The sequence below is a fragment of the Homo sapiens genome, chromosome 3 (genome assembly GCF_000001405.40).
Source record: "Homo sapiens chromosome 3, GRCh38.p14 Primary Assembly".
In the NCBI taxonomy this organism is placed as follows: domain Eukaryota; kingdom Metazoa; phylum Chordata; class Mammalia; order Primates; family Hominidae; genus Homo; species Homo sapiens.
Window position 1 is genome coordinate 20,756,685 of NC_000003.12, and position 72,089 is coordinate 20,828,773.

Sequence of the window (72,089 nt, forward strand, 5' to 3'; positions counted from 1 at the left end):
GAGATTGGGAAGGGTAGTAGTGGCATGGGAGGAGTTACGAATGGTTAATAAATACAAAAAATAGAAAGAATGAATAAGATCTACTTGATAGCACAACAGGGTAACTATAGTCATTAATAACTTCATTGCACATTTTAAAATAACATAAAGAATGTAACTGAATTATTTGTAACTCAAAGCATAAGTGCTTGAGGGAATGAAGACCACAATCTCCATGATGTGCTTATTTCACATTGTATGCCTGTATCAAAACATCTCATGTACCTCACAAATACATACATCTACTATGTACTCACAAAAATTGAAAATAAAATAAATAATAAAAAAATTCTGTCCTGACTTCCTGATGCTTCTACAAGATAAAAGCCTTCCTAGGAAAAACTTTAAAAACATTTTTTAGGCGTAGGGAAAAAGCAGGACATGAGTAAGAGAAAAAGGTAAATTTCCGATCAGCAATTGCTTGGACGTTTCTCTGTCTTTCAAGTCCATGACTTGTGTTTCTAACATCTCAGTATAGTACTGCCGCTGGTCTCAAGAAAGAGAGAGTTTAGAGCAGAGAGTCTCAAACTTGAGTGAGTATCAGAATCACCTGGACAGAGCTTGCTAAAGTACAGATGGCTGGGTTGGATGGACCCCACCTCCAAGGTTTCTGATCCAGAGGGTCTGGGGTGAGGTCTCAGAATTTGCATTTTTAACAAATTCCCAAGTGATATTGATGCTTCTGGTCCTCATACCACACTTTAAGAAACACTGGTTTAGAGTCCACTGGGCAAACCACAGACTTTTTGTTTGGGGGAAAGACCACTATCAACATGTAGTGGTCTGACCATGGCATTTCTCAGTAATAATTTCAATCATATAGGGAGAATTGTGGAGAGCAAATAGTAACTCTTTAGGTAATTGAAATCTGTAGAAAAGTCTTATGAAAAAAGGAAGCAACTGATAGTTCATAGCAGTGAGTAGGGCTCTTCAATTTATGCTTCAAGAGACTATTTTCTCTGTTTTTATTTATTTTTATCTCAGTGCTGGAAAGTTCTTGGTTTAAGCCTTCAACCAGCAACTCCAGAGAGCTTTTCAATCTTGAATTTGCTAATACTCAGACCATGTTATGATGGATTTTATTCTTCCCTCTAAGCTAAGCAGTGTAATTACAAAGCCAGCCCACTTTTTTTTTTGTTTGTTTTAAGAGAAAGTAACCCACTGTTCCTATGCTCTTTCTCATGATTACTGACATTGGAAAAGGGAAAGAAACTGAGATTAATTAGATCAGAGATGTTCAAACATGTTAATAGAAAGCCCTTATTTAGAAAAAATCTTTATCAAGACCTCAATGGCAAAAACAGTTATATGTAGAACTACTCTGATAAAACACATAGTAGAAACTCCAGGTTATGTCAGACATATCTCCAAATTCATGATGCCAAACAACCCCTTTTTGCAAACCCCTTAAGTTTGCAGGTGACACTTAACCCTTACAGTGACTAAGGTCTTGCCAATGTTCTAGAGAGAGCGTAAAGTCTAGGGAGGGGTATCTTAAAGTCAAGATCAATGACTTTTTGAACAATGCCTAGATTTTCCCAAGCTTTATTAGACATGGAAATCAGCAGTCTCTTGAGCAAGTTTCTAAGTGAGTGCAACACCATTCTTCCACAAAGATGCCTAAAAGGAACTCAGACCCAAGGGAACAAATGCAGGAGCAAGATCAGAAGGGGCTGCCCTTCACCTCCTCTGGTAATGCTCTAGAGAAGTGTTCAAAAAACTTTTTTGTGAAGGGCCAGATAGTAAATATTTCAGGCTTTTAGTGCCATGTGGACTTTTTTGCATCTGCTCGACTCTGCCAGTTAGCACAAAAACAGCCACAAGCAACATGTCAACTTGGCTGTGTCTCAGGGAAACTTAATTTACTAAAATAGTACATGGACTTGGTTTTGCCCACAGGATCCAGTTTGTCTATTCTTGCTCCACAGCAAGACTGTTTAATAGAACTTTTTGTGATAAAATAAATGTCCTGTATCTGAGCTATCCAATATGGTAACTGCTAGTCACTTGTAACTATGAGCACTTGAAATTTTTAATTTCATTTTTAATGTTATGCTATTTTAATTAATTTAAATTTCATTTTTAATATACACATGTGGTTAGTGGCTACCAGATTGGACAGTACAATTCTAGATCAGATGATCTAGCTAAGTTCAGTGCCTAATGTTAAATGCCTATGTTCCTACTTTTTTGGTTCCCAAAACTTTATTTCTTAGAATACTGAAAATAATTTTATTTATACTGAGGGTTATTTTGTCTTGTGGTGGCTCTACTAACAGTTCAACTAGGATTCTACAGATCAGTTGATTTGCAGTTTTCTTCAGTTAGATTAACGCACAATATTTTGGAGCTGAATTAAAAAGTATAATTTCATTCATTATTCAACCAATATTTTATTTGAGTCTACTATGCACCAAACTCTCCACTGTGTGCTGAACTTATAACTATAAATTAGGTGGGCATGAACCCTACTCCTACAAAACTTTTATTTTTCAGAAACATGGCATATTTTGTTTATTTTTTCTTTTATATTCATTGATATAGTTTTATAGTTTTCTTTGCATAGGTTCCTTACATGTTTTGTTGAATTTGTTCTAAGATATCTACTTATTTTGTTTCATTTTTTGATTATGTGTAGCCTTCTTTTAAATACCGAGGCGGGCGGATCACGAGATCAGGAGATTGAGACCATCCTGGCTAACGTGTTGAAGCCTGTCTCTACTAAAAATACAAAAAATAATAATAATAATAATAATTAGCTGGGCATGGTGGCAGGCGCATGTAATCCCAGCTACACGGGAGGCTGAGGCAGGAGAATCACTTGAACCCGGAGGGCAGAGGTTGCAGTGAGCCGAGATTGTGCCACTGCACTCCAGACTGGGCGACAGGTGACAAAGCCAGACTCTGTCTCAAAACAAAACAAAACAAAACAATAACAACAACAAAAACAAAAACAAATAAATACTATTTTCTATGCATTTATTGCTGAAATATAAGGATGCTATTGATCTGTGATTATTTACCTTGCATGTAGTTGTCTCTCTGAAATTGTATCCTTTGAGGACTAGGAAAGTCTAGTTGTCAATGGACATAAGAATATTATTTTAACAGTAATAGATATATGAATAATCTATCCCTACATAACTTGAAGCTGTGAGTGGAGTTTGGTAAATTTTCAACTAGAGTAAAAGATGAAAGCAAATGAACTGTCTAAATTTTCTAAGAAAAAATATTTTTTAATAAGAAAAAAATTAAACATAGTGAAGTTTTCTGAATGTTGTCAAGAAACAGGAATAAACAAAATGGGAAAGCAGACAACTGTGGACTAATATCAACAAACTTTTGGAAGCTAGAACACAAATGTCATCAGCTCTCCTATCTCTTTTCAAAGTGCTTTTCAAGTGCTGGCAGAAGGGATGCCAAATATTCTGATCTAAGCTGCTGATAAAACAAACAAAATACTTACTGTACCTCAGAAGTTAAACTGGGGACTGCTGCTGAAAATAAAGGTGGTGTTTTAAAAGTCTGCACAATGTGCTGGTATGTTTCCATCCCTCCTTTCCTCTTGTGAATCTTGGATGCCACCTGTCCCGGAACAGCACTAGACATTAGAAGCTTATTCTGAGAATATATTGTACCAGAGATGCTCTAAATTCAGGACATCAAACACAACAGGAGTTAAGGGAGCCTGCCATATTGAGAGGAATGAGTGAAGGTCTTTCTAACTGAATGGGGAGACCAACAAACCCTTCTCATACTCACACCTAATAAAGCTAGTTATTGGGCTTATGTCTCTACCCTTTCATGCCACACTGAATATTGAAACTGTTCAATTTCTCCCAAGACAAAATTTCTAGAGAAACCCTATTGATATGACACTTGTTAGGAGTCCATCCAAAAAGCTTGCAGGATCTGATCAGGTATCCAGTGGAACTGTAGAAGAAAAACACAGGGCTCCAGAAGAGATGGCTCCAGGAAGACAAAGTATTAGATTTTTTTAAATTGTGCAATCACTTGCTAAAAATTATTTAATTATTTTTAATTGACAGGGAATAATTGTATATATTATATATTTATGGGGTACAACGTGATGTGTGTATATATATATATAGAAATATATGATTAAATCAAGCTGATTGACATAAGAAATACTACTTAGATTAAATTTTTAAAAATTGAGGAAGGCAAGTATGCATTTTCTATTGGCTGAAACTCAGCAAACCGATATTCTAAATTGACTAAAAGAGTTTTAATAAATCAATGAATAAGAAAATATACACTGTATTATTAAAAAGAAAGGATTAAACCACACAGGACACAAATTCAAAAATATTAGAAATAGAAACACTAAAATAAATGTGAACATAAACATGCATGAAGAAAAATGATTTGCCATATGTGTTAGAGTGTCAAGGATTTATTAGACTTACTGAGATCATCACTGCCACTAGAGATATTTGGGTGTCACCACTATGACTAATATTTACTAAGCAAAGTAGGAAGTTGATAGGCTATTTATACCACAGTTTATATTACACCAAATTCTTAAGGGTTTGTTATCTCAAGTCTTACTTTTGGATATTTACATACTATTTTAAAGACATTAGCCTATTTTCAGGATGAGAGATTTTTTATGTTTGTTTTTATTATTGCCATTGACTATTACTTTAATGGAATTTGTTTATGATTTGTAAAATATTGTTGTATCTTTATAAATGTTTTTTCTCTTATCCCATTCTAGATAATATTTTCTTAGCGGCTAGTCATTTTCAAATCGCTTTGGGAAATATGGGTTATTTGCTGATGTTTCTCAACAGTGGCTTCCTTTAAATTTGTTTTGCCAAAATGATCCTTCTACTCTGCAGGAAAACTTCCAAACTCCTTGACTCAAAAAGTCATTTGCAGTAAAGTGATTTTCTGTAGTAGTATGTTTTGATTCCTTGCTTTTTATTTTCTGTGTATCTATTTTATGTTTCCGTTTTGTTGTTATCATGTGGCTTATGAAAAGCATCTTATACTTGCAACAGGTTATTTTATGCCAATTACAACTTAATTGCAAAAATTCCCTAAGCTATGCACTTTTACTTCACTGTCCCCACCTCACTTTGAACTTTTAATGTCACAATTTACATCTTTTTGTATTGCATATCCCTTAAAAATTGTTGTGAACTGGTCACAGTGGGATGTACCTGTAATACCAGCTACTCGGGAGGCTACGCAGAAGGATTGCTTTAGCCCAGGAGTTTGAGACCAGCCTGGGCAACATCATGAGACCCCCCCCCATCTCAGTTTTTAAAAAATATTGTGGTGATTACAATTTTTAATAGTTTTGATTTTTAACTTTCATACCAAAGATATAGGTAATTTTTATATCATCATTATAGTATTAGAGTATTCTGAATTTGACTGTGTCCTTAATTTACCAGTGAGTTTTTATGCTACTTATGAGCCACCTTTCCTTTCAGCTTGAAGAACTCCCTCTAGCATTTATTCTAAGGCAGGCCTAGTGATGATGAGCTCCCTCAGCTTTTGTTTGTCGAAAAGTCTTATCTATCCTTCATTTCTGAAGGACAGCTTTGCTGGATGTAGTATTTTTAAACAACAAACAAAGACAGTAAGAAAGAAGAAATTGAAGAAACTATACAAAACAACTAGAAAACAGTGAACAAAATGGTAGTAGTAAGGCTTTACCTATCAATAATTACCTTGAGTGTAAATGGATTACATTTTTTCCAATCAGAATACATAGGGTGGCTGAATGGATAAAAAAACAGAACACAACAAAACTATGTGCTGCCTTCAAGAGACTCACTTCACCTATAAGGGCACACGCATAGTCTGAAAGTGAAGGGATAAAGAAAGATATTCCATGCAACTGAAAATCAAAAGAGAGCAGAGTAGGTGTACCTAGGTAAAATAGACTTTAAATTACAAGCTGTAAAAAGAGACAAAGGGCATCATATAATGATAAGGGGGTCAGTTCAGCAAAAGGACATCACATACATATGTGTATATATATATATATTTGTACACACATAACATATTATATATATATATACATAACATATTATATATATATATGCACCCAACATAGAAGCAACTAAATATAAAAAATCAAATATTAATAGATTTGAAGAGAGAGATAGACTGCAATACGATAATATTGGGGAACTTCAATTCTCAACTTTCAGCAATGTACAGATTATCCAGACGGAAAACCAGCAAGGAAACATCGGATTTAAGCTACACTCTAGACCAAACACACCTAAGAGACATAAGCAAAACATTTCATCCATTCGCCACAGAATACACATTCTTCTCAACTGCACATAGATATCACCTCACTTCTGGTAGAATGACTATCATAAAAAAGACGAAAGATATCAAGTGTGGGCAAGGATGTGGAGAAAAAGAAACCCTTGCACATGCTGGTGGGAATATAAATTAGCTCGGCCATTATAAAAAGCAGTATGGAGATCCCTCAACAAATTGAAAATAGAACTACTATGTGATCCAGCAATTCCAGTGCTGAGAATATTTCCAAAAGAAATGAAATCAGTATATTGAAAATATATCTATACTCCCATGTTTATTGTAGCACTATTCACAATAGCCAAGACATGAAATCAACCTAAGCGACCATCAACAAATAACTGGATAAAGAAAATGTGGTATATATACATGATTGAATACTATTCAGCCACAAAGATAAGGAAATCCTGTAATTTGCAACAACATGGATGAACTTGACAAAATCATGTTAAGTGAAATACTCTAGGCACAGAAAGACATACTGCATGATCTCACTTATATATGAAATCTAAAAAAAGTTTATTTCATAGAATTAGAGAGTAGAATAGTGTACTGGAAGAGTGGGGTGGTTAAGGGGAAAGGGGATTTTAGGAGATATTGGTCAAAGGATACTTAATTACAGTTAAATAAAATAAAGAAATCTGTTATACAGCATGGTGACTATAGTTAATGACAGTATATTATTCTTGAAAAATGCTAAGAAAGTGGGTATTAAATGTTCTTATTACAAAAATGATAACTATATGAGGTAATGCATTTGTTAATTAGCTAAATTTAACCATTCCTATTGGAATTATATATAATTATTTACCAATTTTTTTCTACCATTAATCTATGGCACTCTTTAATTATTCCTATAGGAATAAATTTAGCTAATTAACAAATGCATTGTATTATTATAATGTTCTATTATATTACAGTAATAATGTATTATATATATTATTCCTATTATAGGAATGATTATATTTAGCTGTTTAACAAAACATTAAATTATACATGATAAATACCCACAATTATATATGTTAATTAAAACATAATTTGAAAACAAAGTCATTTTCTTTGGGAGTAACTATTCTAAAACCAATTTTAGAATAATTTATGACTTTTTAGATTTGCATAGTTTGTATTAGTTACCTGGAACATCTAGACCCTACTCGTTTGCTGGACAAAGATTTGCCCAACCTTCAAAATTCAGCTAAAACACCACCTTCTCTGTGAGGTTCTCTGTGGAGTTTGTGCTTTCTTTCAGGTATTGCCCTGACACCTGCACCTTAAATGCGCACTGAAACAAGGATGCCAGGATGCAAATTTCCTGGAAACTTGAAATTGGGACATAATATCTGTTGGAATCCCTAATTTAGGTTTGACATAAAACTAGTGAAGTGGTGTCTGTATCTATTTAGGCATAAGTGCATCAAGAAAAGTGAATAACAGAGAAAGAGAGGAATAAAGTCAACTTATAGAAACAGAAAATGCCAGTACTTTGGGAGGCTGAGGTGGGTGGATCACCTGAGGTCGGGAGTTCAAGACAGTCTGGCCAACATGGTGAGACCCTGTGTCTACTAAAAATACAAAAATTAACTGGGTGTGGTGGTGGGCATCAGTAATCCCAGCCACTCGGGAAGCTGTGGCAGGAGAATCGTTTGAAATGGGGAGGTGAAGATTGCAGTGAGCCGAGATCACGCCACTGCACTTCAGCCTAGGAGACAGAGTGAGACTCCATCTCAAAAAAAAAAAAAAAAAGGAAAAGAAAAAGAAAGAAAGAAACAGAAGACAGAACCTCAGGGTGAGCAGGTGAGTGACCGAGAGAGAAAGAGCCCACAATATGGATAATTTTTCTGCCTCAATTCTTGGTGACCTTTTTAGAATATGGCAGTATTACTCTGGATTTCATAAAATGTGCTTCTATCTATGCAATAAAGTATCTGCCTCATTCAAGCCACCTTGAGTAATTTTTGTTTTGAAATCAAATAATCTCCCATTTCCAATCATATATACCACCTAGTAGAGGAAGTGCTCTTGCGTCTGTACTATTTTAATAGTCTGTGCTTCTTCCATTTCTGTAGTATGCTGTAATTATTTGCTGGTTTCTTCTCTCATTAATCTATGACACCCTCAAATTAGGACCACAATTCATTCATTCTTACACTGTCAGCATCCAATATATCACTGACCTTTAGTAGATATTCAATCAAGATGTATTGAATGACTGAATAAATGCACTCTTCATTCTATAACAAATTTCATTTTTGGGCAATAATAATAATAGAGCCTGTAATTAATCATTATAAAATCTAGTAACTCAGACGGGTGGCAGAAAGCTTTTAGAAGTGCTTGCTCTTCCTCCCCTGAATTTTCTCAGGTTTTGAATGCCTAGATAGTTGCTTAATGGAATTTCTACTGTCTTCTCTGATAGTTTTGTAGTTCCCACAAATTAACTTCAGATTATCATTGTTATCTGTTGAATCTCTCTGGTAGCAAAGCATTCATCTATGCAATCTGCTTCTTTAAAGCGTAAGGCAGAAGTATTTATAATAAAAAGCACATCACAATAAAGGAGATGACAGATAAGCATGTAAGTATCTTCTGCTTCCCTTTTTAAAAACATTCATTGAAAGTTTTTCTAAAAGATGCAATATTTGTGTGAGCTTTCCTCTCTCAGTTGAGTATGGACTAGGTAATTTCCTGAGTCCTATTGCATTGGGGTTGGTCATCGGCCAATAAAAATCTCTGGTTTCTACTAGATAAAAGTTTTGATTTTCTCCTTTTTTACCCCTCTGTTCTTCTTCCTGTTGTTTCTTCTTTTCTGCTTATCATTGTAGTATGATATGCATTCAGAAATTTGTAGGTAAGTATAGAGTTCGGTGACTTTTTGCAGGCTGAACACGCTTGTGCAACCAGCATCCAAGAAGCCCACTTCCTGCTGCATTCTTGTCACTACTACTCCACTTCCAAGGGGAACCAGCATCCTAACTTTTTTTTGAGACAGGGTCTCACTCTTTCATCCAGGCTGGATTGCCATGGTGCTATTACAGTTCACAGTAACCTCAAACTCCTGGCCTCAAGCTATCTTTCCACCTCCATCCCCTAAGCAGCTGGAACTACAGGTGCATGCCACCACATCTAGCTAATATTGTGTGTGTGTGTAAAGATGTGTCTCATTATGTTGCCCAGGCTGCTTTTTGGTTAAAAAATTATTGTACATATTTATAGAGTACACACGATGTTTGATACATGCATACAATGCATAATCATCAAATCAGGGTATTTAGAATATTCATCACCTTGAATATTTATTATTTCTTTGTGTTGAAAACACTTCAGATCTTCTCTTCTAGCTATTTTGAAATATATAATATATTATTAACTATAGTCACTCTAGTGTGTTATGGAATAATATAACTTATTTCTTCTATCTAACTGTCTGTTTGTACTATTAACAAACCTCTCTTCATACTCACATCTTTCCTAGTTTCTGAAACCTATCATTCTACCCTCTACCTCCATAAGATCCAATTTTTATGCTCCCACATATAAATGAGGGCATGTGATATTTGTCCTTCTGTGCCTGACTTATTTCACTAATGTAAAGACCTCCACTTCTATCCATCTTGCTGCAGATTTATAATATTTCATTTTTATAGCTAAATAGTATTTTATTGTGTGTATATCACATTTTTCTTTATTCATTTGTTGATGGACACTGAAGTTGATTCCATATCTTGGCTCTTGTGAATAGTGCTGCAATAAACATGGAGGTACAGTTATCCCTTTGATATACAGATTTCCTTTCCATTGGATAAATACTCAGTGGGGATTGCTGAATGGTATGATATTTCTATTTTTATTTTTTTGGGAAACCACCATACTGTATTCCATAATGGTTATACTAATTCACATTCCCACCAACAGTATAGAAGAGTTCCCTCTTCTCCAATCCTCACCAGCATTTGTTATTTTTTGTCTTTTTGGTAATAGCCCTTGTTACTGGGGTAAAAGGATGTCTCATCATAGTTTTGATTTGATTTTTTCTGATGATAAGTTATGTTGAACATTTTTTTTCATATACCTGTTGGCCATTTGTATATCTTCTCCTGAGAAATGTTTATTCAGAATCTTTGCCCAGTTTATAATGAAATTTTTTTAGGGCTTTTTTTTTCTTTTGAGTTGTTTGAGTTCTCTCTATGTTCTGGATAATAGTCTCGTGCTGAATAAATAGTTTGCAAATATTTTCTACCATTTACAAGTTGTCTCTTAACTCTTTATTGTTTCCTTTTTTGTGAAAGAGCTATTTAGTTTAATATAGTCCCATTTGTCTATTTTGGGTTCTGTTGCCTGTGCTTTTGAAATCTTAGCCATAAAATTGTTGCCTAGGCCAATGTACTGCATCAATTTTTCTATATTTTCTTTTAGTACTTTTATAGTTTTGGGTTTTACATTTAAGTCTTTAATACATTTTAAGTTGATTTCGGTATGTGGTGAGAGACAGGGCTCTAGTTTCATTCTTTTACATGTAGATACCCAATTTTCCCAGCAGCATTTATTAAACAGGGCATCCTTTCTTCAATGTAAGTTCTTAGTGCCTTTGTTAAAAATCAGTTGCCTGTAAATATGTGGATATATTTCGGGATTCTCTAGTCTGTTCCACTGGAGTATGTGTCTGTTTTTACACCAACACTATGCTGTTTTGTTTACTATAGATTTATAGAATATTGTGAAGTAAGGTAAAGTGATACCTCCAGCTTTGTTCTTTTTACTCAGCATTGCTTAGGCTATTTGAGGTTGCTTGCGGTTCCATACAAATTTTGAGGGTTTTTTTTTTCTATTTCTGTGAGGAATGTGTTTGGTATTTTGATAGAGATTGCTTTTAGTAGTATGATCACATTAACAATATTAATTCTTCTTATCCATGAGCATGGTCTATCTTTCCATTTGTGTCCTCTTCAATTAGTTGCATGAGTGTTTTATAGTTTTTCTTGCAGAGGTCAGTCATCTCCTTGGTTAAATTTATTTACAGTTATTTTATTTTTTGGTAGCTATCGTGAATGGGATTGCTGTCTTCATTTTACTTTCAGCTTGTTCATCATGCATAAAAACGCTATTGATTTTTGCATGTTGATTTTGTATTCTGCAACTTTACTGAATGTGTTCATTAGTTCTAGGAGTTTTTTGTTGATCTTTAGGTTTTTCTGTATATATGATCATGTCATCCAAAAGAAGAACAATTTGACTTACTCTTTTTCAATTCGAGTGCCTCTTATTTAATTCTCTTGCCTGTTTGTTCAGGCTAGAATTCCAATACTGTATTGAATAGGGGTAGTTAAAGTGGGCATCCTTGTCTTTTTCCCATTTTTAAAGGAAAGGTTTTCAGATTTTTCCTATTCACTATGATGTTAGCTGTAAGTTTAAAATATATGGCCTTTATTATGTTGAATTATTTTCCTTCTATGCCTAATTTATTTACACTTTTTATGAAGGGATATCGAATTTTATCAAATGCTTTTATTGCTTCTATTGAGATAAAATGTTTTTTGTCCTTCATGATGTTGATGTGATGTATCAAGTTTATTGATTTGCATATGCTGAACTATTCTTGCATTCCTGGGACAATTTCATTTAATCATGGTATGTTGTGTTTTTGATGTGTCATTGAATTGAGTTTGCTAGTATTTTGAGAAGTTTTGCATCTGTTTATCAGGGATATTGGCTTGTTGTGTGTGTGTGTGTGTGTGTGTGTGTGTGTGTGTGATCTGGTTTTGGTCATAAGATAATGCTGGCCTTGTGGAATGAGTTAGGAAGAATGCTGTCTTTTAAAAAACGTTAAGAATAATTTGAGAAGAATTGGTGTTAGTTCTTCTTTATAAGTTTGGTAGAATTCAGAAGTAAAGCCTTCTGGTCCTGGGCCATTTTTTTATTGGGAGACTTTTTATTACTTATTCAATCTCATTGCTCATTATTGGTGTGCTTATGTTTTCTTTTTCTTTCTGGTTTAATCTCAGTAGATTGCATGTGGCTGGGAATTTGTCCATTTCCTCTAGGTTTTCTGATTTGTTAGCATAACCACCGTTCTTATTTCTAACAGCATAGCATACTTTGCCTGTTTTTGTACTTTATATAAACAGAATTACATAGTACACAGTCCTTCATGTCTGCTTTTGTTTGCTCAATGTTTTGTTATGAGGTTCATCCATGGTGTTGTTTGGAATATGATTTGCTGTGCTCATTGCTATATAGTACTCCTTGTATTAATACGCCATAATTCACATATATATTCTACTATTTACTAGCATCACAGGACTGCTATGCATAATACTGGTATAAACAATTTTGATACATGTTTTCATGCTTGGTTCTTAAAAAATTTATCTGAAGTCCCCCAAATGACCCAAACACTTTGCATCAACATAATAACCACTCTAAAGAAGACATGCAGTGCTTAGGTTTTTACACACTTCTGAGTGAAATGTATTGCTTGAGGAAACTTCCTGTCCTATCTTTCTCAGTCAGGGAAAAAACGTGTGCTCTGACCCCAGATTTAATAGGCCACTAGAGGATTCTGATTCTCAAATATCACCCTTTCAGATGATGCACAAACTGATAAGCGACAAAGAGAGTGCTTCTCACAAAGCCAAATTATCTGTGGTTGAAAAAGCAGGCAGAATATGACAGCTTAGAAGGAATGAGGCTTTAGATAAGGGAATAATCTATGGCTCTGTTCTTTTTGGCCTTCCTGCCATGGGGAACGAGATTGAGCTCTCCCCCTCTTCCCTGTCACCGTCTCTATCCAATTCTAACCATGTATACGTCAAGTAGGCATCCCCCAAAACTAAGCACAAACAATGAAGAATGACTTCCTGATGTTATACGTTTTGCTAGTCATGAATCACTCACTCATCCCTTATTTGGATAAGATAAAACTCCCGTCTTTCAAACTCCTTTAGAATTAGATTAGGGGAAGAGGATGAATTTTAAGGAGAAATCTCAAAATATTATCCACAATGGCTCTTCTCAATGAGATATGATGGGAGGTAGTGATAACTTTGAGTTCTTCTACTAGAATTTCCTGGACAACTTGTTCAAGGTGCAGAATTAGGGCTCCATCTCAGTCAATCAGACTTACGCCCTTAAGACCCCCATGTTCCCAGGGTTTTTATTTGCTTAACCTTGGCTATCCTACTCCCTTGGCTTGGGACACCCACTTGTGGTATCTTGCCAAGTAAGAAACTACTGGCATCTACAGCAACAGTATCCAGTAGGAACATAATGTGAGTCACAAATGTGAGCCGTAAAGCAAAATGTATCACATTAAATACACTAAAAAGAAACGAGTAAACTTATTTTTGATGATATATTTTATATAACTCAATATATCTAAAATATTGTTATTTCAGTATATAATAAATTTAAAAATTATTAATTTGCATTCTTTTATTTATAATAAGTTTCCACAATCTGGAGTTTATTTTATGCTTACAGAGTATTCAATTCTCCAGTTACAACTCAGACTAGTTACATTTCAAGTGTTCAACAGCCACACAGAGCTAGTGGCTACTGTACTGGGCAGCACAGATATAAATAATCTAATAAATAGCCTACATAATCAGACAAAAATGATCAAGTAAATGAATTACTAAACAAATAAGTAGATAAGTGAAAGTAGCTTCCCTCAGATTCTGCATTTGTTATTTATCCTCTATATGTCTTCATTTTTTATCATTAGTGGTGGGTTTGTGTTGTAAGTTTGTGAGGGAAAGAAAGACTGGGACAAAAGGAGAAAATGTGACCAAATTTTAATTATTTCAAAGTCCTCTTATTTGTTGCCTTTTTTGTTTGTTTGTTTTTATTCTTGAATTTTTTCTTAATGAATGAAGAAAATGAGAAAGAAGGAAAGGAATGAAGAATAAAGGAAGGAAGGAAGGAAGAGAAGAACTTGCATTAGAAGTTGAAGGAAGACTTATTTTATTTAATCCAGTTTAATTAGAGCAGTGGCTTTTTAACTATAGTGTGCCTCATACTCATAGTGATCTGGGGAATATATTTGGAATGCAATAGTATGAGCCCCATCCCAGAAAACAAATGGAATATGGCAGAATTGGGATGAGCACTCTAACAAATACTCTGGGCAGTTCTTATGTAGCTTGTGCAGGTAATAATTTTAGGAACATGGGTTAGAAACAGTCTAGGACTGGCCAATAAGATATGTTTGGTAAGTAAATGTTCCTCTTAGAGCAAAAATATTAATTTCATGGTCTGACAGAAGAATCAGCTGTCATTGAAACAGACATTGTCTCTCATCTTTGAAACTTACTGAGCAACATTTAAACGCACTTTGGTCCTAGCAGGCTCAATCAGAGATACCACTGTCAAAAAGTTCTTCACCTTAAAAAGCCAATGAGAAGCATGGACCTATGGATACCCCCACTTTCACACAGCTAGGTGTCTTATCACTACACATGCCCCTGAGCCAACTCTAACTCAAGATACACACCCTGTAAGGGAGGTACCAAGGTAGAGCTGTGGAGGTGCAGAGGACAGGAGGAGGCTCAGGAAGGCTTTTTGCAGTAGGCCCCACTGGACGTGTGTCTTGGATGGTGGAGAGGATTTCATCAGGTGAAGACGGGAGGGACATTCTAAGCAGAGGTTTGCAATGGAAAAACTTAAGAACATCTAGGAAAAGTTTTCAGAGTGTCAGGGGAACAGAGTAGAAGTTAAGTATTAACTCATCATGAGGAAAGTCAAATTTTCTCGGGTCCACATTTAGATTAAAGGTTGTAAAGGTTTTACATATACAGGGGAACCATTTGTTGCAGTTTGTACCAGACAGTTCTACTTTGTGCTCCTTGTCACAATAAACTTATTAATAGTGTCCTCTTTATTCTCATGAGGGTCCCATTTTAGATGTAAATTATATGGCCACTGTATTGTGGTATAATGATTTTCTCTCCAGTAATGTCTCAGGAGACCAGGGAGAGGGAGAAGTTAGAGACTTATCCAGTGAAACCTAAAATATAGTTAAAGCCCATATAAAATGTGTACTGGACCAAAGTCACTAAGACAAAGGAGCTGACCCTTTTATAAACACTTCATGAAGAACAAATTATTTAACCTCTGTAAGTCAATTTTCTCTTCCTTAAAGTTTGAATAACAATAATTTATAAACCCCTAATACCTTTTCCAAAAACCTTGGGACCAGACAAATTTTGAAATTTAGGATTTTTCAGGAAACCTTCTTTTTTCAGATTTTAGAAAGGTAATTATATACCTTCCTTCCCATGATATACAGCACCCAGTAATCATCACAGCACTGTTTCTGCAGTAAATGTATGAATATGCACACAAAGTGGGATAATAAGCATTTTTAGCTTCACATCAGTTCTAGTCATGTTTTGCCACAAATAGGTTTGTCACAAAGGTGGTGGGGAGAATAAGTTATTTTGTTTTGTTTTAAGAGCCCATTGTATGTTAAAATTGCTAATAAGGGACTATGGAATTTTATTTTACTCACAGAATGAAAAATATATTAAATTAGGTTTTTCATGTAAAGTGCTTAGCAGAATGTTCAAGGAAGGCAAACTACTAACAATGCTTATTATTGTTATTTCCTCGAGATCCCAGAGAAAAAGTTGTACAAGTTGATCTTCAGCTGTTACTCGATAGTGAATATTACTCTTTGTCTCTGCTCTGAATCACAGACTTTTCCTCAAATGATCTCAGTCTCACAACTTCATCATCCATCAATCAGGATGAGCAGTGACCCTCCATTGGCTCCCTGAGTCCACACTCCCTAATGTGATAAAGTGAAAATAAATAGGGCCTTATGCAAATTCTATTAAAATCCAATCAAGGAAAATGAACTGCAGACATCTGCTCTTCCCTGTCAGTGTCATTTGAATGTTTTTTCCTGGTCTTAAAATAAAAACAAGAACAAAACAAAAATTAAAAGCAAACAAAAAAAGATTGTTTTTGTTTCTTGAGTGCCTGCCAGGCTAGCATTCAAGCATTTGATCCACTAAATAACTATTTGAACAAGAGCAGTGGAAAAGTAAACAGTAAGGTGAAGGGGACACAGGCTATATATTAGCTGGTTCTTTTTTTCTCATTCAAAAATGTATTGTTGGTGAGCTCACTTTTCTTTCAGATAACAGTGAAACAGTGGTTTGCATCTGTTTGAAAATGGTGGTCCAGCTTTGTATTGAAACCTATAAACCATGAGTGAAAAGAAAGTCATTTTGAATATCAAGAAAAAAATAAAAACACATCTGACTGGGTCTACCTGGGTCAAGTAAATATCTGATCGGTTAATCTGTGTTGTCTTCCCCAACTAGGAGAGGCTTGTATTCTATTTCTCCATACTTCACCTCTGTAGGGTTATTGTGTGATTTCTCCAGCCAATGAACATTCAGGTTTCCAGTGATGTGTGAAAACCACAACAAGCCACAGTCCAGTCCACATTAGTCACTTCTGAGAGGATGAACACTCTGGACACTATGACCCAGGTATGCTGTTGGCACAGTTGTTTTCTCCATTCTGGACTGAATATCTACTCAGGGCAAACTGAACGCTCAGATCGCACTGATTGGACCCAGTATGTGGACTGGTCTGAACTAGTATAAGTTTGCCTTATTCCAATGTTTCAGACTAGTGAGTGATGGCCCAGATACACTTAACACTACAAATCCCAGTTAAGAAAACCAATACTTTGATTTCTCCAGCTACGTGGACAACTGAGACACATGTCCTATTCCACATACTCCAATGACGTTGTCCTCATTGACTTTCACATTCTTATCAGCCAGGGTAAATTTACATTTAGACACTCATCACATGGAACCACAGATCAGCTTCTCTCTCTCACCCAGCACTTTATCTCAAGACTTCAAGACCCCTCTGCTAGTCTAGCCCAAGGTATTTCCCAAAGGAAAGTGGATTGAATTAAGATGGCTAGGAGTCCCCAGTAGCTAACTTCTTTCTTTTATTTACAACCCGAGACTCATCTGAGATAGTTAAACAAAATCCATCCATTTCCTTCTAAGACTTACATGAGCTTCTTGGTTTGTCACAGGGAGAGGTGCAGGCCATTTATGTTTCATCTTAAGGGATTGACCGTTGAAAACAGTAAGCATTGTGTCTAAGAAGAATGGGATTATGATTTGTGCTTATAATAAAATATAAACAAATTAAGAAAACAGTAATGTTTTAATAATAACTGTTAAGAGATTCTTAAATGGCTTATGTTATTCTGGGTAGAGCTGGTTCAATTTAATAACATAATATGGATAAATCAAGAAAATAGAAAGGCAAACACAAAACACCAGTATTTATTTAATAGTTGGCTTCTGTTCTACCCAAATTATTAAATTACCTGCCCTAGTTCACCAATTCGCTTCTTTGGAGTAAACATATTTTTTGTCAAAGTAAATGATCTGCCAAAATGTGAGTAGTTATAAATCCATTTAGCAAAAATCCCCTGTGAAGGCTTAATAACTGGTTTCCATGATTTCTGTGCAACAGGGTAGAAAAACCCTCTTTTATTTTAGTGCCCCTTAAACAAGATTCCAGTTTAATGCTGAAGAATTGTGTGGGGAGAGAAGCATGATTTTTGCACCCAGGGGACATTTGACAATGCCTGAAATTGTTTTTTTGGTTGCCAAAACCAGGGTTCTAGGGGAGGGTGCTACTGGCATCCTACAATGTACAGAACACCCCCTATAACAAAGAATCATCTGGCCTTAAATGTAAATAGTGCTAAAGTTGAGAATTCCTGTTGTTAAATAATAAAATAAAATGTAAAAATTTCATGACTGGTTCTCTAAACAAATATTATAACAATACAATGACTTCCATCTACTACATGGCCGTGGAGTAACTATTAGTCTTTTCAGAAATGGAAAAGAGACACAAGAGAAAGCACCAATAGCAAGAAGTGTGCTAAGACGTTTGCAAACCTTTTCTTAGTAATTCACATTACAAACCTCCAAGACAGAGATGTTAATATGTTCATTATATAAATGAGGAAGCTGAGACTCAAAAAGATTAAGAAATTTGTCAAAGTTTACAGTAAGCAGTTGGCAAATCCTGTTTTTGAAGATAATGCCTTCATCGACTAAGCTGCATTGCTGCATATCAGCAGAGAGGATAGAGTTACTGGACTCTGGCAGGATGCGTGATTGGTATGCTCCAATTTCCAGAGCAGAGAGATATTTGTCTGATAGCCCTGTGGGATCAGGGGTGTTCACTTTGTGAATGAGAAGATATCTCTTTGGAAAACTCTGCCTAATGTCCAACATCATGGAAAATCACCATTTTGCCATGATACTCAGGTAGAATAGTTGGTCCTGTGTATGGTACAGTAAAGTATGTCATACAATCAATTTTAATTCTAACTGTATTACTTAATTGACCTCGGAATCATGATACTTAGCCTATCAGATTTAATTTTTTTTTTTTTTTTTTTTTTTGAGACAGAGTCTCACTCTGTCACCCAGGCTGGAGTGCAGTGGCACGATCTCGGCTCACTGCAAGCTCCACCTCCCGGGTTCACACCATTCTCCTGCCCCAGCCTCTCGAGTAGCTGGGACTATAGGTGCCCGCCACCATGCCCAGCTAATTTTTTTTTTTTAAATTTTTACTAGAGACGGGGTTTCACTGTGTTAGCCAGGATGGTCTCGATCTCCTGACCTCATGATCTGCCCACCTCGGCCTCCCAAAGTGCTGGGATTACAGGCGTGAGCCACCACGCCCGGCCCAGATTTAATTTTTTAATCTACAAACTGAGAATGATGATTACAGCTTCTGATTCTGATTCCATAATTCTGGGGTAACGGCTGAGAACTTGCATTTCTAAGTGATGCTTGGTGTCACTGTTGGAAGACTGTACTTTGAGAGTCACTGACTTAGGACATGAGGAATTAATTCTCCCTCATAACCTCAATTGAGAACTCCACAAATTCTAGCTGTTATTTTTTCTTCAATAACTGTTTAGCAATCTCACTATTTATATTTATTGTATTTATTTTCTGCCTCTTTGATAAAATTTGATGTAATACATTATCCTGTAGCATTTTGTTGGTTTGTATGTGTAAGGTACGCTGCTTTGTTTGCATAATGCTACATGCTTTAGCTTTGGAGTATTTCTCTTCTTCTGTTATTCCTTGGCAATATGGAGCATCTATAGCCATTTTGCCAGGCCACCTGCATCTTGGTCACACAAATTGCAGCAGGCATAGAATGTCCTCCTTTCTGGTTTCTGTTGTTTAATTTTCTTTCAATACACTGCGCCCAGAATCCAAAAAGCAGGAAGTACAGAAGGCCCAGCCACACTTCAATGCTATATATGCCTTTAACATCACTCACCATCTGTTTTTCCAAGAGGCTGAAACAAATTTTTGTTTTGCTTGACTTAATAGTCCTGGGCAGCAAAAAATAAGACCCATGCCAGAATGTCTTCCACTTAGTAGTCTCTTTAAAAAGGATGTCTAACTCAAGGTGTTTTTTTTTTTTTTTTAAATGACAAGAAAGATTGTTCCCATTTCCTACTTGGAATGGTCATGAGTGTGAAAGAGGGAAGACAAGGCTGAGAGCTGCTGCAAGGACTACTCAACCTCATTTTTAAAAATCCTATAATCCACCCATTCTTTCCAGGTCTAGCTAAAACTCCATAATATCTGTATCAATCAGGATCTAGCCAGAAAAATAAAATCAAGTAATTCAATTAGAAGGAATGCTGTATGGGGAATTAGTAAAAAGGCATTAGAAGAGCTAAAAGTGCATGTAGGAAAAGGAAAAGCAAACCAGACAATAGCAATTCCTAGAAGCTGTCATCAACCTCAAGTCTGAAGGGACAGAGGGAGGGGTGATGTAACCATGGCTTAGAGCCACTTGGCAGAAGCTAGAACTAGAAATGGACCAACCTAATGGGACTGGGAAGAACTGTGAAGTCACAGGTCTACTGCTCAAGGAATGAGATACTGCTCAAAAAAGAGAAAGGGAGAAATATCCTGGTTTATCTCATTTTTCCATCTTCCTCTCATCGTCTACCAGTGAGTACTTCCCATTGTCCCAACCTAGGCAGAAAAGGAGTCTGGGAAATGTGGTTTGCAGGGTCAGACCTCTCTGATTGACTATAAGGGATCTGAATGCAAAGAAGCAAATGGATGTCATAATGCCTCACCTATCAGTCTTTCATGTACTCAAAGTTAAAAGTAGCATTTATTAAACCAGTTATTTCATTCTGCTTTGACTCTAATTAGCTGGTAACTTATCTGTTGGATTTCATAAAATGCAACAGTTAATAGTAGGAAGTGCATGCTGCCTCACCGTTTACTGGTTCTGTGGCTTTCATCAAAAGACCTCTTTGAATCTTAATTCCACCATCTGTAAAATTCAGGTAATACTGTTACTATATCACAGGGTTGCTGTGGGGATTAAATAAGATAATGTTTATATGGCAGTTAGCACAATGTCTGGCACACAAACAACACTCATTATTAAGGGAACAGATCTTGTCTCATTTGTTTTATGTATTTTATAGCACTATGCACATCACAGACCCCTCAAATAGTAGTTGAAGACAAAAGTCAGTGATCTGTGACATCTACCTGTTTGCTTCACTTTCTGGCTAATTGTAATTTTTATAAACTGATTCTTGTTTATTCAAGAAGAGTTGGAGAAAGTATCAAGTGTATTGGGATATCTCAGCACTTCAGAAATGTTTCATACTTAGCCATCTTAGATAAAATTGAGTTTTAAAGTTGGAATTTTTCATAGTGGTTTGATCTTTAATGTGGAGCCTTTCAACAGTTCAAGTAAAATATGCCACTTGGATACCAATTATGTTGTCATTGCAGTTATTACTTTAGAAGAATAAGTCAATTTGCCTTTTGTTTGCCCTAAAAGAAAGCGCCAAGCAGGTCAAGTTGGTCATCACTTTATGTTATTTTGTTTGAAAAATGCACAGTGAGCCTGTTTGCAATGCAAAGCAATGAACATTTCTAATTTCAGCATTTCATTTTCTTAGGGTATCTGTGCTTGTCTAGAGTCATGTCACTTACACATTTAAGGCTGGTTTACAGCTTCAGAAGGGCTGAGCAACCTGTCTCATTTGTATAAAGATACATTGAAAGCAAGAAGGATCAAGGCACCACCCATCTTTTGGTTCTGGCAAATCCTTTCATTATTCATTTTGGAATGAGTTGGGGAAAAAACAACCCATTTTTGTTGTTTTATAGCTGATCATTGGCAACATGATGATAAATGGATTTAAAAGTCACCACAAAAATAAAAGAGTAAAAGTTGAATTTTACATTATTGAGTTATTAAGACAAATTCTAAAGCTAAAACATTATACTCTTTTTTATATTACCATATTCATCTAGATAAAAGTCTTATTTTTTATTCTAAATGCAACATTTTTAAGAGATTATATTTTGCAGTTTTAGAGAAAGGTCATTGAAAGGTGGAGAATGAACCACTAGAATAAGAAAGAGACATATAAAAGTCTTAAATTCAAGTAAACATTGTCTTGATATCTAAAATTTAGACTGTAGCATTGCATTCTACATACCATTTAGAGAGAGCCAGTTCCTGCATTTGAACTTAGATTCCGTAAAAGCATGTGAAGCATCATTAGAACTTTATGGCTATGTTGCTTTTCTTGATTTTTTTTTGTTTTCTTACAATAAAGAGACTGTCAGGCTCCCTGTGGCTTGAGTCCAAGGCTCACAACTTACAATATAGTCATGTACTGCACATCGATGTTTCAGTCAATGACAGACTACATACATAACGAAGTTCCCATAAGATTAAAATGGAGCTATGGAGTGGCTAAGATGGCCGACTAGAAGCAGCTAGTGTGTGTGCCTCTCATGGAGAGGAACAGAAAGGTCAAGTGAATACAACACCTTCAACTGAAACATTGAGGTACTTGCATTGGGATTAATCAAGGAAACAACCTGGTCCATAGAGAATGAAGGAAAACAAGAGAGGATAATGGCCTACCTAGGAACAATATGCAGCCAGGGGATCGTCCCTTGCCCGGGGAAGTAGTGAATGAATGAGTGATCCTAGGAAACCATGCTTCTCCAACCGATTTTTGCAACCCTCAGGGCAGGAGATCTCCTTGTGAAATCACTCCACCAGAGCCAAGTTTTCAGTCTGACAGACACAGTTATGTGGAGTCTCAGCAGAGCGGCTGCTCAGGCATGTGTAGAGACCCTACAGCCTTAGATATTCCGGCTTTCCAGGAAAAGTAGCTGCAGCTCCTGAAAAGTAGGAGGTTAGACTCCTGTACACACCCCTAGGAATGAGGCTAAAACCAGGTGGTTGAGTAGCAACAGCTCACAGACCCCACTTCCATGGCACCTCACAAGATAACAACTGGGTGGGAATTCCAGCCAGCTATGAGTAGTGGTATTGCACCCTCCTAAGAAGGAGCTCCCAGGGAGGGGGGCGGGCCACTATTTTTGCTGTTTGGGCACTTTAGCCATTCTAGCCTTCAGGCTTTAGAAAGTTAGAACCAATCTAGGGTGGAATGGATTCCCAAGCACAGCACAGCTCTTCTACCAGACAGTTGCTTTAAGCAGGGGTCTGATCTCATTCCTACTCACTGGGCAAGAACTCGCGAAAGGGGTCACCAGCCACCCCGACAGATGCCTTTGGGCCAGCAGCAGGTTTATACCTTCCTGGGACAAAGCTCCCAGCAGGAGGGACAGGCTGCCATCTTTGCTGTTTCACAGCCTTCACTGGTGATACGTCCAGATTCTGGAAAATCTGAGATGACTAGGAACTGGAGCAGCCTCAAGGATACTGCAGCAGCCCTGCAGAAAAGTGGCCAGAATGTTACCTGAGTGCCCATTCCCATCTCTCCTCTTTGGGCAGGTATTCCAGGCCTGGGCCTCCAGCCACCCACTGCCAGAGCTATTGAGCCAGCACCAACTCAGCAACTTTCTGGACAGAGCCTCCAGGGGGAACTTGAAAGCCTCTCTGCCACTGCCTCTGCAGTGGAACTGTGCTTGCCACCCTCAGACTAACGAAGAAGCAAAGACCCTAAGTGCCTTATCCACACCTTCAACAAGTAGAAGTTGACCCAAGGAGAGGAGGCCAGTCCATTTCCCGTGGGTCCCATACACCCCTCACAGCTTGTCATCAGACAGGGAACATCTGGCTTGGGACCACAGCACAAACCCTCCATCTTGGGCTGACTGCACCAAGTGATTGCTGATCTGCATCTGTCTGGGTGGAGTCCCCAGGAATCAAGCAAATGACCCTCGGCCACAACCACTACTAAGATCTCTTCTGCTGCCTCTAAGCTGGACAAGAAACATAAACACTTAGATTGCCCCAGAGCCATAGTAGGCAGCCCAGAAGTGTAAAGTTGTGAACTACAGCCGGGACTCAAGGAGGAGAGGAACCCACACTTTCAGAGAACTGAGAGGAAACACGGCTCCAACTATGAGGAAACCTAGGGGATCCACACAACTGAGCAAGAATCTACCAACTGACCAAAAATTCTAAGTGCCAGCTGCTGGATCACACCCCAAAGCTTCAACACCAAAAATACCTCACTAACATACCCCACTCTGAAATCAGATGCAAGAAGTCAGCTTGAAATAAAGACCCTGCAGAAAGCCTCAGCCTGGTGAAAACATCCAAAAAAGAAGTATATTGACTGCTCTCGGTCTACACTGAAGTTAAAAGAACATCCACACACAGAGATGAGGAAGAAAAATGCAAGAACTCCAGTAACTCAAATGGCCACAGTGTCATCTGTTCTCCAAATGACTGCACTAGTTCTTCAAGAAGAGTTCTTAACCAGGACTAACTGGCTGTAATGACAAAAATAGAATTTGGAATATTTCTATAGATAGGAGCAAAGATCATAAAGATTCAGGAAAATGGGAAAACCAATCCAAGTAAAATAAGAGTCACAATAAAGTCATACAGGAGCTGAAGGACAAAATAGCTAGTATAAAAAAGAAGCTAGTGGGTCTGACAGAGCCGAATAACACAATACAAGAATTTCACATGCAATCACAAGTATTAACAACAGAGTAAACCAAGCTTAAGGAAGAATCTCAGAACTTGAAGACTGGTTCTCTGAAATAAGAAAGTCAGACAAAAATAAAGAAAGAATAAAAATGAATAAACAAAACCTCCAAGAAGTATGGAATTATGTAAAGAGGCCAAATCTATGAATCATTGATATCCCTGAAAGGGAGGGGGAGAAAACAAACAATTTGGAAAATATGTTTCAGGATATCATCCATGAAAACGTCCCCAGCTTTGCTAGAGGGATCAACAGTCAAATTCAGGACATAAAGAGAACTCCTCCAAGGTTCTATACAAGAAGATCATCCCCAAGACACATAATTTTCAGATTTTCCAAGGTTGAAAATGAAAGAAAAAATGTTAAAGGCAGTTAGAGAGAAAGGGCAGGTCACCTAAAAAGGGAACCCCCATCAGCCTAACAGCAGACCTTTCAGCTGAAACCCTACAGGCCAGAAGAGATTGGGAGCCTACATTCAACATTCTTCAAGAAAAAAAAAAAAATTCAATCAAGAAGTTTATATCCAGTCAAATTAAGCTTCCTACGAAGAGGAGAAATAAGAGTCTTTTGAGATAAGCAAATGCCGAGAGACTTCATTACCACCAGATCTGCCTTACCAGAGATCTTGAAAGAAGCACTAAATATAAAAGGAAAGACCACTACCAGCTAATACATAAACACACTTAAACACACAGACCAGTGTCACTGTAAAGCAACCACACAAACAAGCCAACATAAAAACCAGTGAACAGTGCAATGACAAGATAGAATCCACACATATCAAAACTAACTTTGAATGTAAACAGGCTAAAGAGGCCCCACTTAAAAGACACAGAGTGGCATCCTGGATAAAGAAGCAAAACTCAATGGTATGCTGTCTTTAGGAGACTTATCTTAAATGTAATGACAGTCATAGGCTCAAAATGAAGTGTTGGAGAAAAATCTTCCGAGCAAACGGAAAACAGAAATAAGCAGGAGTTGCAATCATAATTTCAGACAAAACAGATTTCAAAACAACAAAGATAAAAAAGACAGGAAGCGCATTACATCATGGTAAAGGGTTCAATTCAATAAGAAGACCTAACTATCCTAAATACATATGCACCCAACACAGGAGCACTCAGATTCAAATAGAAAGTTCTTAGAGACCTACAAAGAGACACAGACTCCCACACAATAATAGTGTGAGACTTCAACACTCCACTGAAATTATTAAACAGGTCATCAAGGCAGAAAATTAACAGAGGTATTCAGGACCTAAACTCAGCATTGGACCAAATGGATCTGACAGACATTTACAGAAGCCTCCACCCCAAAACAACAGAGTATACATTATTCCCATCACCACAACCACATTCTTGGACCACAATTCAATAAAAATAGAAGTCAACACAATGAAAATTGCTCAAAACCATAAAATTACATGGAAATTAAACAACATGCTGCTGAATGACTTTTCAGAAAATAATGAAATTAAGGCAGAAATCAAGAAGTTCTTTGAAAATAATCAGAACAAATGTACACCATACAAGAATTTCTGGGACACAGCTAAGACAGTATTAAGAGGAAGATTCATAGAACTAAATGCCCACATCAAAAAATCAGAAAGACCTCAAATTAACATCCTAACTTCACAACTGAAAGAATTAGAGAAGCAAGAACAAATCAACCCCAAAGATAGCAGAAGACAAGAAATAACAAAAATCAGAGCTGAACGTAAGGAAATTGAGACACAAGAAACCATTTAAAAGATCAACAAATCCAGAAGTTGACTTTTTGAAAAAAATAAAATAGACCACCAGCTAGACTAATTAAGAAGAAAATAGAAAGGATCCAAATAAATACAATTAGAAATGACAAAGACAATGTTACTACTGACCCCACAGAAATCAAAACAACCATAAGAAACTACTGTGAACACCTCTACACACACAAACTAGAAAACCTAGAAGAGATGGATAAATTCCTGGACACATACACCTTCCCAAGACTGATCCAGGAAGAAGTTGATTCCTTGAACAGACCAATGATGAGTTCCAAAATTGAATCAGTAATAAATAGCCTACCAGCCAAGAAAGCCCAGGACATGAGGGATTCACAGCCAAATTCTACCAGATGTACAAAGAAGAGCTGGTGCCATTCCTGCAGAAACTACTCCAAAAACATGAGGAGGAGGGACTTCTCCCCAACTCATTCCATGAGACCAGCATCCTCTTGATACCAAAACCTGGTAGAGACACAAACAAAAAACATAACTTAAGGCCAACACCCTTGATGATTATTGATGCAAAAATCTTCAACAAAACACAAATCAAATGCAGCAGCACATCCAAAAACTAATCCATCATTATCAAGTAGCCTTCATCTATCTCTAGGATGCAAGGTTAGTTTAATATACTAAAATCAATAAGTGTAATTCATCACATAAACAGAACTAAAGACAAAACCACATGATTATCTCAAGAGATACAGAAGAGGCTTTTGATAAAATTCAACATCCTTTCATATTAAAAATAATAACAGCCATCTATGACAAATCCACAGCCAACATTATACTGACTGGGCAAAAATTAGAAGCATTCTCTTTGAAAACTGGCACAAGACAAGGATGCCCTCTCTCACCACTTCTATTCAACATAGTATTGGAAATCTTAGCCAGAGCAATCAGGCAAGAGAAAGAAAGAAATGACATCCAAGTAGGAAGAGAGAAAGTCAAACTGTCTCTGCAGAGGACATGATTCTATATCTAGAAAACCCCATAGACTTGGCCCAAAAGCTCCTTCAGCTGATAAACAATTTCAGCAAAGTTTCAGGATACAAAATCAATGTACAAAATTTACTAGCACTCTTATAAATGAACCACAATGAAACTGAGAGCCAAATCAATTTCATTTGCAATTGCCACAAAAAAAGGAAAAAATAAATAAGTAAAACTCTAGGAATACAGCTAACCAGGGAAGTGAAAGATCTCTATAATGAGATTACAAAACACTGTTGAAAGACATCAGAGAAGCCACAAACAGGTGGAAAAACATCCCATGCTTATGGATTATGGATAGGAAGAATCAACATGATTAAAATGGCTATAATGCTTAAAGCAATTTACAGATTCAATATTATTCCTATCAAACTACCAACAACATTCTTCACAGAACTAGAAAAAATTATTTTAAAATTTATATGGAATGAAAAAGAGTCCAAATAGCCAAGACAAAAAGGACAAAGTTGGAAGAATCATGTTACTCAACTTCAAAATATACTACAAGGCTGCAGTGACCAAAACAGCATGGTACTGGTACAAAAACAGGCACATAGACCAATAGAACAGAATAGAGAGCCCAGAAATAAGGTCAGCCACACATCTGCAACCATCTGATCTTACAAAGCTGACAAAAACCAGCAATGGGGAAAAGACTCCCGATTCAATAAATGGTGTTGGGATAACTAGCTAGCCATATGCAGAAGATTGAAGCTGGACACCTTCCTTACACCATAGACAAAAATCAACCCAAGATGGATTAAAGACTTGACTGTAAAACCCAAAAGTATAAAAACCCTGGAAGACCACCTAGGCAATACCACTAGGAATGGGTGTCTTTCATGACAAAGACACCAAATCAATCATAACAAAAGCAAAAACGGACAGATGGGATGTAATTAAAGAGCTTCAGCATAGCAAAGGAAACTTTCAACAGAGTAAACAGACAACCTATAGAATGGGGGAAAATATTTGCAAACCATGCATCTGACAAAGGTCTAATATCCATCATCTATAAGAAACTTAAATTTACAAGAGAAAAACAACCCCATTAAAAAGTGGATGAGGGACTGAACAGACACTTCTCAAAAGAAGACATACATGCAGCCAACAAGGATATGAAAAAAAGCTTAACATCACCATTCATTAGAGAAGTGCAAATCAAAACCACCACGAGACCATCTCAGACCATTCAGAATGACTATTATTAGAAAGTCAAAAAACAACAGATGCTGGTGAGGTTGTGGAGAAAAAGAAATACTTTTAAACTGTTGGTAGGAGTGTAAATTAGTTCAACTGTTCTGGAAGACAAGACAGTGGTTCCTTAAAAACCTAGGGGCAGAAATACCATTAGACTCAGCAATCCCATTACTGGGTATATACCCAAGGAAATATAAATCATTCTATTATAAAGATACACGCATGCATATGTTTATTGCAGAATTACTCACAATAGCAAAGACATGGAATCAATTTAAATGCCCATTAATAACAGATTGGTTAAAGAAATTTGGTACCTATACACCGTGGAATACTATGCAGCCATAAAAATGAAGGAGATAATGTCTTTTGTGGGAACAAGTATGGAGTTGGAGGTTATTATCCTTAGCAAACTAATACAGGAACAGAAACCAAATACTGCATGTTTTCACTTATAAGCGGGCACTGAAGGATAAGAACTTGATGATTAAAAAGAAGGAAACAGCAGACACTGGGGTGTACATGAGCAAGGAGGGTGAGAGGAGGGAGAGGAGCAGAAAAGATAACTATTGGGTACTGGGCTTAATACCTGGGTGATGTAATAATATGTACAACAAATCCCCATGATACGTGTTTATCTGTGTAACAAACCTTCACGTGGACCCCTGAACCTAAAATAAAAATTACCAAAAAATGGAGCCGAAAAATTTCTATTGCCTAGTGACCTCATAGGTATGATAATGAGTGCAATGCATTACTCACATGTTTGTGGTGATCCTTGTGTAAACAAACCTGTGTTGCCTGGCATGTAAAAGCATAGCATATACAATTATGTACATTACATAATACTTGATAATGATAATAAATGACTATGTCCCTGGTTTATGTGTTTACTGTACTATACTTTTTATCATTATTTTAGAGTGTACTTCTGCTGATCAAAAGAAGGTTAACTGTAAAACAGCCTCAGGGAGGTACTGCAGGAAAAATTCTAGAAGAAGTCACTGTTATCATTGGAAACGACAGCTTCACATATATTATAGCGCATGAAGACCTTCCAGTGACAGAGGATGTTGAGGTGAAAGACACTGATATTGAAAATTCTGATCCCGTCTAGGTCTAGGCTAATGTGTGTGTTTATGCCTTAGTTTTTAACAAAAATGCTTAAAAAGTAAAAAATAAAAATAAAAATAAAAAAAGAAGAAAATGTATAGAATAAGGATATAAAGAGAGAAAATATTTTTCTTTAGCTATACAATTGTTTTTGTTTTAAGCCATGATTACAAATAATCAAAAAGTTTAAAAATGTTAAAAGTTTAAAAAGTAAAAGTGTTACAATAAACTAAGATTAATTTATTTAAGAAAGAAAATTATTTTTAATAAATTTAGTGTTGCTTAAGTATACAGTGTTTCTAATGTCTGCAGAAGAGTACAATAATGTCCTAGGTCTTCACATTCATTCACCACTCACTCGCCAACACCCAGAGCTACTTTCAGTCCTGCAGGCTCCATTCATGGTAAATGCCCTATATAGGTATCCTGTTTTTAATCTTTCATACCGTATTTTACTGTATCTTTTCTACATTTAGATACACAAATATTTATTACTGTGTTACAACTGCATACAGTATTCAATACAGTAACATGAACATGCTGTGCAAACTTATAGCCAAGGAGCAATAGGCTATATCATATAGCCTAGCTGTGTAATAGGCTAAACCATCTAGTTTTGTGTGAGTGCATTCTAGGATACTCATGCAAGAACAAAATTGCCTAACCATGCATTTCTTAGAACGTGTCTCCGTCATTAAGAGATACATGACTATATTGAGCATGCCTGAGTCGCTCATGTTGCAGGCTCTGATGCCAGGAGTCTGATTTCCTCTGCTGGACCATGAGAAGTTACCTTGGAATTAGACTTGTGAGTCTTTTGGAGGATACTGTATTTTTTTCTAGGTGGAATTAGATTAGTGGCATAATCTTTATTGAAGTCAGGTCCTTTTATATTCACTCATGAAGATTCTGTGGCAAAATGATTGACTGGTTCAGGGAAAAGTCCAGATTAAAAGGCTTTATTCAACAGAAAAAGCTCAGCATGTTCAATAGTTCTAGTTCTTATCTATCTTGGCCTAACCGTCTTTGGTTGTCTAGGACTTTGTTTGCTCTCATTTAGCTGCTATTGGATCTTATCCAGAGCTTATGTTACACTAAGCATTAAGGCTTATATTAACCCTGAGTCTATTCAGCCCTTTAATATCATGCATTTTTTCATCCGAACATCCATTTATTTATTCTTGCGATAATTCACTCCACAAATATTTATTGAACCCAGTTAAATGCCAAGTTCTCCGAGTGATGCTGGGGATAGATTGTCAGTATACTTTGCTTTTCAAGCAAAGCAAAACACAGTACCAGCCCTCATGTAGCTTACAATGCAGGTGATTTTTTTTTGAATCACACATATGAGTTTAAAACTATAGCTGTGATAAACTCACAAAAGAGATCTTCATAGTGCTATGAAAACCTAGAACAGAGGGATATGATCTACTCAAAATCAGATGTGCTTTAGATGAAAAATAGCAGGAATGAGAAGTAGGGTGTTTTAAGCATAGCACAAGGCCTTGCAGTAGGAAGTAACATATCTATGTCAAAGAACTAAAAGCACCAGTGGCTGAAGCACCAAGCAGGGGACAGCAAGATGATAAGTGATTCTGGAAAGACTAAGAGGACTTTACAGGCCATATTGGGGGATTGGGGCAATTACCTTGAAACCAATGATAGGTTATTGTGTGATTTAAGCCAGGATTGTGACAGGATGGGAAGTTTATGTAGGGATAAGGACATAGAAAGGTAACGTGTTCAGATACAAATTTTAAAAAGATCATCTGAGTACAATGTAGAAAAGGAGTACACCAATGTAAATGCTAAAGCAGTGGTAGAAGATAACCTGGAGTATGTTCCAAGAGAGATAAAATAATGGAGATAAAATATGCTGATATGGTTTGGCTGTGTCCCCACCCAAATCTCAACTTAAATTGTGTCTCCCAAAATTCCCAAGTGTTGTGGGAGCAACCCAAGGGGAGGTAATTGAATCACGGGGGCTGGTCTTTTCTGTGCTATTCTGGTGATAGTGAATAAGTCTCAAGATACCTGATGAGTTTATCAGGGGTTTCTGGTTTTGCTTCTTCCTCATTTTCTCTTGCTGTTGCCATGTAAGAAGTGCCTTTCACCTCTTACTATGATTCTGAGGCCTCCCCAGCCATGTGGAACTGTAAGACCAATTTAACCTCTTTTTCTTCCCAGTCTCAGGTATGTCTTTATCAGCAGCGTGAAAATAGGTTAATACATATGGTGAATGGAGGAAAAAAGCAAACTGAAGGATGTTTCTTGGGGTATGCCTTGTATAACCGAGTGTGTGATTATGCCATTAACTGAGAAGATAACACTGGAAAAGGACTAGGACTATCTTGCTTGCCCACCTCCCCTTTGTCCACAGAGCATATCCAACATGGCAACATGCACATCCATTGGCTTTTATTACAGAATACGAGGAAGGCAAATGCAATGACCATTGGTACACCACACAATTGAAACTAACTTGTTCTACTGATATTTATTATAGCCAGTCAGTGTAATGTAGTAGAAAGCATAAGCTTTGTAATTATACACACTGGATCTGAATCCAGGCTTACCACTTCTTAATTTTGAAATTGTGGAGGTCTCTCAACCTCAACATGGTTTACATTTTGGGCTGGATAATACTAGTTAGAAGGGGCTGACTATGCATTTTCGGGTAGAAGCATCCCTGGCTTGTACTCACTAGGTGCCAGTGGCCTTGCCCCCTTATTGTGACAACCGAAAAGGTCTTCAAACATGGCCAAATATCTCCCAGGGAGACAAAACTTCCTCCAGTTGAGAACTCTTTTATTTTCCTTGATTTATATTTATATTATTTTAAAATAGCTATGATCTATTTACTTTCTTGTCATATCTACTTAATATATAGGGAATTAGAAATACAAAATTCAACATGAAAGTAAACATTTAGAATAATCTAATAATCATAACAATTTATAAATTTTAAAATTTACATTAACATAACAAAATCAAAACACTTTGCTTTTGCTAGCGACCCTTTCAGGGCCTTGGAAGAAGGTCCTGTACCAATGAAGCACCATGAGACTCTTTTTAAAATTTTTATTTATTTATTTATTTTGAGATGGAGTCTCGCTCTGTTGCCAGGCTGGAGTGCAGTGGCACAATCTTGGCTCACTGCAATCAGCACCATGGGACTTCATGAGCTTCACAGCAGGAAGGCCTCAACAGAATTCATCACATCTGAAAAATGAAAATGGGATGAGAACAAATGTCCTGTACTCCACAGTCTGCATGGGTTTTCTCTAGCAGGGTCTACTTTTGACTGTGCTTAAAGGTAAAAATGTGCTGCTTCTGTTCTTGTTCGCACACATTGTGTACTACAAACATCCACAACAATAATCTTTCCATTATTAAACCAGTTATTGTATGCTAGAAGAGACTAAAACTTCTATTATCTAATGTGTCTCTGAAAAAGAACCTTTTGTTATTTTAACATACCTCTTAATTATCAAGTGACAGCTTGTAGGCCCACCTTAAAAGCTCGTTGATTGGAAGATTGATGGTTCAGTGACTGAAAAAGCAAAAAATCAGGCTGCAAACATTATGGGACTCCTTCTAAAATTTAACACTGATCTTATCACCTTAGAAACAACTTCCTCTATGGTGTTTTTATGGGATTCATTGAAGAAATAGTTGCCTGTTCTAAAATCTGTTGGAATTTGCACAAGTGTCTAAAGATCTACTAAGAGATTAAGGTTTCAAGATAAGGCAACTACTGGTTATACAGTATGTTTATGAAACCCTATATAGTCTGACACTTGGTTAGCATAAAAGTGACCTCTCTTTCACTATATGTAAAAATAATTGTAGTCTTTTCTGTTAGAAGAACTTCTTTTGGAATAATTAGATTTACAATAGTTGCATTAAATTTTTTTTCTCCAAGATGGTGAATTAGAGGGTTTCAGTGAGGCTCGGCCCCTTGTAAATAGAACGACAGTGCATAAAGATCAACTCTGCAAGCTTTCATTCAAGAAGGAAAGTGAGAATCCACCGGAATAATGGAAGACAATCCCAGGTCCAGAGAAGAGAGTGCTGGCAAACATTTCCTGTGACAGCGTCCAGCTAATAAAAGTGAGTGCAGCCCCAGTGTGTGAGAGAGACAGAGGTTCTCTCTCTGTGACTCACCTTCCCACTGGGGATCCAAGCAACCCAGGCCAAGAGAGAGCACTTTGCTTCCCACCTCCTGGAGTTAAGGAGAGGCTTGGAGATGCTGTGTGGGAAAGACACTGGGAATATCTGCAGACATTTTCCCAGATCCAAGACTGAGAGCCGGATGCCATTTTTAATACAGATGCATGCAAAGTCAGCCATTTGGTGACCCAGCAGTGTGACTGTGCAGGCATTTTCATCTAAGGGCAGAAATTGGAGCAATTACTCTGAAGTGGGTTAGCCAGAACTGTGAAAAGCACCTCAGTAGTAGGTGCTAGAATTGTGTTCTCCCCTCTTGTAGGCCTGGGATTTGAGGAGAGCTGCTATAGCTGAAGTTTCTCTTGGGTGCTGAGACTTAGTGCCAGGGCGAGCTTGTTGACTTGGAACTGATCTGCATATGCCATTGCTGTGTGCCCTACACTACTTCCCTGAGAACATGGTGTAGCAGGGCCCTCACTGCTTCACCACAAGCAGAAATTCAGGCATTTGGAGCACCTACTTGCCTGGGCCAGCAGCCTGAGCTGCCCCACCCTTCCCAGACATAGGTCTTTGTGCAGGAGGACTCTCCACTCCATGCCCAGGCAGGTTTCCAGGCATTAGGAGCACCCTAATTCAGCAGGCTGAGACACCTCATCCTTCCTGGCAGAGATCCTGGTGCAGGGGGACCCTCTCTGCTCCACACTTAGGTAGATCTCCAGTCATTTAGAGCACGGGCTTTCCTGGTGCAGCAGCCTAAGTTGCCCCATTCATCTTGTGCAGAGATTCTGATGCAAGGGGGGCCTCTCTGCTCCACAACCAGGCATATCTCCAGGCACCTATAGCAACAACTCTCCTGGAATAGGAGCTTAGGCTATGCCCTGATCTCTATGCAGGGAACTTGGAGCAAAGGAGGTTGCCCAGCTCCATACCTAGGCCTACCTCTTGGTACCTGGCAGCCACCCAGTAGATTCTCCCTTGGCACTGGTTCTTGTGCCTGCCATTAGAGGACTTTCAGGCAGACCTGCCCAGTCTGGCCCTACTTTTCGTGGGTCCTGCCTTTCTACCCCAGAGATGAGCAGGGAGCTTAGACCACTATGCATTCCACCAGTCAGCCCATTGCTTGATTAAACAAGGATCAGGTATATACATAACCATGTTGGCTGTAGTCAGCTCATACCTATAAGTACCATCTATGGGCTTGTAGCACAAACTGCATATCCCAATACAAAACCTGATGAAAGAAATGCCTAGAATTATAGAAGCAAAGCCAAAGACCCTACCCAGCATTTTCTACAATCACATTCCCTAGGGAGAGGAGGAAACAAAAAGGTAAAGAAAAAAATTAATAACATTAAAGGGAAAGAAAGAAAAATAAAAAAATAATATTCACACTAAAATCATTACAAAAATTAGAAGTGCCAGCATCTCTAGATGAGAAGAAACCAGCACAGAGTTTGAGCTCCATGAAAAGTCTGAATGTAGTGACACCATTAAAGGATGATACTAGTTCTCCAGCCATGGTCTTTAGCCAAAATGGAAACTCAGAAATAACAGATAAAGAATTCAACACATGAATTGCAAGGAAGGTCATTGAGATCCAAGATGAGGTCTAAAATCAACACAAAGACACTTCTAAAGCAACCCAGGAAATAAATTAAGAGATAAACATCTTAGAAATCATTCAGAGCTTCTGGAATTAAAAAATTTACTTAAAAAATTTCAAAGTACAACTGAAAGCTTTGTCAATAGATTGGATGAAGCAGAATCTCAGAACTCAAAGAATGGTCTTTTGAACTAATCCAATCTGATAAAAATAAAGAAAAGATAATTTTAAATTTTTTTCAAATACGTGGTTTTATGTAATGTAGGCCCAGTGCAAGTGTCATTGAGCTATATCTGTTTAGTGTAGTATGGTCACTGGTTAGCTTCTGTGAAACCTATATAGTTGCCTACTATTTTAAATCACAGTTTTTCATGATGAAAGCAACCTAATTTTTGTGAGAGATATGGATTTTAGTAGTGACATATGAGCAAGTATTATTACTGCCTAAACTAAAAATGATCAGATTTTAAGCTGTTCAGGGTAAATTCATTGTGTGCCTGATTTTAAGGACACATAGTCCTAATAATCAGAACTCTCAGTTTCTGAATATTTGATATTATAACTTGCAAAAAATTTTACTTGAAATTTACTCACCACACAAAATAATCTATTGTAATAAATATGTATGTATATGCTACTGAAAATATTTTAGTTACACATGAGTTCCAGATGAGAGGTTGCAGAGTCCATTGGATTCTTAATATAGCTGTTTTTCCACGAGGATTTCATGTCTTATTATTGTTTTAATGTAGGGTACTATATTATCATGTGTTTATTATGGTTTTAATATAGTCTCTATTATTCTCCTGTGTTTCTAATGGTTTTAATATAGTCTCTATTATTCTCCTGTGTTTATATAAGTATCGTCCAAGCAGGCGGAAAGGCTCTTTAAGAGAGTAGGTGAGTCTAAGAGACCTAGAAAATTGTATAGATTAATAGGAAACTTGGAAATAATAAGAGCTATTGAGAGAAGTGTGAATATAAAAGGGATTGAATCAAAATTTAAAATCATAGATCCTGCTAAAGAGTCTGGATTTATTGAAATGGATGTTCAAAGTATTGAAGAACTCTTAGCATCAAATAGTGACAAAATCACTCTCTAGAGAAACATTCAATTTGATGTTCATCACTGGTCCAAGGAGAAGAAAGATGAAGAGCAAATGATAGTAAAGTTTTAAAATAAATTTTATAACTATGTACAATGTGGTTGTTGAAAGTGAGTGATGGTGTCCTGAGTAGATGAATCACATCCAAAAGTTGTAATTGTGTATGTAGCATGTGTCTTTGTTTTGTTTCTGTGACAAAATACCAAGGACTGAGTAACTTATAAAGAAAAAAAATATTTCTGACAGTTCTGAAGGCTGGGAAGTCCAATATCAAGGTTCTGGCATATAATGAGGGCCTTCTTACGATGTCACTCCCATGGTGGAAGTCATCATATGGGGAGAGAGTGTAAGTGGACAGGAAAGAGAGCAAGTGAGGGTTAAACTCACTTTTATAACAAACCCACTCCCATAAAAACTAACCTACTCCTAAGATAATGACATTAATCCATTCATGACAGCAGAGTGCTCATGACACAGTCACCTCTTTTTAGGCCCTACCTCTCAACACTGTTGCATTGGAGATTAAGCTTCCAACACATGAACTTTGGAGGACATATTCCGACCATAGCACCTTGTGTTGTCAGGAGGAAAGGGAACACAAATGTGTCTATTATGAAGGTTTGTTAGCTTCTTTGGCCCATTGCTTCATACATGGCTTTAGTCAAAGATAATGGTCATCCAATTTCAGAGTCTTGAGGGTCAAGAAGAAAAGATTACCTCTTCTTCCTTAGATTCAGAAACTTGGAAATTTACTGTTTTACCTATTCTTTCATCAGCTCACTCACATTCACCCCTACTGCCACCAAATAGCAAGACTGACTACAGTCTCCAAACCTCTCTTCTTGCTAATAAACTAGAGAAACTCTTCTATTTGCAGGAAACCATTAAAAAGTGCTTTACCAAGGATGACATTTCAACCATTGGTTATCTATAACATATTTGACTATTTGTATTATAGCACATTTTCATTGAAATACAGATGGAAAATATAATTATACCTGATACTGTGCAGTATCAAGTTGTTTCAGTGGTAGATAATTAGGAATTGATAATTGCTTCTGCATCTCCAGTGTTTAGACATAGTAGGAGATCAAACTTTTGATGAATCAATGAATGAATAATAAAAGAAATAGCTAATCCTAAGATCATCATCTCTTAGGCTGCCTGGTAACTTCATCATTGTATGAACCTTGCTTTCTATTAAAAAATGTATTCAGAGTTACAAACATATTTTACATAAACTTTTTTTTTTTTTTGAGATGGAGACTTGCTCTGTCACCCTGGCTGGAGTGCAATGGCTCAATCTCGGCTCACTGCAACCTCCGCCTTCCTGGTTCAAGTGACTCTCCTGCCTCAGCCTCCAGAGTAGCTGGGATTACAGGCACCCGCCACCACACTTGGATAATTTTTGTATTTTTAGTAGAGATGGGGTTTCATCATGTTGGCCATGCTGGTCTCGAACTCCTGACTTCAAGTGACCTACTCACTTCAGCCTCCTAAAGTGCTGAGCCACCGCGGCCGACCTACGTAAAGTTTTGAAACAGAAAATCTCATGTCAGAATTTTCCTGTTAGAATTTTCTATGATTCCCTTATTGAGACCTATGTTTTCTCTTCCTACTCAATCTGTAATTGCTTATTTTAGTGTTTTATACTTTAGATGCAGACTTACTTTCACTCTCTGGATGAAACTGCTCCTTCTGGAACTATGTCTAATGTGCTACTCTACAAGCCAAAAGATCACATAGGCATAGTCTAAGAGAAAAGTCATATGTAATTACTTGCTGCACAAATGGCTTTAGATCATGACAGCAGATCCTTTATTCCACTTCATAAACTTAGACATTTATGCTATGGCTCCAGCTCTACCACTCCTTTCTCCAAAGACACAAGAGTTCTCCCTCACTGTAATGCAGAAATCTTATGACAAGCCTTCTCTTTTGCCCTGGGTGCTGACATTATGGTGGACTATCACTTCATTTCCATGTGCTCTTTCCTCTGGAGAAGTTTTCCGGTGCTGCCTAACTAGAAGGCTGTCTCCTCTCCTCACAAATTTAATTGCTGCGTATGGTAAGTATTTCTTTCTTTCTGTTAGGGTTGAGGATGGAAATTTCACTCAGATTTGCAGCACAGTAAAGAACAGTTTTCAAGCCTTTTTTTTTTTTTTTTGGAAAAGCTAATTCACTGAATTTCTCAGGAAAGCATTTAGAAATTTCTACAGTTTGAATAAGTCCCTCAAAAACCATGTGTTGAAAACGTAATCCCTAATGCAGTGGTGTTGAGAAGTGGAAATTTAAAAGGTGATTAGATAATCACATGAAGGCTCTGTCTTCACGAATGGATTAATTTCATTATTGTGGAGTGGTTTCCTGAGAAGAAGGATTGAGTTTCCCTCCCTTTCTTCCTTGCTTTTTTGCCCCTTCTTTCTTTCACATGCATTCTCTTGTCTTTTCCTCTTGCTATGAGATAATGCAGCACAAAGACCCTCACCAGATGCCAGTGCCATGCTTTTGGACTTTCCAGACTCCAGAACAGTGAGCCAAATAATTTTTTCCTTGTATAGTATCCAGTCTCAGATATCCTGTTATAGCAGCAGCAAATAAGCTAAGACAGGAATGCTGACCTCTTTCTACTTATGTATTTTTATTTGGTTTCCAGGAATGAAAAGCTATCAAATAAGCATGCTTCCCCTGGCCATAACAAAATTAAGTAATTTGAGTGTGTCCTGCTGCTTTATTTTCTTATCTGCCTTTCTTATCTTTAATGAACTTGGAAATTATTTTTCTTTTAAAACCACATATGCAACATCTTGTGTTTCTGTCTATTTCGTTTCTGTTGATATTTTCTATTGACCAAAAATCTTGAGAAGTAAATAGAAATTTGTAGCTTTTATATAATAAAAGAGGAAGCTACATTATATTGAGCATAAACAGTTTCTTAACAATGACACCATATATTTTTAAACTATTAATTCAGAACAAACTTAAAAACCTCTGTAGAAATTATGATTCTTGCCAAAGATTATCAATGGTTGCTAACATCACACACAAAAAAGCAAAAAGACATTATGTGCCTCTTATAAATCACAATATTATCACCAAAATATTGTTGCCACAAAATTAAAGTTTGATCAAGTCTACATCTAACTAGCACTTTTCAGGAAATGCAGGGACAAGGGACATGCTAACATCACAGGAATGCCATCAGTAAAATCCAGAACTTTCTTATTCAACAAATAAATTGTAAGGAGAAGAAAAGGAGTTGGAGAAAAATTATAAATCTAGAGGCTCAAAAGATTCATCAACCAACATTCACCTAGATCCTGAGAGAGGAAAAAGTTGGAATTGTTGCCCAAATTTTTCATTTGACTAATAAGAGAATGGAGCCTTAGAAAGACTAAATAACTTGGCCAAGTTCTTACAGCTACAAGAACCCTGACTGCCAAAACTCCTGTTTTCTGAGGCGATATGGCTTAGAAGCAGAATGGAATATCTTACAATATACATGTAGGACATGATTTCTTACTTCTGAGCTCAAATAAAAAGTGAATAATTGTATAAAATTCTATTTGATCATATAAATAAATAGTAGCATTAATTTGTCTTATTCAATTTAAATTTTATTATTGGTTATATGTAACATCTGTAATATCCTATCATATTCTACATTGAAAAAGGAATTAAGATAAAATAGAAACAGAAACATCTCACATATTTTTTACCTCAGGGTTTAAATTTACTCTTTTTATGTGCATGGCACTAGCTAAGGAGGATGTACATATAATGCTAAATTTGCCTTTGAGCCAAATTTATAGCAAATTTGGTATACAACAAAAACCAAAATAACTTCATTTGATTACTACTCTTGTTCATGAACTAGAATTAATATAGACCAGAGCTTCCCTAATCATTTTTATAAATATATTTGAAACTGATGTTGCAGTTTACTGTGTAAGGAGAAAAACTTTCTCTTCCTTTAACATAGTTAAATCTCTTATACAAGATCTCATTCTTTATACCTTTTATGAGAGTGAGCAACAGGAGAAAATCAACCTTGGGAAAGTAAACATGCTCAAGGGAAGATATGGTATAAAAAAATCTGCTTCATTTAAAAAAGAAACAACTCTGCATTCATACTTACCCATGTGTGTAAGACGAAAGGATTCAAAGCATGAGAAGATTCAATGAATAGAGAAAAGATTCTAAATGTTTTACTATTTAGTCAACAAAGACTGCATTTATAATATGTTTTAAAAATATGTATAAAGGAAGACTTTTTTGCCACTCCTTTCTCATTATGGCCATATTTTTCTTAACTTTTGAACTTCATAAAATGTCCATGACTATATTCCAATCATATATTGAAAACATAATGATTCTACCAATGAGATAGTGCAACCATAAGGCATATTTGTTCATCAGTCATGTAAAAAGAGTGGCTGGCAATAGATAGCACATAGCTTCTTGAGTATAAAAATACAATTCATTTGTTGAACAATTTAGATAATTTAGTAGTTTTGGGTTTTGGGTTTTCACTCAGGAAATAATCACTCTATATTCAACTGATAAATGAGAAAATCTGGAGTGATTCTGAAGGAAGTGAGTGAACAAATATTTATTGAGTGCCTATTGTGCATAAGGCACAGGACTGTGTATGCCCTTTTGAGAAAGTAAAATGAATAAAACGGCGTTTCAAATGATAAACATTTGACATGATAAATATTGAGATGATAAACATTAAAATGTCAAGTATAAGACAGAGAGACGAGGGCCTATAGACTTAATATTGTGTAGAGGAACCAGTTAGAAATATTTTCTGGTTTGGAAGTTATATCTGTAACTGAATCAAAGTGCATATTTTAACTTTTGATCTAGGTTAATAAAGTTTTATGGTAAAATGGATAATCCAAAACAGTAGACAACCATGGATCTTGCTCTAGCAGTTAATTCATTTATTCATTCACCTATTCATCAAATATTTGAGTGACTCTTTTATGCAAAGTATTGTATAATTATCTTTTCTTATTTAATCATTTTCCTCTCATTAGACTTTTAGCATATTCATAAATTTATGCCCAACCCACTTTTAAAATTCCTTGATTTCACTCTTTCCCCATGTTTCTATTTTTTTAATTTTTTTTTTCAGCTTTTATTTTATGTTCAGGGGGTACAAGTGCACATTTGTTACAAGGGTAAATTGCGTGTCACTGGAGTTTGGTGTGCAAATAATTAAGTCACCCAGATAATGAGGATAATACCCAATAGGTAATTTTTCGACCCTCACCCTCCTTCCACTCTCCACCCTCAAGTAGGCTGTGGTGTCTATTGTTCCCCTCTTTGTATCAACATGTACTCAATGTTTAGCTCCCACTTATAAGTGAGAACATACAGTGTTTGGTTTTCTGTTCTTGAATTAATTTGCTTAGGATAATGGTCTCCAGCTGCATCCATATTGCTGCAAAGGACATGATTTTGTTCTTTTTAATGGATGCATAGTATTCTATGGTGTATAAATACCATATTTTCTTTATCCAGCCCAATGTGGATGAGTATTTGGGTTGATTGCATGTATTTGCTATTGTGAGTAGTGTTGTGATGAACATACAGGTGCTTGTGTCTTTTTGGTAGAACGATTTATATTCTGTTGGTTATATACCCAGTAGTGGGATTGCTGGGTTAAATGGTAGTTCTCAGTTCTTTGAGAAATCTCTAAACTGATTTTCACAGTGGCTGAAATAGTTTACATTCCCACTAGCAGTGTATAAATATTTTGTTTTCTCTGCAACGTCACCAGCATCTGTTATTTTTTCACTTTTTATAATAGCCTTTCTGACTTGTGTGAGATGTTATCTCATTGTGGTTTTCATTTGCATTTCTCTAATGATTAGCAATGTTGAGCATTGTTTTATATGCTTGCTGGCCATGAGTATGTTTTGTTTTCAGAAGCATCTTGTTCTTCACCCATTTTTTAATGGAATTGTTTGTTTTTTGCTTGTTAAACTGTTTAAGTTCCTTATAGATTCTGGATATCAGATCTTTGTAGGATGCATAGCTTGCAAATATTTTCTCAATTCTGTAAGTTGTCTGTCTACTCTGTTGATAGTTTCTTTTGCTACACAGAAGCTTTTTAGTTTACTTAGGTCCCACTTGTTAATTTTTGTTTCTGTTGCAATTGCTTGTGGAGACTTTGTCATGAAATCTTTACCAAGGCTGATGTCCAGAATGATATTTTCTATGGTTTTATATAGTTTTAGGTTTTACAGTTAAGCCTTTAATCCAGCGTTTGAGTTAATTTTTGTATATGTTGAAAGAATGTGTCCAGTTTTAATCTTCTGCATATATGGCTAGCCATTTATCTCAGCACCATTTATTGAATAGGAGTCTTTTCTTCTTGTTATTGTTATTTCTTGTTATTGTTAACTTTGTCAAACATCAGATGGTTATAGGTATGTGGCTTTATTTCGGGGTTCTTTAATCTATGTGTCTGTTTTTGTAACGATACCATGCTGTTTTGGTTATTGTAGCCTTGTAGTATAGTTTGATGTTGAGAAATGTGGTACCTCCAGCTTTGGTATTTTTGTTCAGCATTGCCTTGGCTATTCAGGGTATTTTGTGGTTCCACACAAATTTTAGATTTCTTCCCATTTCTGTGAAAAATGACATAGGTGTTTTCATAGGAGTTAAATGGAATGAATAGATTGGTTTGGGTAGTATTATCAGTTTAACAATATGAATTATTTGATTTCTTTATTTTGCCTTACTGTTCTGGCTAGACTTCCAGTAATATGTTGAATAAGAATGATGACAGTGGGCATCCTTGGCTCATTCCAGTGCTTTTTCAGTAAGATGTTAACTGTGGGTTTTTCATAAGTGGTCTTTATTATGTTGACATACTTTTCTTTTATACCTAATTTATAAAAGTTTTATCAAGAAAGGATGCATTGCAGTAAGTGAAGACAGTGGTCAAAAGAGAAAGCCCTCTTATTGGAAGTAGATTTGGTCTAGATGAAGAAAGCCCAAAGCATAAAGACACATGCTTGTGAATGTTCATTGCAGCACTGTTCAAAGATATGGAATCAATCTAAATGCCCATCAATGACAGATTGGATTAAGAAAATGTGGTACATATACACCATGGAATACTATGCAGCCATAAAAAGAATGTGATTATTTCTTTTGTGGAAACATGGATGGAGCTGGACACCATTGTCCTTAGCAAACTAATGCAGGAACAGAAAACCAAATACTGCATGTTCTCATGAATAAGTGGGAGCTAAGTGATAACTCATAGACATAAAGTGGGGAATGATAGATACTGGGGACTACTTGTGGATGAAGGGTGGCAGAAGGGAGAGGATCAGAAAAAATAACACTTGGGTACTAGGCTTAGTACTCTGGTGATGAAATAATCTGTACAACAAACCTCCGTGACATGAGTTTACCTATGTAAAAAACCTGCATGTGTACCTCTAAATCTCAAATAGCAGTTTTTAAAAAAGAGACATTAAATTTTATTAAAAGTTTTGTTCTGAATCTATTGAGATGGTCATATGTTTTTTCCTTCATTGTATTGATGTGACATATGGCATTTACTGATTTGCATGTATTAAACTGTCCTTTTATCCCTGGGATAAATCCTACTTGATCAGTGTTTATGTTGTTGGACTTTGCTAGTATTTTGTCGAGGATTTTTGTGTCTGTGTTCATTAGGGATATTAGCCAGTTGTTTTCCTTTTTTGTTGTCTCTTTGTCTGGTTTTGCTATTGAAGAGTTATCTGCACTCTCATATTTATTGCAGAACTATTCACAATAGCCATGACATATTAAACTTGGTGTCCAACAACAGATGAAAGGCTAAAGAAAATGTGCTGTATATACACAATGGAACACTTTTCAGTCATATAAAAGAATGAATTTTTTTTTTTTGAGATGGAGTCTTACTCTGTCACCCAAGCTGGAGTGCAGTGGTGCAATCTCAGCTCACTGCAACCTCTGCCCCCTGGGTTCAAGCAATTCTCTTGCCTCAGCCTCCGTAGTAGCTGGGATTACAGGCATGTGCTATCATGCCTGGCTAATTTTTGTACTTTTAGTAGAGATGGAGTTTTTCCATGTTGGCCAGGCTGGTCTTGAACCCCTGACCTCAAGTAATCCACCCACCTTGGCCTTCCAAAGCGCTGGGATTACAGGCATGAGCCACTGCGCCCAGCCCTAAAAGAATGAAATTCTGTCATTCACAGCAACATGAATGAAACTGGAGGACATTATATTAAGTGAAATAAATGAGGAAAAGAAAGTTAAACACCGTAAGTTCTCACTTATATGTAAAAGCTAAGAAAAATAACTGGATCTCATAGAAGTAAAAAGTAGAATAGAGGCTACTAGAGGCTGGAAAGGGTAGTGGGAAGGACTGGATCGGGAGAAATTTATTAAAGAATACAAAATTAAAACTATATAGAAGAAATAATATATAATGTTCTATACCACTGTAGTATGACTATAATTTCTAGTGTTCTATACCACCAGAGTATGACTATAGTTAAAAATAATATATTATAGAATTTCAAAGAGCTACAAAGAAGATATTGAATGTTTCCAATGCAAAGAAATAATAAATGTTAGAGATGATAAATATGCTAATAATTATCCTGATCTGATCACTATACATTATATGTATCAAAACATCGACTACATACTGCATGAATATGTACAATTATTATTTGTCAATTGAAAAATAATTTTAAAATGGACAAAGGACCTAAATAGATATTTCTCAAAAGAACATATGCAAATGACCAACAGGTAAATTTAAAAATGCTCAATGTCACTAATCATTAAGAAAGTACAAATTAAAACCACATTAAGATATCATCTGATACCTCTCAGAAAGGCTATTATTATTAAAAGGAGGAAAGATATCAAGTTTTGGAAAGGATGTGGAGAAAAGGGAATTATTGTATCCTACTGATGAGAATGTAAATTCATACAATCATTTTAGAAACTACATGGAATCTCCTCCAAAAACTAAAAGTAAAAATACCATATGATGAAGCAATCTCACTTTTGGGTTTATATCTAAATGAAATTAATATATCAAAGAGGTATCTGCTCCCCCATATTCCTTGCGACAGTATTCATAATAGCCAAAATATGGAATTAAGTGTCCACCAGTAAATAAATGGATAAGGAAAATATAGTGTATATATACAATAAAATACTATGCAGTCTTAGAAAGAAGAAAATTTTTTTCCATGCAACAACATAGATGAACATGAAGGATGTTACATTGAGTGAAATAAGACAGTAACAGAAAGATAAATACCACAGGATCTCAGTTAAATGTGGAATTTTAAAAATGGGAACTCACAGAAGAAGAGGGTAGAATGGTGTCTACCAGGGGCCAGTAGGGGTCTTGGTGGGGGAGGTGTTGGTCAAAGAACTTAAAATTTTAGTCAGAATGGGAGGAAAAACTTCTGGAGATCTATTGTGCAACATAGTGACTATAGTTAGTAAAAATGTATTGTATTCTTGAAAATGTCTAAGAGTGTAGATTTTAAGTGTTTTCCTCACGAAAAAATGATAAGCATGAATGGTAACGCATATGTGAATTAGCTCAATTTAGCTATTCCGCAATGAACACATATTTTTAAAACATCATGTTGCACATGATAAATAATACAATTTTATTTGCTAATTTAAAAATAAATTAAAAATTAAATAGTGAATGAAGGACTGAAACAAAAATTTTGTTAATGAGTTCTTATGAGATAGCCCTTGTTATCTCCCTACCCTTGTCTTCCAAAACTAACCTGCATTCTCATCATCAATCATTGTGCTTGCAGTTCCAGAATGGATCAATATATTTGCCATCTGTCGTTGCTGTGAACTTTTACAAAATGTCTTTTTACCCTCTCAAAATATAATTTTGTTGTATTCCCTATATTGTTTATTGCTCTTATGTATTTTATTCTCTGAGTACGATATTTCTGAGTATCACGACAGCCTTCCTTTCTTAGAATAAATCATGCTTGATCATGATAATTATTTTTAAAGTTGAATTCTATTTATTAAATTTTTGCATCTATATTTATAAGGGACATGGATGTAGAGTTATTTCTTTTATTATTGCTGGGATTTGGTATCAAAATAATGCCATCCTATTGCAGGAATTGAAAATTTTTCTATCTTTTAATATGTGCTGATATATTTTATATTACATTTGAATTAGCTTTTCCTTTAACATGCAGTAAATAAATAACAAAAACCCTCAATATAAAGTGGTCTGATACCAAAGGCTTATTTGAAGATAATCATTATTTTGTTTTATTTTTTAGTTTTTAGAGATTCAGGGATATATATGCAGATTCGTTACATGGATATGTTGCCTAATGGTGAGGTTTGGGCTTCTACTGTGCACGTTACCCGAATAGCAAACATTGTACCACGTGGCTACTTTTTCAACCCTAATCTCTCTATCCTCCCTCCTTTTGAATTCTTTTGTGTCTGTTATTTCCTTTTGTATATTAATATGTACCTATTGTTTAGATCCTACTTACCTTCCTGTTTTTGATTTATTTTTCTTAGCATAATAGCCTCTAACTTAATCCATGTTGCTGCAAAATATATGATTTCATTATTTTTTATGGCTGAATAGTATTCCATAGTGTATATGTACAACATTCTCTCTGTCCAATCATTCATTGATGAATACTGAGGTTTCTCTCATGACTTTGCTATAGTGAATACTACTGTGATAAACATATGAGTGCAGGTGTCTTTTTCATATAACAATTTATTTTCCTTTGGGTATATAACCAGTAATGGGATTGCTGGGTTGAATGGTAGTTCTACTTTTAGATCTATCTCTATACTGTTTTCCATAGAAACTGTACTAATTTACATCCCCACCAAGTGTATAAGAATTTCCTTTTCTTTACATCCTTGCCAACATTTGTGGTTTTCTGTCTTTTTAATTATAGCCATTCTGGCTGGTATGAGATGGTATTTCATTGTGATTTTAATTTGCATTTATCTGACAATTAGTAGTGAGCATTTTTCATATGTCTGCTGGCCACCTGTATGTCTTTTTTATGAGAAATGTCTGTTCATGTCCTTTGCCCCCTTTTTAATAATGTTATTTGATTTTTTTTCTTGTTGAGTTGAGTTCCTTGCATATTTTGAATATTGGTCCTATGTCAGAAGCATAGTTTTCAAATATCTTCTCCCATTCTGTAGATTGTCTGTTTATTGATTATTTCATTTGCTGTGCAGAAGCTTTTTAGTTTAATTAAGTATCATTTGTCTATTTTTGTTTTTGTTGCACTTACCTTTGAGGACTTATTCATACATTCTTTCCCAAGGTCCATGTTGATTATGGTGTTTCCTAAGATTTATCCTAGGATTTTTATAGTTTCAAGTCTTACATTTACATCTTTAATTCATTTTGAGTTGTTTTTCGTAGATGTTGAAAGATAGAGGCTCAGCTTTATTCTTCTGCATATGAATATGCAATTTTCCCAGCATCATTTATTGAATAGTTTTCTTACTTTGTTATATATTTTTATTGACTTTGTTGAAGATTATTTGGTTGTAGGTATGTGGTTTTATTTTGGAGCTCTCTATTCTGTTCCCTTAATCTATGCATTTATTTTTATACGAGTACCATGTTGTTTTGGTTACTATAGCCTTGTAGTATAGCTTGAAGTAAGGTAATGTTATACCTCAAGCTTTGTTCTTTTGCTTAGGAATTGTTTGGTTGTTTGGACTCTTTATCTTTTAATTCCATATGATTTTTAGTATTGTTTTTTCTCATTCTGTGAAAACTGATGTTGGTAATTTGAAAGGAATTGTGTTGAATGGAGATAATTATTTAATAATGTTTGTTGCCTATATTACTAATATTTTTCAGACTATTCCTTCTTTTAGAATAATTTTGGAATGATATTTTCCCAAGGAAATTATATACTTCATGGATATTTATTTTAGCTTTCTTAAAACATAATTGAGAATATTATTCTCTGATAATGTTTAATTTCCTTTATGTCTATTATTACTGACAATGTTTTATTTCATTTTTATTGATTAATTTCATCTTCATGTTTATTATTTGATTTCCTCTGCCTTTCTTACAATCTTGTTTTCTTTATAAATTTGCAAATTAATTTTCTAAGACAACCACCAAAAACAAAAACAGTTGAAAGAACAAAAGCAGAATATAAAAAGTAACAAAAAGTAAATAACTATATGGAAGAAATACATATATATTATATATACATATAAATGCATATAAAGAAACATAAATAAATTATAAATGGAATAAATTCATTAGCCAAAAGACACACGTGGTCAGAATACCTAAGGAATATAAGGAAAGTTACAGGAAAATAGAAAGTAAAAAGATGGACTAAGATAAATCAGGCAAATGCTAACCAAAAGAAAGTTGGTTTACTTATATTATTATCAGGGAAAATCGACCTTAAATTAGAATAATTATTCAAGATAAAGAAGGTAACTACACAATGATAAGAGCTTGATTTCACGGAGGGAAGTTTAGTAACTTAAAATTTATATGCATGTGATATGAATTCAGAGGGGCAGACTGCAATACCTATTCTGGTAATTGATAGATCAAGCAGACAAAGCATTAGGAAGGGTATAGAACATGTGAAAAACAATTAACAGTCATGATATAATGAAGATACATAGATTCCTAAAGGCAACAAATAGAGAATACTCATTTCTTTGAAACACACATGAGATTTATGAAAATTGACTGCAAATTATATAAAACAAACCTTAACTTAATTTCAAAGAATCAAATTTTCTTTAAAAGCACCTGTTATCTAAAAGTTATGTGTACTCTATCTCTCAGAATCTGCATCTAAGGGCTGAGTGAACTAGCCCTCATCACCACTGCAGAGAATCTTTTATCTTTGAACAAAGTGCTGCAAAAGACAGAGACAGTGTAATCCATCATTGGAGTGTTGTGATTTGGACCCACTACTTGTGGTTGAAGTTGGATGGAGCTATCAGTGTAGGTTCTCAGAGCTGGAGGTTGGAGTCTTCTGATTTTAGTTTCCAGCCATAGGCCTATACCTGAAAGTCACCACTGATTTGGCAGAAGCAAGTTCCAGAAGTCAAAGCAGGAGAGTTTCAAATTGCCACCTTAACTGGAGTCATATTGCAAATCTCCTATCAGAGTGAATATCAAATTCTTACTGGACCAAGATGAACGTGATGATTGTCTTCATGTCAATTGGCTTTCATCACATTTGGGCTAAATTCTGTCTTTTCTCCTTTCTTCATTATACAGCCAGGTTCTTGAACACTGCCCAACCATGCTACTTATGTTACAGAGTAAACTCATATCATAGCTAAATCATTCAAGGTAAGCACTTTTGTTGCAGCCTGACCTTTGGGCTGACATCTGACTTCTTTCTATACCTTGGATCCATCTCAGCAAAGTGACTAGAATCCTGAATCTCTGATTCTGTAGGTCAAGTCTCAGTGAAATTGCAGTTTCTCTGAACTATTGGAGCCTAAAAATGGCATACACTGGGGAAACTAAGGTCAAAATAGAAAAAAAAAAAAAAAAAAAGAAAACATCCAATTATAAGAAAACTCTAAAATGCCACTAGATTTACTCCTTTTGTTGCAAAGGTCATTATAACTTCTATGGTATTTCTACCAAGCATTTTCAAGTATTTCATCTATTATAATTGAAAGAGTATACAATGGGAACTATGAGGTTCTGTTGCATTGTAAAGCGCACCATGGGGGATTTCTGGGTGGTGTGATGTATTCACGATTTCATACCTTCTGTAAAGAAAGTATAGATGATGTTTACATAAATTTAAAAATCACATATCACAGAGTGTGTACAAATAACAAAAATGTAGCAAATCAGTTAAGTGTTTAAAAGTTATTTAAGAAAATCTGAGATCATCTCAATACAACATATATTAAGCCCCATTCTGTGCTTTGTTAGGCATCTGTTAGTATGAAAAAGCCAGAGTTTATCTGCAAGAAGCATCAAAAAAAGGCCTAAAATGAATTATAACAAGTTATCCATTCTACTGAGAACATATATAAAAATTAATTCCTCTTTGGAGGAGAGATGGGAGGTTTATAAAAACATAAAGAGCAAGTGATATTTGAATTAGATAATAAGATAAACAACTAGTGACAATGTTAGCAGGTGTGTTCCTGTAGAAAAAAAAAAAAAAAGGTAAGAAGGGAGTGCAGTATGAAAGGTCCTACAAACATTTGTTCCTTATGTTAATGTTTGGATTATACAGCACACTCACCTTTCAAAAAGTTCGTACGTGGACCACCTCATTTGTTTCTGTTGACAGCTCCAGACAGGTAGTCATATGATATCATCATTAATACGTTACAGATAAACTCAAGCACAAGTGTTCTCATGAAGCATTTAATAGGACAACAAAAGAACTGGGACAAGAAACTGCTTTTTGCCATCTTGAAGTTCAATGTTTTTTTGCCATACTCCAATCATTTTACACAATTATTATTTTTCCTAAGAACTGTGAGAGGCAATTAATGACAATTGTTACTGATTTCATTCACATGCCACAGAATTAAATAGAAATTCAGCAGTAGCCCTGTAGTCAACGAGAAGTATATTTTGTTCCTATTGAAAGAGTTCCTATATTGAAAGGGAAAATAATTTTATGGCCATAAATATAAAGTTGTTGCATTTTTTCTGGAGGTAATATTAAAGAATAATTAGTCCACTTGCTCTTTTTTTCTCTGTTGAGTTAAAACATATATAGATAAATGTGTACAGATATGAGCGGTCAGATATATGAGTTCTCACTAAGCGAGTACACTTGTGTGATAAGCAGTTGGGTCAAGGAACAGATGATGACCAGCTCCCCAGAGGTCATCCTGTATACTGTCTTCCAGTCACCAAGGTTAATCATTATTCTGACTTCTCACATCATAGATTGGTTTGCCTGTTTTTTAACTTTGTGTGAATGGAATCATTCACTATGTCCTCTCTTTTATCTAGTTGCTTTGGCTCAACATTATATTTCTGAGATTTGTTTATATTGTTGCATGTAGTTGTATGCATTCATTCTCATTGCTGTATAATATTCTACTATGTGAATATATTACAGGTTATTTCTCCTTCTACTATAATAGGCATCTATTTTGGACTATGAATAGTGGCATTATGGATATATTGTACTATCTTTTGTTTTGCCTGATTTCAAAATTATGTAGAAAAGAGCTTCATTAGATAAGTTTAAAAATGTAAGCCAACTTTGTTACAATTTTTCTGAGTAGTTCAGAAGAATAGAAATAGAAATGGTTAAAAAGAAGTAGATGGGAGAGAGAAAACAGTTTAGGAGAAAATGAAAGAGGGTACCACCTTCATTGTGATCTCTAGTATATAATTACCATGATAATTATGATAATGATGGTGATGGTGATGGTAGTAGTAAGTATTGAGTATTTGGCAGGTACCAGATATCCTACTAAATGTTTTATATCTGTTATCTCCTTTAGTCCTCAAAATAGTCTATGGGAGTTTTACAATAATTATACACATTTTATGGAGGAAACTGAGGCTGACACATATCAAATTACTTGCTTAAATCACACGGCTAGAAATGGATGAAAGCAGGGTTTGAGTTCTGCCTGTTTTCTCTAAATGCACCCCACTAAGCTTAACCACTATATTCTTACATTGCTTTTTAAGATGTAGATAATTTTATCCCTATTTTACGGTTGCGGAAACTGGTTCTGGATGGTAACTTGTTCAAGGTCACATAGATAAAAAGTGGTAGAATCAGAGTATGAAAAAAATTAACCCAAAGTCCAGATTTTTGAAAGTGCTAGAACAGATAAGAGGGAAAGTAAAGAGGAAAGATACAGGATAGAAGAAAAAAGTTATTTAGCACATTCCTCAGTAAGTGTTCAAACTGTAAAAGAAAAATAATGAAGTATTTTAAAATGGCAGAGTTTAATGGAGGGAATGAGTTATACAGGTGATGCAAGAATTGATAAGCCGAACAGTGGACAGTGTGGCAACTAGTGATAAGCATTCATGGCAAAGAACTAAAACAAGGACAAAATGAGCAAATGGTATCAGATCTTAGAGATGTGGGTCACCCATTGGAAGCTGGAACCATAGGGACTAATTTGGTGTGAAAGGATGGAGAGTATCAGACGTAAAATTATACAAATTAGATGGAGAAGACCCAAGAATTAACAAAGGTGTTTCTAAGGCTGTGGGAGAAATTTGGGCTTGTAGGAATCTCTGGCAAAGGGAAAATTATTAAAAAACTTACCTTTCTAGTAGAGATAGTACTAAAGGGAAATAGTGAAGGACGATTAAATGTAAAATGAATCCAGAAGATTTTGATTTCTGAAGGATGCACATACTTCAGCCTAGCACATCTCGAAATCTAGTACATGGAGATTCTGTTGGAGGGCTTGTTAAAGCAGGTAGACAGTCCTGGGCTCAACTCTGGAAATTCTTACTCACTGAGTCTTGGATGGGACCTCGTATTCTGCATTTCTAATGAGATCCAGGTGTTGCTCATAACAGTTGACTCACAGAAGGTATGTTGAGTAGTACTGTTTCAGCATTTAAATTCACCACTTACTGATTGAGTGAGTAAATAAGTGGTAGGTCTTCAGAAGATCTGATCACCTAGAAGAAGATGAATATTATTATACCCAACATATAGAATATCACCTTCTCTTCTCACAGTCACCCCCATCATACAAACAAAAAGGTTGGCATGCAGTAGCATTTCATTTGTTCATTCAGCTACAGATAAATATCTCTGCCAGACAAAACATTATTTTGATACAATTTGTTCCCTTAAAAATGAAAATAAAAGTCAATCAACCATTATTTCAAAGTATTGTCATGATCATATTAAATAGTTAGAAACCTAAGCCAGTATGGTGGTTCATGCTTGTAATCTGGCATTTTGGGAGGCTGAGGTAGGTAGATGGTTTGAGTTCAAGAGTTCGAGACCAGCCTGGGCAACATGGCAACATACCATCTCTACAAAAAAATACAAAAATTAGCTGGGCACTGTGGCACATGCCTGAAATCCCAGCTACTTGGGAGGCTGAGGTGGGAGGATCACCTGAGCTCCCGGAGGTGGAGGCTGCAGTGAGCCCCAGTGGCTCCACTGCTCTCCAGCCTCCAGCCTGGGCAATGGAGTAAGATCCTGGCTCAAAAACAAGACAAAACAAAAAAAGTTAGAAACAGCATCTTTATTTTTCAGATTATGAAATTGCGAACATTATGGCATTTTTATTTTATTAACACTGACCTAATTTCTCAATTTAGGATTTGACACACAGATAGGCTAGTGTAGATTTTCAATGTTAATGTAATGCCTTCTTGAAATATATTAATGTGAAACTTGCTAAGCTTTATTTTGTAGTAAATATCCATATTGTTATTTTTAGTGCCTCCCTGTTCACAGTCTCCACATTATTTCCTCTCCTATATACAGGCATGAATTCGCTCATATAGATAAATACATGCTGCCCAACCCCAACAGCCTCTCAGACATACATATTTTATAACTTAGTAAATCTTAATATACACAGACACTCTCCTCTTTTCTGAGTTTTCATTTTCTTGATCTCTCCCTCTCACAGGAAGGATTCTAATCCCTTTTTCCTTCTAGAATGACTCATTATTCATAAGCATTGATTGAACTTCTCTTGTCATTTGGTCTAGGCCCTTTAAAAGATTTGAATCTATTTTGCATCTGTAACTCAGGATTCAGATTTCCTTTCCAATTTAGGATGTTATTCAGCTCCTTAATCATGTGCTCCTTTCTAGAACTAGCATCCATTTGTTTCCTGTTCTGTCTTCTCTGAGCCAAATTTCTGGTTTATTTTATGCTTATGCTTCAGAGCACAGGCATTGAAATTTTTTGCAACACATGTGCCATGCTGGAAGTATTATCATTTAACATGGATCTATTTATTTTCAAGTTATTATAGATAATGAGAATTTTTTAAAAAAAATAGTATATCACCAAATATAACTATTTTTTATGAAAATGTTAAATGCCAGTTTGTTTTTTATTTTGGGGAGCCTTGAAAAGCTTAGGAAAGTAGAAGAAAGTGGGAATTGCAGCAAATTTCATTTATAAAAAGCAATATACAAAATAGATGATTCAGCAAAAGAGGAGATAAAAAAGGCACTCATGTGAAATAATTTTGATCTCCTCCAGGTCGCTAAAAGCTACAAGGAGCCACGGTTCCCACACAAAGCCATACTTGAATTCTTGGGAGTATGGAACCTTTAGAAATTATTGAATTTTTTCTTGTCTTTAGGCAAGGACATCCCTAAGCCAAATTACAGACATAACCCTCTTCCTAAGTTAAAATTGCCTGGAAGAAAAGACCCCGCAGCCTTCTTTGCAATCTTCAGTTCGATATTTGGGAGCACTCACTCTTCTTTCTTTTTATTACCCTTGCATTAATTTTCTGTGCATACGCAAGAATTTTACTGACTATGCCTTATGTAATTTGTATGGTTGATGCTGAGAAATGTATCGCCATTCATCTTCTACAAAAAAAAGGTGTAATGCAGAGCAGTTACACACAGTAACATAAGTACACAATTTTAAACTAAGTGTTTTTGCAGGCTAGATTTTGTTTTTCAAGAAACCACAGAAACAATGTCCAAGATTCTCAGTGTGAATATTTGCATGTTTCTGAATTTTTCAACTGGCTTAAGAGATTCAGACATTACACATGAGAATTTGCTATAAAATGGCATAAATAACTTCAGAGTTAGGAAATACATGATAAATTTGGCAGCTGTCTTGCGGGCAATCAGCATGCTTTCCTCCTTAACTCTTCATTATTGACTAGGAGAAGCAGTGGACACAGTCTCCGAAGTTGAGAGCCATTTGAGAATCAGTTGAGAAGTTTGAGAACCAGGTATGTGGGGTAAGTTCAAAACCCTGTCTTAACTGCTCAAGCCCTGCTGTGAACCACATCATTTTTTCCTTTTGTCCTTTCTCCAGTCTGACATGGAGACCTGATTGAATTCTCTTTAGAGTTGGGTTGTGAATTCCATGAGTGCAAGAACTGTATCTGGCCTTATACTTCTGTATGTCTATCATTGAATATACTATCTGGCTCAAAGTAGAACTTTGCTTAAAAAATGAATTAAGCAAAAGATAGAATTCAGGAGCTAAGGAAGCAGATAAATGCATTTACTTGACTTTTTAGATCAATTTTCCTATATGCCAGGGTTTTCTTTTTTACAAGAATGATTACCACATTTAAAAAATTGAGATATAATTTGTGTACTATAAAATTTATCCTTTAAAAATTCATCATTTAGTGGTTTTTAATTAGATTCATAAAATTGTGCAACCATCACCACTATCTAATTCTTGAATATTTTCATCACTCCAAAAAGAAATGCCATATCCACACACACACACACACACACACACACACACACACACACTTTTACAGCTAATAAATAAATTCAGGAAACTCACAGGATGCAAGATCAACACCAAAGTCAATTGTATATTTATACACGAGACATGAATGCCCTGAGAATGAAATTAGAAAAACAACTTAATTTATAATGTCATAAAAAAGTGCTCAGGAATAAATTAACTAATAGTATGTGTGTGTGTGTGTGTGTGTGTGTGTGTGTGTGTGTGTGTATTTCGTAAGAATTTCTACATGCAAAATAATGTCATTTGCAAATAGAAATAGTTTTTCTTTTTCCTTCCCAACCTAGATGATTTTTATTTCTTGTTTTTTTGCCTAATTGCCCTTGCTGAACCTTGGGTACTAGGTATAGTAAATGTGGCAAGAGATGACATCCTTTTCCTATTCTTGTTTGAGTACCACCTCTCAAAAATAAAAACTACATAGATTTATACTTCCCAGATTGTTTGGCTCATTATTAAACTTTCTTCTCAACCAAACTTTTAATTATGACTTCTGACACCGAGCAGTATTCATTTATTAGCATTGAGGGGAACGTGATAAAGTTCAAAGCATCTAACTTATCTTAAAAACTCAACTCTTACTGGAGAATGAGAATACATTTTTATAGAGGGCAAAGCAATACATGTTATAAGAGAATTACAAGGCTTTCACAAGAAGGAGAGAAGACATTCCACGATAAATCATCAAAGGCACTGAAAAGAAGAAAACACTTCATTTGGGTTTAGTAGAAGAGGCAGGCTTAAGAATTTGTTTTTAACTAAGGTAAAAAAATCATAAAATATGAAGCAGGACAGCATGAAGCATGTTTTCGGACCTCTGAGTAATCCAATTTGAGGAAACTTAAATTGGCCTTGGGAAGTAGCCAAAAATAAGTGTCAGGAGTTTCTGAGAAACAATTACGCACGTAACTGCAGTGATCAGAACCAACCACTTCTGCGAAGCTTACAGAGAAGCCATGTTTTAGTAGCTCCTCTTGGACCTTCATGCTTTTCACCAGGCCTATGTCGGTGGGAGTGGGTGGGTAGGTGGGATAGGGTCTATCATAAATCATTCTTGCTACTCTCCATGAAAAGACTAGTGGCTGAACCCAAAGATGCTCATATCCTTCTAAATGATTACTGAGCTGTACTGATGGGATCATTTCCATTAGACTACTTGACCTTCTCAATTTCAAAGTTTGTACCCACTGCTTGATGGGTCTTTTACACATGTGGCTCTGCCTTCTGACCTAAGAAATTTGCAGGAATTCTGGCAGTCTTCAGGCTATTGCAATGTGAAATTAGAAGAGGTGATGATAGCTGTAAACTCCAGAAGAAACCACGTTTCTTGAGCCAACTCCTCTGAAAGCTTCTGTAATGAGTACGCTGTGTCGCATTTAGGTCTTGCTTTAGGCTTGTAGGCTTGTTTATTCAGGGGGAACATTTTTGAAACCCCACAAACAGACTTGAAATCCATTCCTTCTAAGTCAAAGCTACTCTTATTAATTTGGTACGTGACATATCTGTGTCAGACAGTCCTCATATGTAAACAGAAAAACTAAGTGTTAGCTATTAGTGTTGAAATATATGAACATTTGCTGTAGTTTTGCTGAAGCATTTTAAAATATGGAAAGGTAGAACGGTTATTTTCCTTTTGGCAGTTTTTCCTAAGAAAGGATCCCGCAACATCAGTTCCAAGAGATGATAGAGAGAAAAAGATTCTGGGACTGTACACAATCTGACTGCTTTTGGGATGCTCACAATGCACATTAAAAGAGAAGAGGTTCTGGAAAGTCCTGCAGTGAAGGAACCACTTAATCTAGGGTTTTTCAAATGTATTTGAGCACAAAAACTTTATTTATCTAAGAGCCATTCACATTCCGCAGGACTCATTTTCTGTGAATAGATTTAGGAAACTTTGTTCCAGAATGAAGAACGGAATAGGAGTTTTCTTTAAAAATAACATCATCACACAAACAAAATGCTTAAAGTTCTTGAGCTATAAAGTATGTGTGCTTAATTTAATTGCTGCAAATGGTTAGGAAAATAGCTTAATAAAAAACAATAGAGCAGAAGAAGTGAGAAACAAAAACCACATATAATCCTCTTGCAGCCTCATCATGCTTTCCTGCATGCCCATGTTGGGCCTCTTTATGAGACCCAGATGACAGCTCTCCCCTCACCCTTGTTCATGACACTGCTTGTGCTGGTTCTGTTCTTGCTCCATGGTAAACTAGACACAAAATGAAATCCCTCAAGATATCTCCCTAAGGCTTCCATATGCATAGCATAACAGTGTTCGAGAGGAATGTGCTTGTTGATTGAAGCATTTGTGGAGCACACAGAGAGGCAGGTTTTTAATCACACATCAAACAAACATCTATTTTTTTTTAATTATTCCAAGGCTTTTAGCTTGTGTCCTCAAAGGAGGTTCTTTACCCTTCCCTTCCAGGCTTCCATTTCTTCCACACTCAGATCCTCCTGGAGAGCTCTAGAGGCCTCCCCTCCCTACCATATTGAAAATTCTGTTCTCTCCTTGCTACTGCTCCAGATTCATATACCCCAGTTCATCTATATACATAGAAAAATATAAAAGAACCTCTGTTTACTCTGATGTTCCATGATGCAGGTAGCAATTCGGTGGTTGTCTCTTTCTATTTAAGTAAGCTTTTTAGGATCTCAACCCCAATCAGCATATCAAAGTGTTTTTTTCCCAAAGAGACACAGTGGTACACCCATTTAGCATTCTAGTGAATGAAGTTTTGTCTGTTGATTTCGTCTTAAAAATTAGAAGCTAACCATGATTTTATAAGTTTCTACTATTGCTCTCCTCAGTTGCCTGACAAAAGGAGCTTTTACATTAGCTTTTAATAAGATACAGTTGAAAGGTTACTTTAAAATATTGGTGTCTCTAAGCTATTTTTTATTTGTTTACTTATTATTATTATTATACTTTAAGTTCTAGGGTACACGTGCACAACATGCAGGTTTGTTACATATGTATACATGTGCCATGTTGTTGTGCTGCACCCATTAACTTGTCATTTACATTAGGTATATCTCCTAATGCTATCCCTCCCCACCTCCCCCAACCCCACAACAGGCCCCGGTGTGTGATGTTCCCCTTCTGTGTCCATGTGTTCTCATTGTTCATTTCCCACCTATGAGTGAAAACACGCGGTGTTTGGTTTTTTGTCCTTGTGATAGTTTGTTGAGAATGATGGTTTCCAGCTCCATCCATGTCCCTACAAAGGACATGAACTCATCCTTTTTTATGGCTGCATAGTATTCCATGGGGTATATGTGCCACGTTTTCATAATCCAGTCTATCATTGATGGATATTTGGGTGGGTTCCAAGTCTTTGCTATTGTGAATAGTGCTGCAATAAACATACATATGCATGTGTCTTTACAGCAGCATGATTTATAATCCTTTAGGTATATACCCAGTAAAGGGATGGCTGGGTCAAATGGTATTTCTAGTTCTAGATACTTGAGGAATTGCCACACTGTCTTCCACAATGGTTGAACTAGTTTACAGTCCCACCAAAAGTGTAAAAGTGTTCCTATTTCTGCACATCCTTTTCAGCATCTGTTATTTCCTGACTTTTTAATGATCACCATTCTAACTGGTGTGAGATGGTATCTCATTGTGGTTTTGATTTGCATTTCTCTGATGGCCAGTGATGATGAGCATTTTTTCATGTGTCTTTTGGGTGCATAAATGTCTTCTTTTGAGAAGTGTCTGTTCATATCCCTCACCTACTTTTTGATAGGGTTGTTTGTTTTTTTCTTGTAAATTTGGTTGAGTTCTTTGTAGATTCTGGATATTAGCCCTTTGTCAGATGAGTAGATTGCAAAAATTTTCTCCCATTGTGTAGGTTGCCTGTTCACGCTGATGGTAGTTTCTTTTGCTGTGCAGAAGCTCTTTAGTTTAATTAGATCCCATTTGTCAATTTTGGCTTTTGTTGCCATTGCTTTTGGTGTTTTAGACATGAAGTCCTTGCCCATGCCTATGTCCTGAATGGTATTGCCTAGGTTTTCTTCTAGGTGTTTTATGGTTTTAGGTCTAACATTTAAGTCTTTAATCTATCTTGAATTAATTTTTGTATAAGGTGTAAGAAAGGGTTCCAGTTTCAGCTTTCTACATATGGCTAGCCAGTTTTCCCAGCACCGTTTATTAAATAGGGAATCCTTTCCCCATTTCTTGCTTTTGTCAGGTTTGTCAAGATCAGATGGTTATAGATGTGTGGTATTATTTCTGAGGACTCTGTTCTGTTCCCTTGGACTATATCTCTGTTTTGGTTACTGTAGCCTTGTAGTATAGTTTGAAGTCAGGTAGCATGATGCCTCCAGCTTTGTTCTTTTGGCTTAGGATTGACTTGGCAATGCGGGCTCTTTTTTGGTTCCATATGAACTTTAAAGTATTTTTTTCCAGTTCTGTGAAGAAAGTCATTGGTAGCTTGATGGGGGTGGCATTGAATCTATAAATTACCTTGGGCAGTATGGCCATTTTCACGATATTGATTCTTCCTACCCATGAGCATGGAATGTTCTTCCATCTGTTTGTGTCCTCTTTTATTTCATTGAACAGTGGTTTGTAGTCCTCCTTGAAGAGGTCCTTCACATCCCTTGTAAGTTGGATTCTTAGGTATTTTATTCTCTTTGAAGCAATTGTGAATGTGAGCTCAGTCATGATTTGGCTCTCTGTTTGTCTGTTATTGGTGTATAAGAATGCTTGTGATTTTTGCACATTGATTTTGTATCCTGAGACTTTGCTGAAGTTGCTTATCAGCTTAAGGAGATTTTGGGCTGAGACGATGAGGTTTTCTAGATATACAATCATGTCATCTGCAAACAGGGACAATTTGACTTCCTCTTTTCCTAATTGAATACCCTTTATTTCTTTCTCCTGCCTGATTGCACTGGCCAGAACTTCCAATACTATGTTGAATAGGAGTGGTGAGAGAGGGCATCCCTGTCTTGTTCCAGTTTTCAAAGGGAATGCTTCCAGTTTTGTCCATTCAGTATGATATTGGCTGTGGGTCTGTCATAAATAGCTCTTATTATTTTGAGATACATCCCATCAATACCTAATTTATCGAGAGTTTTTAGCGTGAAGGGCTGTTGAATTTTGTCAAAGGCCTTTTCTGCATCTATTGAGATAATTGTGTGGTTTTTGTCATTGGTTCTGTTTATAGGCTGGATTACATTTATTGATTTGCGTATGTTGAACCAGCCTTGCATCCCAGGGATGAAGCCCACTTGATCGTAGTGGATAAGCTTTTGATGTGCTGCTGGATTCGGTTTGCCAGTATTTTATTGAGGATTTTTGCATTGATGTTCATCAGGGATATTGGTCTAAAATTCTCTTTTTTTGTTGTGTGTCTGCAGGCTTTGGTATCAGGATGATGCTGGCCTCATAAAATGAGTTCAGGAGGATTCCCTCTTTTTCTATTGATTGGAATAGTTTCAGAAGGAATGGTACCAGCTCCTCCTTGTACCTCTGGTAGAATTTGGCTGTGAATCCATCTGGTCCTGGACTTTTTTTGGTTGGTAAGCTATTAATTATTGCCTCAATTTCAGATCCTATTATCGGTCTATTCAGAGATTCAACTTCTTCCTGGTTTAGTCTTGGGAGCGTATATGTGTACAGGAATTTTTCCATTTTTTTTAGATTTTGTGGTTTATTTGCGTAGAAGTGTTTATAGTATTCTCTGATGGTAGTTTGTATTTCTGTGGGATCAGTGGTGATATCCCCTTTATCATTTTTTATTGCGTCTATTTGATTCTTCTCTCTTTTCTTCTTTATGAGTCTTGCTAGTGGTATATCAATTTTGTTGATCTTTTCAAAAAATCACCTCCTGGATTCTTTGATTTTTTGAGGGTTTTTTTGTGTCTCTATTGCCTTCAGTTCTGCTCTGATTTTAGTTATTTCTTGCCTTCTGCTAGCTTCTGAATGTGTTTGCTCTTGCTTCTCTAGTTCTTTTAATTGTGATGTTAGGGTGCCAATTTTAGATATTTCCTGCTTTCTCTTGTGGGCATTTAGTGCTATAAATTTCCCTCTACACACTGCTTTAAATGTGTCCCAGAGATTCTGGTACATTGTGTCTTTGTTCTGAATGGTTTCAAAGAACATCTTTATTTCTGCCTTCATTTTGTTATGTACCCAGTAGTCATTCAGGAGCAGGTTGTTCAGTTTCCATGTAGTTGAGCAGTTTTGAGTGAGTTTTTAAATCCTGAGTCCTAGTTTGATTGCACTGTGGTCTGAGGGACAGTTTGTTATAATTTCTGATCTTTTACATTTGCTGAGGAGTGCGTTACTTCCAACTATGTGGTCAGTTTTGGAATAAGTGCGATATGGTGCGGAGAAGAATGTATATTCTGTTGATTTGGGGTGGAGAGTTCTGTAGATGTCTATTAGGTCCACTTGGTGCAGAGCTGAGTTCAATTCCTGGATATCTTTGTTAACTTTCTGTCTCGTTGATCTGTCTAATGTTGACAGTGGGGTGTAAAGTCTCCCGTTATTATTGTGTGGGAGTCAATGTCTCTTTGTAAGTCTCTAAGGACTTGCTTTATGAATCTGGGTGCTCCTGTATTGGGTGCATATATATTTAGGATAGTTAGCTCTTCTTGTTGAATTGATCCCTTTTTCATTATGTAATGGCCTTCTTTGTCTCTTTTGATCTTTGTGGGTTTAAAGTCTGTTTTATCAGAGACTAGGATTGCAATCCCTGCCTTTTTTTATTTTCTACTTGCTTGGTAGATCTTCCTCCATCCCTTTATTTTGAGCCTATGTGTGTCTCTGCATGTGAGATAGGTCTCCTGAATACAGCACACTGATGGGTCTTGAGTCTTTATCCAATTTGCCAGTCTGTGTCTTTTAATTGGAGCATTTAGTCCATTTACATTTAAGGTTAATATTGTTATGTGTGAATTTGATCCTGTCATTGTGATGTTAGCTGGTTATTTTGCTCGTTAGTTCATGCAGTTTCCTCCTAGCCTCGATGGTCTTTACAATTTGCCATGTTTTTGCAGTGGGTGGTACCAGTTGTTCCTTTCTATGTTTAGTGCTTCCTTCAGGAGCTCTTTTAGGGCAGGCCTGGTGGTGACAAAATCTCTCAGCATTTGCTTGTCTGTAAAGTATTTTATTTCTCCTTCACTTATGAAGCTTAGTTTGGCTAGACATGAAATTCTGGGTTGAAAATTCTTTTCTTTAAGAATGTTGAATATTGGCCCCCACTCTCCTCTGGCTTGTAGAGTTTCTGCCAAGAGATCTGCTGTTAGTCTGATGGGCTTCCCTTTGTGGGTAACCCGACCTTTCTCTCTGGCTGCCCTTAACATTTTTTCCTTCATTTCAACTTTGTTGAATCTGACAATTATGTGTCTTGGAGTTGCTCTTCTCAAGGAGTATCTTTGTGGTGTTCTCTGTATTTCCTGAATTTGAGTGTTGGCCTGCCTTGAGGTTGGGGAAGTCCTCCCGGATAATATCCTGCAGAGTGTTTTCCAACTTGGTTCCATTCTCCCGATCACTTTCAGGTACACCAATCAGACATAGATTTCATCTTTTCACATAGTCCCATATTTCTTGGAGGCTTTGCTTGTTTCTTTTTACTCTTTTTTCTCTAAACTTCTCTTCTTGCTTCATTTCATTCATTTGATCTTCAATCACTGATACCTTTTCTTCCAGTTGATCGAATCGGCTACTGAAGCTTGTGCATTCGTCACATAGTTCTCATGCCATGGTTTTCAGCTTCATCAGGTCTTTAAGGACTTCTCTATACTGGTTATTCTGGTTAGCCATTTGTCTAATCTTTTTTCAAGGTTTTTAGCTTCTTTGCAATGGGTTCAAACTTCCTCCTTTAGCTCGGAGAAGTTTGATTGTCTGAAGCCTTCTTCTCTCAACTTGTCAAAGTCATTCTCCATCCAGCTTTGTTCCATTGCTGGTGAGGAGCTGCGTTCCTTTGGAGTGGGAGAGGTGCTCTGATTTTTAGAATTTTCAGCTTTTGTGCTCTGTTTTTTCCCCATCTTTGTGGTTTTATCTACTTTTGGTCTTTGATGATGGTGACATACAGATGGGGTTTTGGTGTGGATGTCCTTTCTTTTTGTTAGTTTTCCTTCTAACAGACAGGACCCTCAGCTGCAGGTCTGTCGGAGTTTGCTGGAGGTCCACTCCAGACCCCGTTTGCCTGGGTATCAGCAGTGGAGGCTGCAGAACTGTGAATATTGCTGAACAGCAAATGTTGCTATCTGATGGTTCCTCTGGAAGTTGTGTCTTAGAGGGGTACCCGACCCTGTGAGGTGTCAGTCTGCCCCTACTGGGGGGTGCCTCTCAGTTAGGCTACTTGGGGGTCAGGGACCCACTTGAGGAGGCAGTCTGTCCGTTCTCAGATCTCAAACTCCGTAGAACCACTGCTGTCTTCAAAGCTGTCAGATAGGGACATTTAAGTCTGCAGAGGTTTCTGCTGCCTTTTGTTTGACTATGCCCTGCCCCCAGAGGTAGAGTCTACAGAGGCAGGCAGGCCTCCTTGAGCTGCGGTTGGCTCCACCCAGTTCAAGCTTCCTGGCCACTTTGTTTACCTACTCAAGCCTCAGCAATGGCAGGCGCCCCTCCCCCAGCCTCGCTGCCACCTTGCAGTTTGATCTCAGACTGCTGTGTTAGCAATGAGCGAGGCTCCGTGGGTGTGGTACCCTCCGAGCCAAGCACGGGATATAATCTCCTGGTGTGCCATTTGCTAAGACCATTGGAAAGGTGTAGTATTATGGTGGGAGTGACCCAATTTTCCAGGTGCCATCTGTCACAGCTTCACTTGACTAGGAAAGGGAATTCCCTGACCCCCTGTGCTTCCTGGGTGAGGCGATGCCTCACCCTGCTTCTGCTCTTGCTCAGTGCACTGCACCCACTGTCCTGCACCCACTGTCCGACAAGCCCCAGTGAGATGAACCGGGTACCTCAGTTGGAAATGCAGAAATCACCTGTCTTCTGCGTTGCTCATGCTGGGAGCTGTAGACTGGAGTTGTTCCTATTCGGCCATCTTGGAACCTTTTTTCTCTCTAAGCTATTTTGTAGTAAAACTTTGATAAACAGAAGAATCCCTAGGGAATCTCCTTTGGGACTTTACTGACACGTGTCCTTGTAACAAAGTTTGTCCAAAGCAATTCTGAGCCAAGTCTCTAACAAATATTTGAATTTTGACACCTCCATTTCTTTCTCCCGGTAGGCAGTGGTCAACTGAGCATCACAAAATGCAGAGATCAAGCAAGCTAGAACAATCCTATTAAAAATTAGGAGCCTCATCAAAATGCTCATTAGAATAAACGGCTCATCACTAGTATCTGAGTTCCTTCTATCCTTGAAATTACCATGAAAACCACAATAAAATGCTTACATAAAGTAAAAATAATGTCATATCCTCTTAGATATATGTCCCCGAATGAGAGTTCTATAATTATATATTTCTCTGTATAGCACCTATTCATTTAAAACACTATCTAGTCTATTGATATTTTCTTACTAAATAATCTTCCACAGCCATGCCTAATCAATATTTCTGGCATGAAAACAAGGATGTTTTTGGATTTATAACTTTTATTTATCAGAAGTTATATCAACATTCCTTTAACAGGAATGAGAATAATGACATGATCAAATATTGTTTTCTTCATTTCTTGATTTCTTTTTATTTTCATGGCATACCTTGTTTATTATTTCATCCCTAAACAATGAGATCTGCTGCACCCTAGACCAGCTGAATTAGCACCATTTATGAACTTGCAGGAAACCAAACTGCAGTGACAGCAGGTTTAGCAAAGCTGCCTTTAAAAATGGAAAGTGACTTTAAAAATGGCATAAAGAAGGCATGACACAAATGTGAATTGAGACATATCTTCACTAGAGACTTGCATAAGTATTTAAATTTCCTGTTTCCAGATGTCAAATTGGTAATATATTCTCTTCAAAATTGTATTATAATTACCACATGTGTCAGTCACTCTTGGCAGCTGGTGTGTAGGTACACTGTGTTTGGATCTAACTTCTCATAAATATATGGTGTGAATAGTTTTTCATTACTTGGAGACTGAGTGAGTTTTTTAAAACCTGTCCAGTTTTCCTTTTCAGAAAACTTACTGGGGGTGGATAAAGAATGGGAGCTCTTTTGGAGCATATTGATGGACTGGATAATGTTTTAATTGTATAGGTGCTATGTAGGAGTCGTTTATAAATGTATACACCTCATAAAATACATCAGGGCTGTATGTCCAAATGCTAGATGAATATTAGATACATTATCTTTTTTTAAAAAAAATCTTTCTCTCCTTATATTCCCAGTGACTTTTTAAAAAATGCTAATTTCATGATTTTTTTGTCCTGAGATTCATTACCTGTGCATTCACACTTTCCCATGTACAAACAAGAAAATACATTTCAGAACACCTCGGGAAAATACATTATAACGTATTTCTCAATGTGAAAATAGAAAAACAAATGTTTTTTCACTATTTCACTTAGGATGTAGATGTGATAGGTACCTGTCCTTGTGTCAGGACCACAGAGTTCATTTCTTACTGCTGTAAACTGGGTTGGCATGGGATTGAGTAGCTTTATGTAAATGATTTTCCCAGGGTTTCCACTTTCCAATGTATGACATAGCTAAATAAATTAATTTGTTAGGTTTTTCTTAGAACTAACTAATATTAGAAACACCCTCTACTATTTATTTCCTAAAGCCCAATTTACTTTTTTCTCCTTCCTTATGAAGGAAGGAAGGGCAGCCCTATAGCCACATGGTTCTTACACAATAAGAATTCTTCCCTCGCATCAAGCATGGTCCGCCTCTTGAATGTTATCTCACCGTGTATGTATTTTGTTTCCCAATTTATTTATAGAAAACGTAAATTCTGACCTCTAGGATTATTTCCTGACCACAGCCTTCCACTTGTGCCCTTAGAGTTAACAACGGACCTTATTCTTTCAGTATTGGGCCTCATCCCCCCTATTTAGTTATATATGAAGAGCCTGTGCTGGGGCTATTTCCTGGGAGGAAAAACAACAACAACAAAAAATGTGTGCAAACCACTTCTCCACAATGTTTGTCACAAAGTCTCAGCTAAAATGGTTTGGATTGGGTCATGGGTCAAGTGTATGTTGCAATTTTGTAGTCAAACTCCCTGATTTTTTAATTTCTTACCTCCAAGTTATCACAGCTCATGCCTCTTACTTTTTGCTCCCCTTCATCCAAAGTAGATTTTTATTGCTATGCAGTTAGGATTATATACCTCAGTGATGGTTGGTTAGCTAAAAGTTGCATGATACTGTAGAAAAAGTTCAGATTTAGGGCTAGAAAATCTGTCATCTCATCTATAAAATGAAAATAATGGCAACAATAGTAACACCTAACTTACAAGGTAGTTGTAAGGAATCAAAAGGAATTGCTACATAATCGTGAAAGCAATTGTTGGTGGTAGAATTCTAAACTCACTTTAATTTCTGTTCACCTCACTTCCTTCTTTTAAATGGCAACAACTATGATATTCCTGTGATCTCTACCATTTTAGCACCTCCTCATTTCCCATCACACCGTAAAAATATAAAAATGTTGCCCTTTCTCTTTCCAGACAAGTTCCATTACTCCCAACATTGGGTGGTGAAGGTAACTTTTCAGGTCTTTATGTACAGGATGGTAATGACAAAATCTAGAATTGACATGAGGTACAGGGAGATAAAAATATTGAAGATCATATCTTGTTATGGAAAGAACATAAGATTTAGAACCAGACAGACCTGGGTGTGAAGACTGTCTCTACTATGCGCTAGCTTGCTATGTGACCTAAGACTTGCTATGTAACCTCCCTTAACCTGTTTCCTCCCTGGCCACAATGGAGAATAAGTTCCATTTGTAAAGTAGCACATTGGACAATCATCCCATGGTAGATGCTATTATTCACATTCATGGAGTGTCTCTATAAAAAGTTTGTCAAAAGCTTTTATTAGCTTTGTCATGTGAGGGGGTATTCCAGCCTGGAGTGTTATAAAGGCAACAGATGGCCTTTTAGAGCTCTCATACTTAATACACGCATTCCTGAAGAGTCCTAGTCACAGATAATTTCCTCAGGGCCAATGTGAAGTGACAATCCAGCTAACACTTCAGAGTGTGATGTTTCATTTTTGGAGGGCATATAAACCAGCATTTTCTGCTGGGCGCGGTGGCTCATGCCTGTAATCCTACCACTTTGGGAGGCCGAGGCGGGTGGATCACGAGGTCAGGAGATCGAGACCATCCTGGCTAACACAGTGAAACCCCGTCTCTACTAAAAATACAAAAAATTAACCGGGCATGGTGGCGGGCACCTGTAGTCCCAGCTACTCGGGAGGCTGAGGCAGGAGAATGGCGTGAACCTGGGAGGCGGAGCTTGCAGTGAGCCGAGATGGTGCCACTGCACTCCAGCCTGGGCAACAGAGCGTGACTCCGTCTCAAAAAAAAAAAAAAAAAAAGAAAAACCCTGCATTTTCCTCACCAAAGAAATATAGGTAGCCACATTAGGATTTAGAAATCATGTATGGCAAGAATTTGGCAGCAGAGATGCTTTTCCTGGAACTCTTCAAATACTTTACTTTGCCCAAGAACAGATAAAAAGGACCTAAATCTATCTAGTTACAGATGACTTACCAGTTACTGAATACCTACTATTAGCAGAATGGATACATTTCTAAAATTTGAAACTGAACAGCTTGATGTAGCTTTTAAGAAATTTAACATTTTTTTTAAATTTATTGTTTATTATTATTTTTTGAGACGGAGTCTCACTCTGTCGCCCAGGCTGGAGTGCAGTGTCGCCATCTTGGCTCACTGCAAGCTCTGCCTCCCAGGTTCACGCCATTCTCCTGCCTCAGCCTCCCGAGTAGTTGGGACTACAGGCACCCGCCAAGAAATTTAACATTCTTTTATGATGCATTAATAGGTATGAAATTATTCAGAACAAAAGCACAATTTAGTTTTCTGTTCTTAGAAGAAAACAAAATTTTGTTCACTTGGAGGCATCTCAACTTACAAGGAACTAGGTAAGTTGTTTTGCTTCCATATTAGAGTGGAGAAAATTGATGTGAAGTAGAGGTTAGCTAAATAAACTAGATTTTATTAATCTTGTAAAATTAGCCTTCCATTTTAGCCTTCCGGAGTCAAGTAGCTATCAAAAGCTGAAGTTTGAGGATTCTGTGTGGGTGAGCCTGAATTTAGGGAAGGGCTTCAGCCCTTATGTAAGATGAAAGCTCTCTTTGAGTAATCAAGGATAAGCTCAGTCATGGTTCTGAGAAGGTGTGTCAGAGATTGGTGGAAGCCTGAACTTCAGAAAGTATCCAGTTGATGAGGGCTCATACCAGGACCATCCTATACTAAGCTCATAGTGCAACTAAGCTCAGATGTTACTTGCTGATTTGGGGTAATGCTCAGAGGATGTTGGCTGTCTTGGTTACAGTTGGACCGGGAAGGACAGGACACTAAGTATGTATATGTTCAACCTCAGGGACTCCATCTGAGCAGGCAAAGGAGAAGAGCAGCTGTTGAAAATCCTAATGAGGCAATTAGTGGCAAGACACCTTTTGAGACATTTAAAAAGGAGTTGTATGATCATGAAGTTTGGCTTTAGAGAAGTGATTGTCGTATTTAGGAGCATTTGGACAAGATGGGTATTACGACACTGTTCAACTATATTTCATGATTCCATTATCAATATCCATGTTAGCCTGAATCTATTGATGCATTTTATTTGCCTTTACATTTTTCCCTTTATCCTGAGGACTTTGCCAATTTTTTGAGACAAATCCTTTCCTAAGCATATAGTGGTAGGAGAATCTCCTTCTCCTTTTTTCCCTTTAGAGAAATGCAAAATGACCTACAAGACTTGGCAAGCACATGGTTTCCAGCACGAGGTAAATTCAAAGAGATTTTGTGAACAGTAAAATTCAGCCAGCTGGGAATGAAGAACAATATACTTTAAAGAATGCCCGGAAGTCAAATAGAGAAGGAGGGAAAAATGGAATGGTTTGTTGATCTCTTTGGTACACAGGCTGTGCTCAGAATAGATATCATGAGGGCTGTAGGTCTGAGAAGATAAGGCTGCTTTCCTTTTATTGAGCAGTTCTATTGTGAAAGCAAGGTCAAAAATACTAATAAAACAGCAAAAACCTGAGTCCAATAGTATAGATTACAAGGGCCTGTTCCTGGATGCTAATTAATGTTATCACAGGAGATGGCTAAAATGAGAATATTACCTACTAGTAAATTAACAGGATATGCTGAAACATACCACAAGGGAGGAACTGCCTATGCTAATATCGTATAAAAGAGATTGCTGCTGGCAAGTGGTCCATGGTAAAGAGTTTTCTACATTATGTATAAACTCGAGGAATTATGACTTAAAGTATGCAATGAATCTTTAATTGGGAGAAATCATTTGTACACGATAAAAGTACGATGGGAAACCCATGTGTCCTTTTTAATTATCTATAACGAATGCTGATTGTGAGCCATTTGAAAAGAATATGTTGCACTAAATCACTATGCCATAATCAAGTTAGCTCAGCAACGTATGCACATACATTTGTTATAGAAGTCAACAGGTTATTTCTATTCTCAGTCATCTTTGACTGCGGTCTAATTGTTAGCTGGAGTTACATGGAAATTAAACTAGGTTGATTCTTTCCTGGAAGCCAATAAAATCACTCTATCTCAATGATTTCACAAGTGAGATCTAACTTATTTTTAATTGTGAATTGAAGTTTTCTTAGATTTTTCTCAATAGTAGAGAGAGAAGGTCTTGATAAGACAGAGAAAGTGAAAAAATACCCCCCAGATTGTGGAAAAAGAGTTAAAAAAAATATATATATGCATATATATATATGTATATATATAAAGGTTGATACAGCAGTTCCTAGATTGTGTCTCAGACCTGAAGCACTAAAGTAGATTGAAGTAAATTTACTGATATCTTTCAATGGTCATAACCTATAGGACCCATGGAATAGTAATTTTAAAAAGAAGGTAATAAGCATGTACCTTTCCATCATCTTCTCATTCTCTCAGATTCCAAATCTGTGAGGCAATATTTTTCCTAGTTTTTTCCTCTGTTTTGTTTTTGTACCTTATGTGACAAACTGGTCTACCAGATTCTATATATTCTTTTGTTGTTGTTTAAATGTTCTCTCTTCATTCCTTCTGTCATTATCCTTGATCGTGTAGTTTTTATCAGTCATTAAACCTCTCTCTTGACAATTTTGGTCAGCAGCTGCCATTCTTGATCTTAACCAAACTTCTTTATAGCATTCCTATTGATCATTCTCACCCGACCTTATGACTTCTATACCTACAAGCTCCTACTTTTCCTCTCATTTTTTCCCCAACTCTTGACTTCCTATATAGGAACATCTATATTTTTTTGCCTACTTTAAAAATATTGGATTTCTTTATGAATCTCAGTCTCTCCCTCTTCTATAGCTACACAGTTTTCCTGATTAGGAAGTAAGCTCCCAAAATCCTATGATATATCTTCAGTTATCTGAAGGAGATTGATATTTCCTAAATCATTATCTCTAGATCAAATTCATTTTCTGACCTTAATACTGGCTTACAATTAGGTTAGCTTGGTCAGTCCGCAGACATCTCAAACTCCACTTGTCTAAAACAAAACACATCATCTTGTCTCCATTTTGCGTAGTCTCAGTTCCAGAGCTGAGTGGCTCCATGCTCTACACAGTTCCCCAGAACCCAAATCTCAAAGTCATGTATAAGCCCTTCCTCCTGTTACCTTGAACATCCAATTATTTTGCATTCTTTTGATTTTGCACTTCCTAAATATGTCTTGAATTCTTCCATTTCTCCCCTTCTCCCTAAAATACTATATCTCACCTAGATTCTAATAAGTAGAACAGCCTCCTATTTATTATGCTCCAAACTTGACCGAACTCAAAGTATTCACACTGCAGTGATCTTCCTTAAATACAATTTTAGAATATGTCATTGCCCTGCTTAAAATCTTTCAGTGGATCCCCAACACCTTTAAGTTCACTAACATTGATTGCAATCCCTTCGTTTTCTGTCTTTTTTATATTCCATAGTGTATTCTTTTGCTTCTTTCTTTCCCTAAAATACACTCACCCTGAATGTCTTAAAATGTTCCAAACATTTGATATCTGTTCCATTGTGCATACTCCTTCCTGTGCCTAGAACACTCTACCCTGTTTCTCCTTTCCTTTCTCGCCACTCTTTGCCTGATTAATTCCTGGTCT

General features: G+C 36.5%; 1 annotated feature.

The window, feature by feature from the left end:
* Positions 33,825–34,326: an enhancer, noted in NCBI's record as "H3K27ac hESC enhancer chr3:20832001-20832502 (GRCh37/hg19 assembly coordinates)". NCBI's record gives its function as "activates a minimal SCP1, AML or CMV promoter by ChIP-STARR-seq in naive H9 embryonic stem cells {active_cell/tissue: H9 hESC(naive)}" and the evidence as "EXISTENCE:reporter gene assay evidence [ECO:0000049][PMID:30033119]".